Raw genomic sequence first — 72,089 nt, 5'->3', positions numbered from 1 at the left:
AATAAAAACTTGTTGCAATTAGTAAAGTAATAAGAACTTCAGATAGGGGCTCTATACCAAACCAATCTGACTATTTTTTATTTTAGTTTTAGAAATAAATCTGAAAGTCCTGAAATTTGAGAGTTAAAATCTCAGTCTTAAATCCTTTCTTGCTTTTGAATGAATTTATCAGTCTTTGCTAGGTCCCAGAAAACACTATATTACTGTTTTCAAAAAATATACAACTACCCTGGGAGAATGAAAACATGAACTCTAAATGTCCATCAGACTCATTAAAAATATTGAATTTCTGGTCCACTGCCAGCAAGAAACAGCAACATGAGCAAAACCTGTACAATATTTTCAGAATAGTATTTTTGCTCTCCCTATTTTAAACCCTTATTTCTAAACAGTAGAATATCTTCCCTGATGGGCACATGCAGAATACTAATTGAAAATCCACAAACTTGTCCTTATACAGCCCTCCTCTACATTATGGATTTTGAGATCAGTATAATTCTATTACTGTATAACATTTTTTACAACACCTCACAGTGTATCAGTTTACTAGATGACCACCAAAAGGATATGAACCCTTTAAACTTGTTAAATGGATTTTTTTTTTTTAAAAAGGCCAGGAATAAAACTATAGTCATAGAATAAGTTTGAGATAGAAGAAGTAGTTATTTCCTTCTTCTATGACATATTTGTGTGTATTTGTACATAACAACTTGCATGCAAATACTGAATCAGTATTATATTCTTTTTTGAGAGGAAAAAAAGTGTACATTTTCTCCCTAGTTGGATTAATAGGTTCATGTTACTAAATTTACTGTCAGCAATGCATTACTGTCATAGAACAGCAATTTCAGAGACCTGTAAAACCTACTGTAAATAACTATAATTTTTTTTTCATCTAGAAACACAAAGAAATCCATTTTGTCAGTTAGATGAAAGTAAAATTCTCGACTACAGTCTCCTTCAAAGTTTCTTTTGCAATGTTTTTGACAAGTAGAAATAACTGTTGAGAATAATTTATTTAGGCATTTACATCTTTGTTCTTTGTAAATTCCCTATCAATAAACTGCAATTACAGTTCACATTGGTACGTCTTCAATGGAGAGTTTTATGAAGATTTATGCAACCAATTAGGAGGATAGTTCATGTGACACAAAGTCCTGGGGCACATCATCTCAATCATACGCTGTTGTTCCTGACTTCTGACTAAATGGTTTCACTTCACAACACTGTTTTAATTCACTATAATTATTTCATTAAAAAATCAAATTTTATTTCTTGCTCCAGCAAATCTCATACAAGAAGCTGCAATAGACAGGCTCTGTGTATAATAGACAATTTTGCACTTGTCCAGGTACTCATGATCTGTGAATGCCAAAGATGCCTAAATAGACTGAGTCTTACTTTCAGTTTAATGAACAGTTCATGACATATCTTTATGCTGTTGATCAGCCATATTTCTACATTTATTGTCATGGTTTTTGCTCCTTAAGGAACTGAGTGTAGACACAACATTTCAAAACTGCATTCTGTTTCAAATTAGGAAGAAAAATCAAAAGAACAGAAGCATGAAGTTGCCAAGATTTCATTCTGCAACTAAATTTCTGTAACCTTCACAAAAGTAAGTCGATGGATTTTGGTTCAAAACCCCAGAGATGGGTGCAGATTGGTGGCAGTTCTTTTCAGTCTGTTCCTTGCAAAGCTGTATCCTTTCTTACCCCACTCCTCTGCCTGGGATAGAAAATCCTGTTCACTGTAACATTGGAGTAGTTGATTCCATCCACACTGTGTGCACAGGCGTGTGAAACCCACAGTTACCATGCCATAAGCATCATGACAGAAGGCACAGCCCATCAGGGAACCCAGTCACCAGATAAGATCAGGACGTCAAAGAAAAGTGCAACTCAAAGACAGCTTTGCTTTACTTTACTAATTAAAAACATCCAACTGAAGTACATGGTTGAATCTGGATCAAATACAGTGAAAACACACATTTCTAATTCTATTAGCTAAAACTGAAATTGAGGAACTGCATTTTTCATTTGAGAAATCATTACAGAAAATAAATTTCTAGCCTGCCCTATCTCCTTATTTCTCAATTATTCTACTTACTGCTCTCTGCTTACGTTCTACTGTGGGATTTCTTGTGATTGCCTTCATCTCCTCTGAATTTGTCTCTGTGCTCTTAGTCTCAGCAATATTAACATACTTCTAAGGATAAAGTTTTCAAAATTCATTGCTTAATGACCAAATTTCATTATCTGGAATTTGGGGGTGCACTTCTAAGAATACCTCTGTCATAAGAAATTCTGCATTTTCATATTGTACTTATTTGAGAATAATGGGTTTTTATTGACCAGTGCTGTCAATGCTTGAAGCCAAGCTTCCTTTTGTTGTTTCCACACACGCCCTTCACTTTTCCTCATTTTCAATTTATCTAACATTGACGCAAATTTAATCCTGAGGTTGCTGGTATTAGCACCACAAAACACTGTATATTCCATAAACATTATCATCTAAATAGACAATGAAAAACACAGCAAAAGAAAACCTGAAGAAATTGAGTTGACTGGATTTCTGCATTATCTGCTTATTGCTTTTCTTCCTCATAGTCCTCTAGTTTGCAAAATATTTTTAGCATTTTTCACTGATATTTTTGAAATGCTGGATGGGGAATGGAAACACTGGAATTTATTGTTGCTCTTGAACCTAATAAAAACTCTAGAAAAAAATCCCAGTATGTTTAACTATATGTCTACAGCTCAATCTTCAAATCTGGTGAGCAACATTAAAACATTTTGTAGTATCTATGTCTTTGCAATGTCTTGGAGACATCGTAGAAGACCCTCATGAAACCACTCCCTTCTGCCGTTGTCTGTAGACAAAAGCAGAGTGACATCAACGTAGGACAAGAACAACAAACAGCAGTGAATAAGAAAAAGCAACGTGACAAGCGGCTACTTGTACTGTCCTAAACTGTACATCTTGCATTTCAAAAATACTTTAGCAAGACTTCACTGGACCCATGGCACAGGGCCAGTTTAGAGAACGCTTTCTGCCTACCCTACGCAAATCTCAATTTCTGGAAACAGAAAGAAAGGTAAAGATGAATTTCTCTAATACCTTTTCCAGTAGAAACAGGGATGATAGACAAAGTTGCTCAAAAGCAGTAGAAAAATTAATTGGAGGGCGGAATAAGCTGGTAATCCAATTTTGATGAGGGAAACATGATAATTCAATGGAAGCCTCAAACAGTACCTTAAACCCTAAAAAGACTAGTTTACAATAGCTAGAACTTTAGATACTGCTTGTCACTATAGTGCCAGTTTAACATCAGTCTTGTTCCTTCACAGATTTTTATTCTCAGCACCCATTTAAACAACTGGCCATACCATCCCATTACCTAAAATCTGTCCCTTTTGCCTGCTTTCTTGGTTCTTGTAATGAAAAAAAACAAGAGTATATCATCAAAAAGAAATGTTCACCATATTACCCACTTCCATTAAACAGCCTGGAGTCACTTATTTTACTGCTAATAAAATAATACCACATTGTGTGATTTTGAAGGGGACAAACACTATTTGAAGTGAATAAACACTAATTGCAAGCATGGGAAGGATTTGGTTCATTAAAAAAATCATAGCTTTTCAGCTTGAATGAGTCAGAGGAATGTATGTACTCACACCACCTTAACTAAGGTCACACTGTTTCCAGAAGTTTTAGCACCATGTCATACAGCACAATGTTCCATTCCCAGATATGTCTAATCTGCAGTCAGTCATTTTAACTTTTTCGCAATGTTACCTTTCTCTTTTTGAAACCCATTGAAAGGCTTCTTAAACAAATACCTGACTAATTCTAACAAACCATATGTTAGACCCTAAGGGCAGCCAAAGAGGACACAGCAGAGCTGTCTGAAAAGTTACTAGATACTATAGTCTGCACAGTTGGATGGCTGAAACCTGCAGATCATACTAATTAAAGGGGGAAAAGGAAGAGGTTGAGAAAAACAGTTAAATGATATTTCTTCTAACAATAAACAGATTCCAGCTATAACAACCTCTTTTAGGGAAATGCAACTTTCAGTAGGACACTACCTTGAGAGAAACTGTCATTATTTCCCTTTCTTGGTTACTAACCAGTAATTTGCCACTGGGAAGGCGCAACCCACTAACCCAAGCCAGTAATTTGTCACAAAGCATCACAGACTTTCTTACCAGCTATCAGCACGTAGCCCATTGATTTCATTACTTACAAGAGGGAGCCCCTACCCAGGATAAGGAAAATCCAGGAAAATTCTACATGTCAGACATTGTCTGGGACCGAGCAATTCCCAATAGTGCCATCTTGAAGTCAATCCACATTTTCTTGCTCTAAGAAATTAAAAAGTGGCATTTTCCTCCAAATTATTCATGACTGACTTGAGTCAATAGTGAATTCTAAGAACATGTCATTATGAGGTCATTCATCACTGGATGAAATCTGAAGAGAAACTCTCCTTGGAACCAATCTTTTCTCACCTCCAACCCCCAGAAAAATTCCTATTCATGGCAAAAATAGCATCATCAGAAATGGTCTCTGTGTAGGTAAAACAAATTACAAGAAATTACAGGGACTGAGATGTCCTGTTTCATTTTTCTGAAATACATATCATATTGCCCTTCTATGTGACAATCCTTTGCAAGAGGATCTAAACAAGACCAGGTCATCACAAATGATTCAATGCCTAAAGGTGAAGGGAAGAGCTTAGTGGGATTTTTTTTTAAAAGCAGCTATGTGCAATTCTCATCAACATCAGTGTTTCTTAAGGGTAAATGTTGGCTTAAACCTTTGCAGGAATGGAAATATTAAAAAATCCTCACCAAAACACGCACATACAAAAAGAAAACAAAAACCTCAAAATAAACAAATCCAAAAAACAAACAAAACCCCAACAAAAACAAAACAAACAAACAAAAAAACAAACAAACAAAAAACTTGGAGAATTGTCCTTATTAAAGTTTAGCCTAATCATTTATACAATTATGCATATAAGGCTAAGCACTCCTATATCTTTTCAGATTGGAGTAATAATGAGGAAGCTTACAATAAAATAGTATTCTACTGAATGTAATTAACTTATAAAATACAGCAAACCCAGGAATGAAACATAATTATGACCATGATCTTCCCCAATTACATCCAAACACCAAAGAAAAGATCCTTAAGAAGAAAATATAGTTATTGCAATTATCTGCTCGCTTTTAAATACTCCTTCCATCTGTATTGGCAAATTAAGCCTGAATAGAAATACAAATTCATGTGAAATTACTTAAAGAAACATCGCTGATGCTATTTTCCAAGTATTTTGCTTAGATTCATTATGATTCTGTTCACACATAAAATTTTGAAATAAAATCCCTAGTTCTCAGATTGCTTCTTTATAATTTTCATAGCTCGCATACTTAGATCTGTGTGGTAAACACGCTAATTAAAAGTTTACACCAGTATGTGTGCAACTAGAACCTAATGAGTGTTACCTCTATATAAGACATCAATACCCAAAAGAGAAACTTATCGTCATAGCACTCAGTGTTCCTCTTTTGACCATATGATTATTTTAAACTGAAGACCTTCTGTGGCTTAGTGTAAGACCACTCGATATATCTAAATATTCAGCCTGAGTATATGTAACACTATTGCTTCAATGCACTGTAGAATGAGATTGAACAGTCCACTCGCAATGCAGTGTGTTCAAGTTGTCATTAATCCAAAGTAAATTAGACAAGGTCATACATCAGTACTTAAGTGGAAGGTTTATCACTTTTGATTTTGTTCCCTGCAACTTCCTGCTCTCTTTTTGCTAAAATTTACATGTCCTGCATTTTACATGAATCCTGCATTGATCTCACATCTTAAAGGAAAAGGTCTTTCAGGATACTCAAGTCCTTCATACATCTCATTAGCTCCATTTAGATTCACTATGTACACTTTTCTACTTGCCACAGCTGTATATAGTACAAAGTAAATTTTGTCTGTGAAAAGCCTTTCTGTGAAAAGGTGGGGAGAGGGGCCATGAGCCTCAGATGTTGCCTGCACAAGCAAGCAGTCCCAACATTTTCTCAGACCAAGCATGAAAAAGCTGATAAAAGGAGCTCCCCCACATGAGGGGATGAAGAAGGGCCATCAGCACACAAACCCTCCCTAGCAATCAGGTCAGCAGCAGCCTGAGATCAAAAAGCACGGAGCATACATTCAATGGATGCTAAATCTGGACCAATTTTACTTTCTGAAACAAAGCATCTGGCTTCTTAAAGATGTATGTCTTTCGTTAAAGGGGATTTTTCAAAAATTAAAGTGCTGAGGTTCACAAAACTTTTTGGTTACATGTGGAAAATGAACTTGTCTTTTTCAGAAAGCTGAAGTTTTAAAATAGCATCTTTAAAACAACATCTGCAATAAGGGATATTTTTGGGATTTTCATTCTGAACTCCAGCCTTGGGACACAGAGGTGCTTATTTTTTTAATGTTTAATTAACTGGATTTGGGTGATTTTTAAACAGAACAAGTAAATTCATGTTAGGCGAAATCAATTGGTGATGTGTTGAATGAGTGGTTAGTTTGTAACATACAGCATTTTTATACCTAAATGAAGTTTCTTTTTAATAGAGTAAACGAAGAGAGAACCACTTAAATCCCAAACATATTTAATTAAAATAGGGTAATTATTGTACAGTTATATTTGAACAGACAATATACTTGCAGCAATTATCTGTAATTATGCAACTCCAATCAGAGAATAATGGAGGTTTCAATGTCACTAAGCACTATAGGGATAATTACTCTTTCCATTATTCTGATGGGCACATAATTAGCAACTTTAGAAAAAAAATCTTCTTGGGGACATAACAGCCATACTTTAAATAGAGGCTGCTTGGGAATGATCAAGGTATTCTGTGCAAAAAGAAAAAGTAGCATCCTCAATTAGTTCCAGCTGAACAGTCATTACTTCCCAAAAAAAAGAGCATTTATTTCATGGCCACAATAAAGATACTCAATCATGTTTGAATACAATACTATGCTTACTGAATGAGACTTTAAAACAGTAGTATGTAATAATATAGTAGAAAAGCCTTAGATAAAAACCTCTCCTCTAACAGAGGATATCCAGGTCCAGAAAAGCCGTGCAACCATGGATTCATCTGGATCTCTAGCTGGTTCTTAAATATTATATTCTTGGTCTGAGGAGGAAAAGATTTGAGCCAAAGTACACAGTTGCTTCAAACATGTAACTGAAAATCAGATGGAAAAGAGCAGAAAGTCTGGTGACAGTACTAACAGACAGTACTCAAGAGATAAACATAATTTGTCTCACAAATTTCTGTATGCAGTGTCTCCAGATTGTCAGTTTTCTGTCATTCACCTTCACTATTACACAGAAACTGTGGCGTTACAAGAATGGCTGTATCTAAAAGCTAGACATCACCTCACATTTCAGTCTGTTGCTCAATCTGCAGCACTGGACATGACTTATTTTGTAACAGACTGTTACTTCTGTTGGTAAGGAGGCATGGTATGTCATAGCCACACTAAAAACAACAGACACTTTCAACCAGCTAGACATGACCATGATATCACCTGAGAGCTGCCAGCAAGCCTGACAGTTCAGCACCCATCACCTCTGTTGACATTACCAAACACTGCTGAGTTCACCTGCTGCCTGCTTGTTGGGAATGCCTATGAGATCACCTCTCCACATACTCTTCCCAGTCACCTGTGACCACTGTGGTGTCCCAGCTAACTCCCAGATTGGTTGCATCCTACTTTAGGCATATTGCTGACTCACCTAAGTCAGGGAGCAAAGTTAGCCTCGGTTTTCTGCTCAGTCAAACAGGGTAAGGAAGGTGTCTCTAGGTGAGGTCTGGTGGGTTGAGTTATCCCTTGGGTTTGTCCCACTCCTACAGCTAAACTACCAGAAGTTAACTCAGCTGCATGCCTGAAGCTGGATGGGATGACTCCAGACATAAGAGGAGATCAATCTTCTCTGCTGTCCATCCTTAGCAAGGGTGGCACAGCAAAAAAAAGGGCTGCCCAGTCAGGGTTGCCATGACATCACACTATTTCTCACCTAGCACACAGTTCAAAGCTTCAGGAAGACTAAGAGCTGCTGTTCCCAAACACTAGCTAGAAAATTTTTCCTTCTTTTCTGATGCCCTATGTGTGGGACACAAAAGACACCCCACAGACACCCACTCATTCCTTGGCCAAGCCCTAAGGATTCTCACTGACAGCACTGACAGCATTCTCACTGACAAGGAGTATCTCCTTTCTATACAAAACTTGGCAGCTACAATACTTGAAGTTCTGTTCAGGAAAAGTAATGTGGTTTTAGAGGGATTTAATGAGATTTTTAAATGGTAGTCAATTCTAGGCAAGGCCCTGACAAGCTCCCAGTTTTTATCTTTTATGAGTGGTATAATCTTTTCTGCTCATTTTCAGAACCAGAAACCCACCTAAGATTCCAAACAGAGGCTTTCCTGCACAAATATTTTGGAGTGTGAACTGGAATAAAAATACTAAAATTCTCTATGGCCTAGACAGAAATCATATGGTAACACAGAAAATATATTTATGGGGCAAAAAAGATACCATTCTTATATAGCTGCAGTTATAAGACCTGAAAAAGATTAATGCTCCATTTTGTAGGGTTGAAAGTAAAGGTGTTAGAAGCCTCTTTTCATGTTTTCCTTCAGTGTTTAGATTTAAAAGAAAATTGAGGAAACATGGTGCTTTTAAGAGAGACTACTGAGATTTTCTCCTAGACTAACAGCTTTGCTGACACAATATATATTTGGATTCCAGACTTGACAAAGATCACATTCTGATTGCAAGGCTCAAAAGACAGTCTTGGCCCAATCCTGGTCCTCTGCACACAGGCTGTTCATCACATACCTGCAGCCCAGTGTCATGGCCTCTATCTTCGAGTCTGGGAGGCTGGTAGCCAACTACAGCAGGTCAGCCTGAGTTGCCACCTGATGGTCAGAAAGGTAGCCAGGAGCTCCAGGGACATGAGGAATATGTTCCAGCTGCCACTTGGTAAAACCCTGCAGAAATGCATAATCCCTACTGGCAGCTTGTGCTCTCTTAAGGTATTTCAGCCATTTTGAACTAAAATGTAGAAGCAAACAAATTCTATCACAAACTTGACCCTTACAACTCAATCCATCACCTCTTTGCTAACAGTGAAAAGTGTCCTGCAGTTTTCTCATTAGGCCAATACTTTACTGGCTATGCAAGATGCAGTGAAGAATACTTTCTACATTTGAGCAAGGCTTTCCCAGCAAAAGTTTGATCACTGTGCCATATGAAAGGTGCTGTAGCTTAATCAAGACTTTTGACTCCCATGGTGATTAGACAGCATGAGGAAGGACGAAGTTTCCCAAAGAGACAGTCTGCATCCATGCAAGGAAAAAATGTTCTCAATGTGTTCAGAACGAAAATTGCAATGACATCTGCACGCTACTGGGTCAGACTTTGCTTATTATATGGTATAAAAATGTCTTCTTGTATTAGGTTTTATGACAACTAGCCATTGCTTGAATGGATTACAAACATCTCTCCTGGAACTGGATACCAATTGTTGCCTCTTTGCATCATTTCAATAACTGTGTATTATTCAGAATAATAAACAATTAGGATAGGAACTTCAGATTTTTTCTGTAGCAAATATAATATACTTTTCTTCTATTTTCATTCTACAAAGTTTCCAATTTCTTGTTTTAATATGTTTAAACTTTTGTCTAAGGTGGCTGAATTATTTCTCTTCCTAGTAGTGCTTCCTTTCTATAATTTCTGGGGGAGAAGGGGAGTGATGTCACAACAACTCTATTGATTCACATTCTTTACTGATATATTAGCACTTATCTTTCACTTTTTTCCCCCAAAAGACTGTGCTATTGCATTGCCCCTATTTCCTTCTTTTTACTTTCTATGATTTTCTTACTTAATTTAGTTCTGAACTTTGAATAGTTTCCCTTTTGAAGTAGACTCTAGTTAGTCCTTTTATTATTTGTAGGATTTGTCATAATGTTAACTAACAAATGTTCAAATTTATTCTGCGGCATTACAGAGGTAGTTTTCAATGTCAACATTACCTTCACCTCTCCCTGTGCCTCTGGGCATATAGTATACAAACCATTTGGGGTTAAAAAAAGAAAAAAAACACCACCAAAGAAACCCCACAACCACCACCACCACAAAACAAACAAAAAACCCCACACATTTCTGTTGTCCTACTCTGTAAACAGTTCAAAACCCTGACAGAGAAAAATGCAGCAAGAGAGAGCTCTAGAGGCCCTCTCCCGCATTGCACCAACTCCCACGTATATACACACTTACACATGCACTAAATGCATGCCCTATCTCTTTTGTACATCTGACATACAGGAAGCTTACAAAACACTCCAGCCATAAGCTGCAATTATATGACATCCCACACTTTGTTCGGCTACCAGAGCTTAGTTCTTTGAAATGAAGGAGGCAGAGGAGTGTTTTGCTTGGATCTTTCTTTGGAAGACAGTGATTTTTGATTACAAACAATAGACCTGAGTCAATCCCTATAAAATAAGAAAAGCGTCATTACAGTAAATTCTGGACAAGCTCTGTAGTCTTCTAATGTTCCTAAAATTTAAAGAAATCACAAAACCCACAATACTTTTTCAGTTCAGGTGAGAAGCACATGGTTGCAGCAACTACACTTACCAAAATCCCTTTGAGGTAAGCTTTAAGTAGTCAGCAGAAAGAAAAACCCTTTATAAGAGATCCCAAACTCATTATTATACATAATACAGGCATTATCAGGTACCACTGGAGTTTATCTTCCCAAGGAACTGTTGAGCCATCTGGCAGAAGGTAGCTAAGGAGCTTCTGGGAAAGGAGCCTCCTGTACCACACCCATGCTCTGAGGATGAAAACTATGCTACTGTGTACCTGACCATCAACCTGATCATCACTATATGCAAAACAAGGGCTAAAATACTACTAATACCCAAGATCAGAGACTGTGCTGTACCACAAACACAGGTCTGTTTTACAGGGACTGTTTTATCTCAGGTCCTGGAGTTTTCGTTACTTATGAACCAAAATTTGCCTTTCTAATTGGAAGAAGTCCCCAGGCAGATGTATCCCAGCTCAGTGACTGCCTCAGGGCATCTCTCTGGTATCACCCCAGTAACTCTTGGAGTCTCTTTCCCTGTTGCTCCTGAAGGAAGAGGGCTACGGGCATGCCTGCCAGTTCCCAAAGCAACACTTCCTCTTAGAGAGGGTCAAGATGTCTCAGACACTCGCATGACGATGAGCTAAGCCAAAGGACAAGAGCTTAATTACAGAAAGAACACAGATTTGTTCAAAACCCATAGTGTTTAAACCCATCCCTGCCTACAGCCTGTCCTCCAGGCTGTTCAAATCATGTTCTTCCACAAAAACTTAGATACAAGTCGTATAGAAATCTTTTCTGTGGCATACAAACTTTTTGTTCTGCATTTCTACCTTACATAATAGAAGAGCATATTCCCTAACATCTGTCAGTTTTAACACTTTAAATTCCATGGTAAAATGAAAACGCATTCATTCAGAAATTTATTTCATTCATTTATTTCATTCAGAAATAAAACCATAAGGATCTCACAAGCAGACCTCAACATAAGCAGGAATGTTTGTCATTTTCTGACACACCTATAAACACAGATGATGTGTGTGGGCAAAAAAAGCAAAGGACCAAATTCTGGCCACACCCAAATCTATACTGAATGTGAGACTGCAACAATAAAAATGGCCACATTTTCTCTCTGTTTAACTTATATATGCGCATATTGTATTATCTTATAACTTTAATAACCTTCTTAGCTACATTCTATTTTAAATACCAGACTAGTATAGGTATGGAACACCATATAAATCAGCAGAACAACTTTTCTATGAGAATTATTTAACTGCTATTGATTACATGAAGCCACACACAGATGTAGGGGAAAAAAATTGTGTTCATATATACGGCCATCTCAGCTAGATGCACCATACAAATCATCGTGTCTCTGCAACATCCCTCTTGCTTACGGCAACTGAAAAATCAATACTTGTCTTTAAGTAGGCTCTCCTCACCACTCGGCTGCCATGGTCAAGGTGGTTTTGCTGGGATTCTCCTTTGCCAGCCTCCTTATACTCTGAGGTCAGCTCCTAAGAGGTAGGTGGATTTTTTCCTCCCCAACTTTAACCATCCCTTTTCTGAAAATCCTCTCTCTTTCACTTCTTCCCCTCCAGAACAGCTATTTGCAGTGTCCTTCAGAGACCACATTAAAGCTCTTAAATCTTTCCTGCATTTCTTTCTATTGACCACTCTCAGATGGTTAGCCCCAAAATTCACAAAGGATGAATCAGACTCTAAAATACCATGAAACAACAACTACACAAAGCTTAAAAATAACTGGTGTAGTTTGGGGATGTTTTCTGCTTGCTCTGAATACGTGTGCAAGGTCCTTATGGCACTGAAACTCTCTAACCTTTTAGTGAGTACAGAAATCTTGGCTACTGATGCAGTTCCCTCAGCAGAATCCCCCAAGGGGGAAATCAAACCCCTTTGGGTTTGACCATAGAATAATAGAATGGCCTGGGTTAAAAGAGACCCTTTCACTGGACCAGGTGGCTCAGAGCTCCATTCAACCTGGCCTTGAACATATGAGACATCCACACCTTCTCAAGGCAACCTCTTCCAGTGCCTTACCACTCTGACAGTAAAGAATTTCTTCCTAATATATAATCTAAACTTACTCTGTTTTAGTTTGAAGCCTTTCCCCCTTGTCCTGTCACCACATGCCTTTGTAAATAATCTCTCTCAACCTTTCTTGTAGGCTCCCTTTAGGTACTGGAAGGCCACAATTAGGTGACCCCTAAGCCTTCTCTTTTCTCAGCTCTTTTCCTTTCCTCATGGGAGAGGTGCTCCATTCCTCTAATAATTTTGGTGGACCTCCCCTAGGCTTGCTCCAACAGGCTGATATCCTTCCTGCGCTGGGGACCCCAGAGCTGGATGCAGCACTCCACATGAGGTCTCACAAGAGCAGAGTAGAAGGGCAAAATCCCCTCCCTCGACCCACTGGCCACACTGGTTTTGATGCAGCCCAGGACACAATTGGCTTTCTGGGCTGCCAGTGCACATTTCTGGCTCATGTCCATCCTCTCATCCACCAGCGCTCTCAAGTCCTTCTCAGCAGGGCTGCTCTCAATCTCTTCAACCCCCAACCTGTGTTGATACCAGACATTGCCCCAACCCAGGTGCAGCACCTTGCACTTGCTCTTGTTAAACCGCACAAAATAACCATGGCCTCAGTTGTTGAGCTTGTCCAACTCCCTCTGGATGGCATTCCATCCTTCAAGTGTGTCAACCACAGCACTCAGGTTTGTGTCATCTGTAAATTTGCTGAGAGTGCACTTGATCCCTTCATCTATGTCAATAATGAAGACAGCACCTATGCACAGCAAGAGTCCCACAGGCACCTTCAGGGCTGGCCAATCATTAGATTAAAACAGCTTTGAACTGGACAAAACTCAAACTGGTCATCTGCCTGTGAAAGACTCCATGGCTTGCTTAGCTGGGAGCTAAGATGGAGCACTGCAGCTGAAATTCCAATGACCTGCTGTCCTCTGCCTCATAGGGACAGAGGGAGAACAGCTCTTCTGGCAGCGCATGTAAATCTTCACAGCTTTTCGAGGCTTCCTGCAATTGTCAACACTGAACCTCTCAAGCTTTCCCAGTCAATTCTATGGAGAAAGAGAGGACTGTTCTGATCAAAAGAACAATGCTGGTGGCCAATTGTCAATTACATTTTTGGATGAAGGAGCCTCCTAACTGATCTATTATCCATTTTGCCGTGTTAAAAAGGTTGGACAATGCCATGTCCATATGTGCAAACAAGGTGTGCATTGTGTGGGTTGGTTAAATAGTCCCAAATATGCGATGCCAAAAAAGCTAAGAGGAAAAAAAAACCAAACCACACTCCAGCAAATGAGCTTAAAAAAAGGTTAATAATGGTCAGCTTGAAAGCCATAAGGAATGCCCTAAAAATATAACCAAGAACTGTGGATGCTGTCTCAACATATAAGCACCAAAAAATTACTCACATGAGTCTAATTACATGTGAAACAGCTTGTATATCTAGTTAAAAATAAAAAAAGCCCAAAGGAAGCTCAAAAAAGATTAAGCCTTAATTCAGTCATACGTATTCATGTATTTGGGAAAATATCCCTTACAAAAATTAGACTCCATAGTCATAACAAAAATTAATGCAGAGAAATGTTTGTGCATTATATACATATATATGATTCTCTTAAGTAAAAGTAACTTATTTGAAGTAACTAAAGTCTCACTTTTCATTCTAAAATTAATTAAAGGAAAATCCAAGTACTCAAGTTGTTTAATAAACACAGTAAGCAATGTCATGGTCAAAGAGAAAAACGAACAGGGTTTTTGCTGAAAATGCACCAAGAGGAAATAAATAGCTTTCTGGATAAGTAATAATCAACAGCAAACTGCAATGCCATTATGCTTTACAAAGGATAGAGTGGAATGTGTGGAAAGATTAGAACAAAAAAATAAAGAAAGCTGTAAAAAACCCAGATACTTGACAGAAGAATGAGAAAAGGACATGGCTCGGTGTTCTGCAAAAATGATTCAAATAAATCTATACTTTGGCAAATAGGAAAAGGAAACAGAAAAGATGTAATAAAATCCAGTTATTTTTCTTGGCATTTCATTTGACAGCAATAATATCTAAGGTCATCTCTCATATAAACTTACCCTAAGTAGAAACATTTTGCTTCTGTTTACATTGAGATTGGACAGTAAAGTCATTATAGTTTGTTCATGTGGTGGTGTTCTTTATCTTCTATGGCTCCTCACAAAGTAATACATTTTATAATTGGAGAAAGAAAAACCAGATTTGTATAATACCAATGAGTGTTATAGGTAGCAAAGACAATTTTACTGGCTTATAAAAATTGAAACAGGGAGATGGCCACAAAAAAATATAAAACTTTGCCAATGAGTTCATATTATACACAAGAATACAAAACTCTCAGGATACTAACTTCAAATCATCATCTCTGTCTCCTACTATACCATATCTTTGGCAAGGTTTATGAACAATGTTTCCATCTCTCAAAACTCTTAGGTTCCCCACGTGAACTTTGACTATATTTCAAAAGTTTCCATTAGCCTTCAAATAAAAATCAGATAGTAGGATTCTTTTACAGAGTGAGTAAAGGGTGTTCTCATAGGAATCTTTATACCTATATATGTGTATGTGTGTGTGTGTGCGTATACATACACGTACACACACAGAGAATTAGTTTGAAAGCATTTTTGTCCAGGAAAAATGGAAAAACAGCCTAAAATTTTTTGAGGGATAGGTGCTATGTGGTTTGAGCTTTACAGTACCATTACCTGAGTTCCAAAAAATGGTAATGTTAGAAAGATGTTCAAGTAATCACTCTAAAAGCTTGACTGCAATTATAAAATACAATATCCCTGCACCTTTTGATGTTGTCCTTTCTCTTTTTTTCAATACATTGAGGATGACACTAATAATGTCAATAATATTAATTCATCAGTCTCCCGCAATGTATGTTTGCCATGTTCTGTATCATGTTAAGAGCAGGAATGAAGGCACTGATCTCTATCAAAAAAAGTTCTTTCAGACAAAATTCAGATCAAAATGTTGCCGCTTATAATGCAGTACCACCATTAGAATAAAAAAACAAGCCTAGGTAACTGCTGTGACAATAAGCAGAGTAAGACTGTATTTTATGTCCCCCTTCATTACAAATCCATTTGGCATCCATTCTAATTGCTAGCCTATTCTCAGAAAAAAAAAGTTATTTGATGGGTTGGTGGATGTCGTGTGCATTGTACATTTATAGCACTTCCATTGTAATTCAACATTAATTATATTTCACATTATGTACTGCATGATGCTGCCATATGAAATGGTCCAATTCTGTAAATGAGAAAATTAAGCTCACTTTTGTCTGTTCTAATCCCATTTTACCCTTATTACACTTCAGTATCAGAACTCTCCTCTTTTGTTGTATTACCAAATCCACAAACACACGAAACACAGTTCTTTCACACAGAAGAGCAAAAGCTTTAACAACCTTTAAAAAAGAAAAAAAAAATCCCAAACAAAAAAAACTAATTTTCAGCAATTCCGTATCACTTTAATATATTTTCCTACTTTTGAATTCTTACTAGGTTCATAAAACACTAATTGAGAGAAAAAATGGAGCACTAGTTTCCTGTCATCATAGATATAGAAATAATAAACATGCATGACAGCATGATTTTAAAAAATGTGTCACTTCATGTATACCCTGACCTCTTCTCAGTCAGTTTGACATTTGCTCAGATATGACTAGTGTTTATTTTCCCATAGCTGTGTTTATCACATAGCATAAAAGAAAAAGACAAAAAAAAAAGGGCAGTTAGAGGGTTTTCATCTTTTGTTGAGTCATAGAGAGTTATCCCTACTGAAATGAACCTGATCGTTAGTACAAAATAAAGAAATTAAAAAGGGAATAGTACAGTGGAAGATACACATATATTTGTGGAAAAAATATTTTAAAACATCAGAATGCTTTTTACACTTTCTCTCATGCCTCACAATTGACAGAATTTATAGAGGTTGGGTCCTTTTGTAGGAACTTCTGTTGCTTGACTTCATTTCAACAGTACACCAGGTGATCTTTCCAGAGATCCTCTGGAAAGGCATTTTTGAAGCCTTAGGTGCTTAGTGTGGACAGACAGGTTGAAAGCCCAATTATGTTCTTCAAGCAATTTACTAGGCAGTCCTTCTATCAAATATTTATGTCAAATGTGACACTTCTCAAACAGAGGCTAAAGAGCCCATGAAGATGGGGGGGGGGGGGAGGAAAGGAAAAATAAGAAAATATGAACAAGACAGGAGCTTTAAGACCACCCAGATTCTCTTAATCCATGAAGCCTTTCTTGTCCGCCTTTGCTGACCCTTAGAGCTAGACTTTCCAGAAACTTTCTAGGAAATAAGGCAGAGAGGTTAATGCCACTTGTTTGCTCATAAACATTCTTCCAGAATAGACACATGGTTGAATAGGATGCACAAGTCTTTAGTTTAAGAAAAGTATTGGGAATATCAGACAAATTATTTCTGTACCTGTAAGCAGGTGTTACTGTATCCGATTTACTACAGTTTTAGAGTAGAACCTCATGAGATGTTACTTGACTCTGTGGGAAAGTTGCCCATACTAGACCAGAGGACCAGACCTTGTCTTCTTCAGTGAAAGTGGGAAAAGCTACATTCCCATATGTAATTGGTTATCTTCAGTAGCTAGTTGTCACGTCCACACCAAGAAATCAAAGGATATGATGACTCATGGGAGACCCCAGCTACAGACCCCTCAGGCCACTTAGGCAGAGAAGGCCTAGATGGGAACCCCGTAGTCTTTCCTCAAGAGCTCGGCTGATTTGCCTATTTCCCTTCAACAGGAACAGGGTCTTTCTCTATTGTTTCTCAATATTTAGATAAGCAATGAAAGCCTTCATCCAATTTCCATGGGCTTGGAACCTTACAAGTAAGTGCTAAAATCTTACAGACTGTAAACTGCTTGTGGTTAAGACCCTTTAAGGTACGCCCCGCTGACCAGCTAAAACAGAGAGACAAGAAGCCCATACAGCAAGCTCCTCCAAAGTAGTACCTTTATAAGCCATATTTTCATTGAGTAGTAGTTTAGCCATGCTATTTTCTAGCTAGAAGAAAGTGGTAGCAAGGAATCTATTCCTGCTTTTTATACAAACACATACTCCACAACAGTCTAACACATGCTGAAACTGTCAACCTGTGCCACAAAAATTGGGGACAAATCTGGGATATCTTTGGGTAAAATACCCAGAAAATATATGGGTGCATAACAGCTGTTTAACAGAAGTTTTCTGAAGGTACTCCAACTGTAGTAGGTAGAACATTCCTTCTAAATCTTAGTACTAAAACGTTAAACCTTCAGGTTCCCATACAAAAAAATCCTATAGGTAGATGCTTGTAGTTTCCAGGTCATTTTCTCAAAGGAATAACCTACAGTGCCTCAGTAAAGCGAGCATTTACTGCATCCAGGAAACATTATAAATAAGGTGAATAATTTTTTAATATTATAGATAACTTTCAATAAAATCTCCTAACAATACTGTTCCAGTTAATTACACCATTCCTGGACATGTTGATGTCACCATATACTTAAATATAGGGTTTCAGTAGAAGAGTCATGTTTCTGAAACTTTATTGTGCATCTATAAAAGTTTCATGTTGAATTACTGGATTTTTAGTGTAATTATAGTATGTCAATTACATATTTATAACAGCATTACAGGGCTTGAGAACAGGGACTGCTGGCATTCTCTGTCTAACACTTCAGAATTAGTCAGATAACCTTCAGCCGGGTATCTCTGCACGCAGGAGCACTGCAGTCCTGGAGCTGAGACTCAGACAAAAAAGAATAAAATCTGCAGCCTTTATTCAAAGGACTACAAGAATCAGCATGCCACACACACAGCAAAAACTTGTTATGCATGGATCAGTCACTAAATCCATAAAGATTTATTCAATATTCTTCCTTTACAGTCAGAATTTCTTATGCCATTTCAGAAACCAAGACTGTGTCCCGGACCTGTACCAAGCTTCCTGAACACAGTAGCCTACCCTATGCTTTGTATGTGCAGTCTCAAGAGTATCCTGTGAAGGTCTAATGAATCTCCTCATCACTGCTCTCTCTGAGCCAAAATCAGACATTGTAGTAGCATAGATTTTTACTGCAGTCAGAGGTTACAGATAAGTTAATAATACAAAAGACCAATACTCTATGGAGACAGTACAGGTTTGGGATACTGCAAAGGGATACCATTATCATCTCATCAAGCCTTTTAAAATTTACTTGACCATTCAGTTTGATTTAATATAGATACAATTGTTAAGTTAGCTAAAAATGAAAAAAATCAGCAAGAGAATATAAATTGCAGAAGTCTTCCTTTATGGCAGCTTACGCCTCTTAGTCCCTTTTCATATAATCAAACTAGTCTTGTCAGAATTCGTCACTTAGTATTTGCAATAAAATTTCTGGTTATGATAATGTTTGTCCTCTATTATCCTTAAGAACATTTTCAGAGGTGCTGCCCTAAGGATCGGCAGAAGACCTGACATTTAAAAATCAGTCATTTGATATTTGGAATTACTTAGAATTATTCTAACTCAAAATAAAGGTTGTGTATGCATGAAAGTGCACAGCCTTTCTTCGCGACACCTCTATCTTTCTTACCTTTTTTCTGAGCCACAATATTTTTGGTACTTGAAGTCCTGTAATAGCAAGTTCACATTCAAGATTTAACCAATGTCAGTGAAAGAAGTGTTAATTGCTTCCAAGTTACACTATCTGTTGGCTGTTCAACTACATTTGCTACACATGCTGATATGTGAAAGCCCAGACTGCAAGACAGTCCACTGCAACACCTCCAGAACCTTGCAAAGCATGTTTGGATATAACATTAATTCACCAGAAGCTGGTCAGTTCTGGACTTCCATTCGTTTTCGTATTTGTCAAAAGTAGTTTTTTAATAAAAGTTCAATCCTTCCAGTGGTTTAAAAAACAGAAAAGCACAGTTATGCCCATTGTACAGATCATATATTCAAGCCTCAGATAAACATGACCTGTACAATTGCACCAAGTAGATCAATACCAAAATGGGAAAAGAACTTTCTCCCCTTGTTTTGACCAGTGTGATATTCAGTGAACTATCTTGCCACTTTTGAGTTATTTCAAGATTTACCATTGTCATTTCTAGTATCCCAGTTTAAAACACCTACTTTAAATGCATTTTATGAAAGCATAAGTAACATTAACGTGAAATTGAAAGAGATTATTTTTTTTTGAGAGCAGAGAGAGCAAAACACTAATTATTACTTAAGACTGCTTCTCAGACAAAAGGCAGAGAGAACTGCGTAGCTTCATGTTTAGTCTTCTCATACTGGAAATTTGCCAATTAAGACTTTTCTTCCTTGCATTATTCTAAGATTCCTTTAAGAGACAACCTAATTAGCACAAGGTCTCCAAATAGGATGACAATTTATGCTGACAGTTAAATGCTGAGTTATTCTTGTTTCTCAGCTTTAAAAAAATGGGAAGAACCAGAATGGTAATGATAATTTCATATTATATAAGATAAAGTGAATTATTATGCTCATATTTGCTCTTCAGTGCATAGACCATAACACATCTTGTTTCAAAGTCAGACCCATTTTAAATTAATTGCAGGGCATTTAAATCAATTGCCCAATATTGCCACATTTGGCAACAAGCATTGCCAACACAAAGCAATCACAGAAAGGAAGTTCACAGGTAGCACCCAATTTCGGAAGAGGGCATAAGTCATCCCATGATGACCTATTAGATGTCACTGCTGGACTACTTTTGGTCAGTTAGGTCGAAGCTATCTGGTTTGGCCTGCAGTTATATTGCCATGCTGCAGACATACCCGAGTCATCTTTCCTTGTTTAGCCTCAGGCCCTCTTATGGTGGCCACAGCAGAATACACAAAAGTACAGTTGTTTTAAATGAAAATACAATAACAGACCCTTTATTAGGATACAGAAGAACCCAGAAAGGAAGCAGAGATGTAACTTCCCTGGTCTTTATAGAAATACAGGTCAAGATTCAATGGATGAATTTTTAACAAGAGAAAAATAATCAACTTTTGTATTTTTTATTGGTTGTTTTAAACCATTGCCACTGATTATTCCAAGATTGGGCTTCTTTCTCATTATTCCTGTGAGCAGAGATAAAATAAAGCCTTCAGGAAAATACAGTGCAATGGAAGAACTGTCCATGGAATACAGACATTTTCAAAATAACAAAAAAATAAAACCCACAAAGAACCTGATCCCTATCCCTACTGTGAGTTGATTTATCAAGACCTATACCGTAAGAAACACTCAGAGAAAAATGGAAAACGCTTTTAAAGGACTATTGTTGCAATCCCAATTAAAGCAAAAACAATATCATTATATATTCCAAGTGGAAAAGTTTCCAGCTGCAATGATACACCTTTTCAGCAATCTGAAAGTGAAGCTATTTAGAACAATGAGAACAGCTGACACTTCCCCATTGCTGTCCCCTTGATTCATGTGTCTAGATGACTCATGATAAATAAATCCACGTATTTGAAATGGTCTTTTTTATAAGTCTATGAACAAACCACATTACCATACCATGGAGATTTCAGAATTCCAGATAGTCCAAAAATTTATTTCCAGTGTCCCATCTATTTTGCAAATCACTGCACCAAAACTCTGCATTATCCTGTCAGATTCCTGCAGTACTCATTTTTCTGCTGTGCTTCAGTGAACACTTCACCAGCTGCATCTTTCTGCATCAGAATAAAATGAACATGAAGAAAACTTTGAAATCATCAAAGTGGAAAAACAATTTTTCTTTTCTCCTCCACTTTTCTTTATATCCACTTTCTCAGGTGCTTGCAGAAATCAGTATATGATCATCTGATTGCAGGAGTTAAGAGACATGATGAAGCCACAGTCACTGCAGGAGGAAGAGCTTAAGCTGCCTCTCTCAGCTTCAGTTGTTTTCCTCACCACATCCTTGCTCCTTTCCCTCAGACTAGAATATAAGCACTACATTTTATAGATTGTTCTTTATTAAAAAAGATAAGAAAATTGTGCATATTGTGTATTAGAATGTCTTGAAATTTCAGTATTCCAAAAATTTATTTGGTGTTTCTTTCCAAGAATGACCAAGCAGGATCAGTGCATAGTAGAGATGCCTTGTGTTTTTACCTGGATTAGTGACTTGCAGCTCATCAAGAGTCTGGAGCTGGCTGTGTGGCTTTTATCAAAGCCAGGAATGGCACCAAATGTGTTCCTACAGGATTGGAAAAATTTAAATTTAGGAAGATATTAAACACCTAGTCACACTTCTCAGGTGCATTCTGATCAGAAGAAAGGCGCTGTGCAAAGTATTACAGAAGAGCCAAGCTGGACGTTCCTGGAGAAAATCTTGCCATGGTACCATAACAGAGGAAGCTTTACACACACCCTTCATCACTGTACAAAGTCTTGCATGAGAGCAGGCACTAAGGAATGGAGGCACAACTAACAGAGGTTTAAACAGATCACACTTTGCAAAGGGGAGCGAAGACCAAAGCTAACAGGTACTCTGAGCACAGCAGTCCTCCAGGACTCTCTTTTCAGTCAGAGGAAAAAAGAACACAACAATATTCAGAATATAATCTAGATGCTTTCTCTTAATCAGATTACTTGTTGGTAGCTTTGTTCAACCACTTAGTGAAAGTGAGCCAAGTAATTAAGACACCAATTTCTGTCTAGCCTCTTCTAAAGTATATTTATTATTTCTTCTTCTAATAATCTTTCCCTAGTGCACACCTTCCTTTTCCATATTTACTTAAACAGATTTTATCTTGTTAAGTGTTCAAGGCACTCTACACTTATGTTTGTATTTCAAAACTGCCCTGGAAATCAGTAGGATGTCAGTAGTCTCTATGTCCCAGTGAAAACAGGCAGAGTGGTGAAATAACACCATTAGCTGATGACACACACATTCAGGGCAAGCAGTGTTGCATGCAACCCTTACCACCTGGTTTGATCCATGAAGAATAGCAGTAACTGGCAAATCTTGTTGGTGTCATTAAGATGAGCCTTGAGAATTAGCCAAGCTATAGATACTACACAGAAGTATGTAATTGGTGCTTCCCTCAGGGAAATATCTTAATTTGATTAGTGTTGAACCCAAATTGTTTTCATTAGCTATTACTAGCCATGCGGGGGAAAGGGCCTGCTGTGCACAGGTGGCTTGGACATCTCTTCATGCTTTCAGGACCTCTGTTTATGCCAGTGGGACAGTGGCATAAACTATTAGAGGCAGGGAAGTGATTCAAATTAATGTTCTCTGGCCTAGCAAGGCCATTTAATTTAGTCCCAGGAGATAAAATAAGAACTTGGAGCAACAAAAACATCTGAGGTTGCTGAAGCTGGGCAAAGGAGTTCAGGGCTCTTTAACAGGAGTCTGCTTGGAAGAGTTCTGCTGGCTTGGATTTTGCCATCCCAATGTGAAAGAAAAAGAAGCTTTAATTTATTTACATGTGAGTTCATTTCCTCTGTCCTACTTCATCACCACCATCCCACTTGCAACCTCTGGGTTGGAAGCCAACTTTTTCCAGAATCCCTTTTTTCCAACCATATCCATAAAGTCAAATCAGTCCATACCTCTGCTACAAACACAATAGAAAATACCATAAAGATTAAGAAATGTATGCCTACAGTTACAGTTTCTACTAAAACTCACTGTTCTCTGAATTTCAAAATAAAGTAAAATATAAAAAAGTTTCCAAGGCAGAAATCATGACAGCTAGACTGGTTGTCTGCCATCACAATCCCAGTGAAAAGTAGCTAAAATCTGACCTCAGGCTGTGGTTCACACATATTTTCAATGCAAATATGCAACTACTTTCAAATCTGCAAAATCACAATGTACCGCAGGTTTATGCAGGCCTATGTTTAGGCTTCCAAACATGTTCACCATCTCCCACAAGTCTCATACTTTTAGTAATAACTCTGAAAAATTACTCTGATTCAAGACCTAGTATCTTCCCCTACTCATAGTTTTCATAGTCCCTCAAGCTCAAATTCTCCTTTACCTCTGGATAGATTACATCATTTCAACTGATAGCAAGAGGATTAATGTTATAGGATAGAACTGGAGTTGAAACTATTTACAAAATCAAGTTCAGCTGGGGAGTTCAGTCCTTAAAAACAAAGCCAGACATCAGACAAGCAAACTTCAGAAGAAAGAAGCCAGAAGACATTGCAACAGAACAGCCATGCCAACATTCTTTAGTGTTGCAATATTTTAGCTTTTTGTTACTTTAAAAAATATATATATTTATAAAAAAGTTATCTCCACACACAGCAATTATTTTTCATGAAAATTATATAATAAAAAATTATTTAACTGGAAAAACACTTGCTCATTGACAGAAACCGGATAAAAATACCAATCAGCTTGCCTCACCTACTGCTGCAGGAGAACCTAAGGGGCCAAGAAAGTGGCCATCTCTTAACGCTCAAAGGCCGTTTGCTCTCTTATGTATCTGACTTTGACTTTCCATACACTCCCTGGTCATTCCTCTTTCCTGCACTCACTCCTGCCTCCAGGAAGGAAACACTGCTGGGAGAAAAAGCCTCTGACTCCCTGCTAGAGTTCCCCAGAAGAGGGCTTATAACCGAGAAGAACAAACCACAGTGACTTGCAGGATGGAGCCAGCTGGGCACCACACACAAGGGAAAATAGCACGGGAGATATTTTGGCTTCCCTGAGCACAATATCTCATTTCTTTTGCACCAGGCAAAGCAGCCTGTAGTTGCTGCTTATACCACAAGTTGTGGCACAGAGCCCAGATAGTCATTTCTACTGCTGTTGCTGCTTAAGAAGTTTCCTGGCTTCAAAAATAGGTTTATACAATTCTTTTAATGATTGCTATTAGCAAATATTCATTTATTATGAAGTCCTAAGCTAAATAAACAAGGAAGTAATCTAGTGTGCTGAAAAATAATTCTTTCACAGAATTGAAGCCTCTTGATACTACTCCTCACCATCAACCTTTCCCCTATCCCATTTTTTTGAGTTAGGGTTTCACAGTCCATTCTTATATGCCACTGAAGCTTCATCTACCTCACTGCGGGTAAATAGGGGCCATGACAGCTTATTTGTGAAATGTAGCATTGAACTTTATTGCTATAATGCTGGGAAAGAGCACTGGAATATATTCTAGTGTCTTCTGTGTTCTAATCCCTCTGTGACAGGACTGGAAACCAAGCAGAGACACTCTCCATGGAACATTACAGCACTTAAGGTAAATACACTGAGGTAGATAGCTGAATCCTAACCTCTTTTTGTACCAAGTCCTCCACTCCCCTTTTTCCTCATTATGATATTTTTACAATGACGTGTTTTGATAAAGAGGAAACTTTTCATACAATGTTATTCTGAAACCTCATTTTTTTCCTATTACTATATAGTTGCCATAACAACTTGATGCACTATCTTATTTAATAATAATTTTCTGCATCCTTTTTAGCATTTTAGTTGTCATGACAACAACATGGATTTTATTTCAGACCTACCTCCCCACATTCTTTCATGTGTTTTGGTTGCTTTGAATGAAATCAGACTCAGTCTGCACTAAAAAGACCAAAAAGAAATTTGATGAAGTGCCTAGAAAAGAATCATCCTTTTGGAAAAATGTTCTCACACTGCTGTATAACACATAACTATGTCTTTTCCTGATGTAGTCGTGTTTACTTTAACAAAAAGCTCAATGCAAATCTGTGTTTGAGAGCTGAATGCATAGAATGGAGCTATATAAACGTCCAATATTCTGTCTAAAAATAAGCAATAGTTATCGATTAAACAAAAAGAAGATAATGGAATTGTTGAAACTAAGCTAGGCATCCTTTCAATTTGTAGCTTATAGTGAAATATTGTCTTCGACCTCTCCTGCCCTACAGCTAGGTCAGATATTTATGTTACATCAGAGTGTTGGCAAAACTATCTAAAAATATTGTTATTTTTCACTCAAATATAACATCAATTGAGAATCATTTTAAGCTTCAATGGGAAAAAAAATAGAAATATTGTGGCAATCTTATACCACTCTAAACTATATGCAGTAGTGGAGATTTACTTTTTTTTTTTGTGAGATGATTGTCATGAAATAGTGAGCTAATGTAAAAAAGCTTCCAAGTCAGTGCCCCTTTTTCTGTTGAATATCAGAATTTTCAAATTATAAACTGAGATTTGAAACTTACAGTGTCATGAATAGTAAATTCACATCGCTTGTATAGAATAGACAGATCATGAAGTTCACCCTGGAAATAACTGTTCATAGAGATATCAGGCCAAAGACTGAACCAGTTCTTGTCTCTTCCATTGACAGCAATACAAACTCTGTTACCTAGAACCTGCTTGTCTCCTTCTGAAAAGAGTGTTACTACCTTATCACTTGAAGTGCTCTACTTTTTTCAGCTGTCTGAATTGTGAAATTCAGAGTAATATTTACATAATATTTACGAGCTGTGAAAACTTAAGATCAGCCCCAAAAGATTTCCAGCCACTTCCTACTACACATCAGAATACGCTTTATGTATCTGCAGTTCTTACAAATGTTTTCTCAACTGCAGGAAACGTTTTAGCTTTCCCTGAATATTTCAAGCTTCTTTTCCCAAAATGTGAAATTCAGAGTCATCCAAAGTGCAACATGTGGTTTCTAGGCTGCAGTAGCTATAATGATAGGAATGGTGAAGCACATGTGTAGTGAGGGAGAGAGAGGTTATGACTTTTAGAGACACGAATCTTAATTTCCATTTTATTGTTTCTGTGGATTGGTATCATATGTGCTGCATGCACATGCACCCTAAATCCCTCTTTAACATTTTCTTCAGATCTACTAAATCGTATTATCTGGGCATCCTACTCTGGATCCGATGTTTCTCTCTAAACATTCTGCTTCAAAAGTACAAAGTAGAAGCAAAAATATAGAAAAGAAAGGGATTGTCTGATTTGCAGAAATATGGAGAAATAATTTATTTACAAGAAAAATGCAGACAAGACTAGAACACATAGTAAAAGGATAAGGAATGGGAAGTATTGAAAAGATCAAGTATCTTAATTGTTTTCTTAGCACAAGAGCTAAGCAAAAATGACCAAAGTTAAAACACAGAATTTTTTGTCACAGAATTTTTTGTCACAGAATTTTTTGTCACTTATTATCAGTGAACTTAGTAGACTAAAAATTATGAATTTGGCTAAAGAAATATCTGCAATTACCGAAACAAGATGCAATAAAAGAATTATAAGTCCTTATGCTCATTTGTTAACTGCAAACCATGTGAGATTGGAAATTTCCTACTGGTAGAAATTCCCATGGATATTTACCAGCTTATACACAGAGATACATAAAAAGCATGGCAATAGTGATAGAAAGCAGTGTGCTTTGTACAAGTGCAAAACATGCATTTTAGAGACAATTTAAAGAGAAACTAAATTAACATCTAACTGTTTGGAAGGGAAAGAGTGAGATAAAGGGAAGGTGAAAGTGAGTTAATATAAAAGTCTTGATAGAGAAGAGAAATCTGGTTATTTGAATCTTGCTGCTTACAATTATAAAGCTACTACATGCAGCATCTTGTCTGATTTATTAATCTTCACCTTACTCTTATCTTTCAAAATGCTCTTATCTGTTACCATTTGTGTTAAAACACTACAAAACAGCTTGCTTTGTATTTCTTTTGTGTGAATTGAGAATTTATTTAGGAAAGAGATAACATGAATGCTTCTCATTAAGAAATGCTGTTGCTCTAATTTTCTCTTAAAGGAAACATAAATGTTCATATTATTCTGAACTTTATATTGGGATAAAAGGTAATTGACAAGAACAAGTACCAGTACAAATGCACTCCCCTTCTCCTAAAACACATTTGTATTACCTTATTTTTCAAGTATCAGCACTCTTACCAATGAAAATCCAGTTTCTGTGTTACTGCTTTACTCTAGGTGATAACAATATTTCCCAAAGTCAGTTTCCCTTCAAATTATCACTATCTGCTCAGGCTTCCATTTAGTGTTTCAAATACGAATTACTACCTTTTTAGTTTATAAGGGTACAAACCTAGTTTAGTTATCACTTCTGTAAATAAATTCATGGCATAAGATGACAGAAAATATTATATGTCTTATTTTTATATATTTACATTTCAAATATGAGATTTTTGTGTGACCATTTTTATCTCTTGCCATAGTAAATCAGCTTACCAGTTTCAATGAGTCCAAAAAAAAAAATCATAAAAAAAGGAAAAATAAGAAAGAAAAGTCTTTCCTATTTTCTTCACAAAATATTCTTATGAAATAAAGCTGAAATTCAAGTTGCAGCTACAATGTTTATATACTTTGATTGTATTTAGTAACTAGAAGAAAATCTGGAATATCTACTAGTATTTTGCACCCAGAGGTATTAGAGTCCTGTTTCAAGTAGGTTTGCAGAGCCTGGCATCTTAGAGTAGCCAGCTCTGAAACTGCCTTTTATAAATACCCCACAATATCAGCCTGTTGACTGCAACATACTAGATGTTAGAGAAGGCAGTTTATAGATCTCATTTTATTTCATCACATAAAAAACAGAACTGGAAAAAAAAACCCTAGATTTTTTTAAAATAGCCAAATTTAGAAAATCTTAATTATCCATAAGCACTTACATTTGTTTGTGCATGTGGGTACTTTCTGTATGTGGAGAGAACAGATAGGACATCATGCCTAAGAATAAGAGGCTAAGTAGTCCTGCCTCCTGCAGCACCCTAGTTCACTTTAAAGTGTTTATTATCAGAAACAATGCAAAGCAATTGGGGAGGGGAGCACGCAATTAGTAGGTGAGTTTGCTATAACAGTTGTAATCACTCAACAGCATAGCTTGTCTCTATAGTCAAGACAATATGGTCTTCCATACCACACTATGATCTTCCTCTAAAATTTCCTTCTTTGGACATGAAGCGTATCACAAGTAAGAAGGGGGGCAAAGAGGCTCTAAAAAGTAACTTCTGCAGGTGACTTAGGTACTTAACAAGTCCTAAGGAGCTGCCTACATATTTTCTGGGCTATTCTAAATTGTGTCAACCGCAATAAGGTCCAGCACAACAATTTGGCAAGTGGAGATTGCCAGAATGCAATAACCCTTTGCTTTCCAACTCTTCTTGACACCTACAACTCACTGGAGTATACCTCAAATACAGAAAAAAATTATAAGTTACCTGCTTAGACAATCTTTATTGCAGAATTTTGCTGCTGTAGAGGCATACAATGAACCCAGGAGTGCCAGAGACTCACTTAAGGTAGTTTCTTCATAACGCTGCTTGACAACTGCTAAACCAAACTGCTGGAGATAAAAAGGCACACAGTCCTATTCCCACTCAACCAGAACAAAACCAAAACAGCGACTTCAAAGGCCCTGGGTTCCAGTGATGGCAAGACATACTTTTGAAAAATGGAGGCAAGCATTAGCATGTGCTGGCCGTAAGAGGAAAGAAGAGGGCCACTTTCTGCCTGAGGAACACATCTGAAGAAAAGAAGGTGCATGTGGGACAGAGTCCATGTCATTAGCCCCTGTGAATGACTCCCAAAAGTGAGAACAGAAAATATAAACATGGGAAAGGGTTGATAATGGGATTTTCTGAGTCCTGTCTCAGCAACCCTGAGTAATGTGCTCTAGGGAACACAGCTTAAGCAGAAAGGTTGGACTAGGTGATTCTGAGAGGTCCCTTCCAACCTTAGCCATTCTGTGATTCTGTGATCTGCTTCTGTGTGTGTTATGCAGCAAAACCCAGTCATTTCCAGGCAATGTCCACGGCAGTATCTCTGGTCACATCTTTTCCCAGACAGCTAGGAAAATAACTTATTTTCTTAGAGTGACAAAAGTCTTTCTGGGGCAATTTGCTGGCAATATTTGTAATAATGCACAACACCATTGCATCCATTTCCACTGAAAACAATGGCTTTAGCTCACAGTGAACAGAGCCAACATTATTATTATTATGCAGAATCACATTGTGTGTCATGGCACCTGGGAATTTAATATCGTAGTGTTGCCTTCTTTTTCCAATGAACTGATTGACTGCTTTGATAGCAGCGTTAATTATAGCATTGGCAGAGCTGCAATTAAATTAACATGATCACAATTTACCATTGACCAATATCAAGCAATTTACTTCAGACAACTACCAATTAGTTAGCTATCAAAAAACACCCTCCAGAGACATGATTTGCAAGTTCAGCTGTTAATCTAATTGAAGTGCAAACAGTACTGTGATTACTTATCAAAACATTATGTAGTCTAACAGGTCACATGCCCTTTGGACATCTTGAAGCCTTCACTTTTTACCTCTGAGCAGGTATGAGGGGAGAAGCTAGAATGAGTACTATCAGTATCATCTCTGTTAGAAAATGAAAAACCTATCCTCACTTATACATCCAGCCCCTGGCACGTTTTACTGTAAAACACTGCAAGAGTAATGGGGAAATGAATATAATCTTGCTGATCAAAGACCACACAGCAATTAACAGGGAGTATTCTGTTCAGAATTTATTTTGACATTAAGTTGAATTGAAAGGATGCTGAAATTTTAATAAAACTTACATAGTTATAGACATGCAGAATTTTTTCAAAAGCTAAAAAAATTTTGATCACAGATAATGAGTTTTACTGATTTCTGCTGTTGGTTTAGTTGTTTCAGTCTTTGTTTTGGTTTGATTTGGGGTTTTTTTGGTCTTGATTTGGATTTTTTGTGGTTGGGTTTTTTTTGGTTGATTGATTTGGGGGTTTTTTTGTAACTTCATTCATGTATAAGATCTTTGGGGAAATTCCAGACCCATCCTTTCTGCAACATATCTAAAAACAACCAATATGTGAATTTATACTTTCTATTTAGAAAGGGTTTTTTCCACACTTACCTGAACCCTATATATTTTAAACAGTTTAAACATTCATTACTATTTCTATTTTCTTTTTTCTAAATTCAGAGGAAGTAAATTTGAAGTATAAAAATATCTGTTCCCTCCAGTGAACCAGCAGGATCGTAGCACTGGCAAAGTGTTGTGCCAAGTGAGAGAGGACCTCAGTGTCCTGGGCCAGGCAGACAACAGACACCTCTGTAAAAGCACATCCATACCCTAGACACAAGCACTGTATTGCATTTACTTGAACTTGCTAGGTAACACTGCAAGCAGAATAAAAAATTACACCTAAACCATGAGGATTGGAAGAATTACAATTTGATTTGTAATCTCCGTGAAAAGGAGAAAATTAAGAAATGGAACAGTTTTTGTTCCTCCAAAAATATTTGCAGGTACGTAAGCTCGTTCAGAGTTAATGAACTCAAAGACCTATTCCACAGTCTGACCCTTTAATATTTTTTTCTGTAAAATTTTCAATTAGTTAAAAAACTCCTCCAGTTTCTGACTCCTATTGAATCATATCACAACACAGTAAGTCAAATTACAGATATCAATATAGAATCATATCTGCTGTTGAGAGTCACCTTATAGAAATATTAGTCTAACATTTAACACACACAGGTTAGGACTGATTCTAATACAGAACAAGAAGCTTTTAGAGAAGCTAGTCAAGGCCCTGTTTTTACGCTTCTTTAAAATTTTCTGGAAAACAAAACAACAAAATCCACCCACAATAACAACAACAAAACCCCACAAACAAACAAACAAAAAAAAACCAGGCAAAAGACAGAGTGGCAAGATGTCTTGCAAATTTACTAAACGCATTGCTCCTCTTTAATAAAAACTCTCTTTTGAATGAAAAAAAGCAAATAATATGACTCTGTTAGGTTGACACAGGCAACAAAAGAAAGCATAAACTCCTGAGGTCTGATTATTCATTCTGAGGGATTTCCGTTTACAAGACCAGCTGAGCTTTTGCATTTCACTCACCCTAGAAGAAGTACAAGGAAAATGTGTGCAATACTGCTCTTCCTCTATATTTGCTATGGTCACTCTGAAAGCACATAAACTCTTCTGCCCCAGGTGAAAAATTTCAAATCTCCAATACAAACTCTAGAGAGATAGTGGACAGTCCATAAACTGTTCATTTCTCACTTATACTATTATATACTTAAGACAGAATAAAAATATTATTACATCAGTTCACAGGAATTGTCAAGCTTCACTGAGGAGAGGAGGACAAAATATATCACCATTTCAATCTGATTGATACTATTCAATCATGGCTAATTAGTGATGCTGTAACTTCACTTTAGTACTGTCAGCACTTAAGTGGTAAAAACTCACTTCAAATAAAGTTGGCTATTTTGGTATCCCGGACAATTTCATTTAGAACATTGCACAAAAATTATATCTATGGTGAAAACACTGGGATTGTGGGCAGACTAACCATAAAGAGAGGTACAACAAAACCCCTCACCCATGATCCACGGGAATATATTTAGTATCTCCAGCATTCATAATGCTCTGAAAATTCTAACTACACTTTGAGTAACTTTACAGCTGACTTCAGGATCAAAAGGAATTACTCACTTGAAAAAGGAATGCTCAGATGGCTGATGCTTCAGAGTATAACTTGATGGGAAGTCCCATTCAAGCTTTGTGTCTACTGAAACAAGTGAAGAGAACAGACAGCTTTAGTTTTGTGTGCTTGCAGACATGAATTGAGAGCTTGTTCTGCTAAGTGGTGCCACTGAAATAAACTGTCTTAAAGAAGGCTGATCTAAAACCTACTGGCTCTTTCTCAGAATTCTTTCCACTGACAATAAGAGACTTCAGTTCTGGCCACAGGTTCATATGGTTAAGTACAACTCATCAGAATCAAAATTAGGTCCAAAATATGTCAGTACAACTGTCAGAAACAACTGTCACCTCAACAATATTCAACTCTGTAGCTGAATGAGGTGTATTACTGCTGTGAGTTTTGCAAATGTTTATTTAGTTGGCATTTTTATTTTCTTTTAGCATTAACCAGTGCCACTTATCTTTCATCTAGCACACTGGCATGAAAAACAAATAAATACATCTCCAAGCCTCCAAAAAATTCTGCATTTTCCTTTAAAACAGAATCCTGCTTACAAATTAAGTGTTTATTCCAGTGATTGCCACCTAAGCTAGAACTGGAAAAATTATTGCCCCAAATAAATCAACAGCCTGAGACAGGTAACTTTTTTTTTCCATTTGCCTTCTTTAGCTCTTTTAACATATTTGTTTGTTGCACCTGTGCTTTGGCTATGTGAGACTATAAAGCTACTTGTTGGCAAAATATTTTCATGTTGATCATACATTCTCCCTTGGCTTTGGCTGACCACATTGGGGTAACGTAGTATCCCTTTGCTCTCTCATACAGATACTTCCATAACAGAAAACAAAGAAAACCTACAAAAAAACAGTGGTTAACAAGTGATATATTGTAATTCCCCAAATACCACTGTAAAGACAAAGCAGTTTCCAAAAACATTCAGTAACAACCTGGCCACTTGATCAGCTCTTTAGAAAATATGTTCAAAAACACTTCTTCCAGCTACCTATGATCTTACACTTCAAAAAACACAGCAAAATTCTAACACAGAATAATTGTGTTAGAAAAGAAAGAATCAGGAGGAAGAGGGAAAGCTGTGCTTTTCTGTTCATATCCCTCTTCTGCTCCAGCTCTTTAGCACATCCATCACAGATTTGCATGTTCCTCAAGGAGCTTGTCATAATAAAAGGTGAGATTCTTGCAATGTCAATGGAGCTGACTGGGGCAGTGCCCCCTAAGAAGGCTCACTGAAGTGAGCATGACTATTTGTACACCAAGACAGTGACCCATCAAGTGTTGAGGCAGACAATATCCAGCATTAAAGCATGACCTTTGGTCAAGAACTTCCCCAGACAATTCAGCTTACTGGGATGTGAGTGTATTCTTGGACTGAAAGTTTTCTTTGAAAGCACTGGGTTTTGTGGGTTGGTTCTTTTCATTGTTTTTAAGTCTCTTGAAATGGGTAAGTTCTCTAAGATTTAGTGGATTTAGATGAAGTCCATACAATCATTCAAGGATGCATTCTGTTAAAAGGTGAAAGAGATTGAAGTCACTGCAAAAGGTACAGGATGCTTGGGAAACTCATTTGACAACAATAGTAATGCATGACACTGGTCAGTAAAATACATCTTTTTCAATTAACATTTTATCTACTGGAGGCTTATTTGAGTTACACCAAGCAATTTAAAAGTCTACAGCTCAGTGATGTGTCAGAGAATACATGCTCTCTTATTTGCAAGTCATTAAAAGTCACTGGTCCAGATGTTTCCTTCCATTTTCTGCCATAAATATGAAGCCAAGTCACAGCAGCTGGGGGAATTAGCCTACTTCTGTGCTGCTGAAATTGAGAAAAGAATTCAACTCATTTGTCATTAGCAAACAGATAGAGGGGGACCTGTGCCTTTTCAAAATAATAAACAGTGATGAGCACCCTTCTCCCTAACACATCTATTTTTATTTTAAATGGTTTAGCCACGGCTGAAGAGCTTGAAGGAAATTAAGCTTCATCAAAAATCCTATTCATGCTTTCCAAACTGGAATGGATAGTCTATCATTTTACTTATGCATCTCTTTCAATTCTATGCTTATGGAACAGCAGTTTTCTGATTTGTTTCTTTCAGTGTGGGCTACTGATTGTGTGTTGCAGTAAAAGCCTCTTCGTCTTGAAGAAAACTTATTACTAGTGCATTGTGGGATGCCGGAGCTACTGTTGAGTGTCCAGTAGCTTTAGCAGTTCATCAGACTGAAACTAGGAACACACAGCGGGTGGGACATCTGCCTGGAAATCTACAATAACATCAAAGGCACACACACAAATTATAATAATGACTCATTATAAACTCTTTGTGCCTCTAGAAGAACACATATATCACAGCTTGCCATCTTGTTATCATCAAGAATGCGAAAATGCCACCTGAAAATGAGTGAAGCATATTTTCATATAAACATCCATATTTATAGGAAAGGAAGAAAGTGACAGTATATCAAAGTAGAGGTAAAACACACAACACTGATGACAGTGGAAAGACTCTTGGAACTATGCACACACATCTTTCTAAAAAGAAAAAAGAAACAAAGCAGCTCTATTTTTAGAGAAAACGCGAATGTGGAAAACCAGCTGTGTTTAGGGGATGGGCGGTTATGCAATATTTGGTAGCCATAGGAAAACTATGTAGTTTTTCAAATTATGCACTTTTTATGTTGTTATGACTGTGGATGTCCCATCCCTGGAAGCATTCAATGCCAGGTTGGACCTTTAAGGTCCCTTCCAACACAAGCCATTCTCTGACTGTGACTTTTGCATACTCTAGATCATATCTGTTGTCCAGAGTCCTCCTAATTTTATATTAAGGTCTAAATTTAAGCCCATATAACTTGTTTCAATTCATAGAGTCTTTTGTCTCTGGCACGTTTGGAAGTACATTCCAGCATGCTGTAAGAGCTTGTGAAAATGAGGTGAGCCACAGTTCACAACTGTCAGCATGGTATTTGGAACAACTTTGTATTACAGAATGCCTTAACAGTGAAATAGCAATTTTGAGAAAGACTTAAATGATAGAAGGCTGAATACTTAACAAAAAGTGACAAGAAATCTTTATTGACTGGAGGTCAGGCAGACAGAGAGAGAATTCTGCTTCCCTAGAACTCTTTACTCCCAGACTGAACTAAATTCATGACAGACAACAATGAAGCCAAGATCACTTTAAAGAGGACTGGGCAAGCATATACCCCATCCTTAGCCAGGTCCTTCCACTCTCAAGATGGAGAGAGTTAAACTTTGAGAGAAAAATTTCTGGAGGTTTATCCAAACTGTGTACTTTACTGAGGACTACAGCTTTGCAAGGCAGTGATTTCTCAGACATACCAAATAAAACAAAATGCTGAAAACAAAAAATTATTAATCTAAAATTATTTTCTTTGAGGCATCTTACACAAAACAGCTTTCAAAGCTAAGTGCTAGTCTTAGAGACACCATTTACAAAACAAAGTTTATCAACAGTCTCTATCATCTCTGACTGTTCATCACCAAGAAGGTAAAGTCAAAGGGTCTCCATCTCTGATGAGGATATCCTATTAGAAGAGAAAAATTTACAGGAGCAGAGCAGCATCACTAACAGGTAGTGCAGAGAACCCACTTTTCAAAATAATCCTTACAAATAATGTTGCAATACTTCCTTGAAAAAGAACAACTTTTGGTTGCAAAGTGTCACACATCTCCCAACACTTTTAGCAACTTCCCCAAACAGCCAAGTTCACTCCAGAGTAAACCTGAAGATGTTAAAATTGCTGCCTACTGCACCAGTGTGTAAGAATAAACATGTACCCTAGGACAGAGGTAGTTACAGGTTATTAAAGGAGTGAAATAGCATAACCACTTTATTTTTTATAAATACTGGCTAGTGTAACAAACAAGTAAAAACAGCACCACAGCAATAGGCTTGCCTATGGCCAGCGTCATGAGAACGCCTTGCAACCTCCTAGTCAAGGCCATTTATCAGCATGCAGTATAAACCACCGCTTATCACTTTCACAGCCACTTCATGCTGGATGAGAAGTGCCTCTCCCCAGCTGTCTGTATGCTATCATGAACACAGTCAGCACAGCAAAATCACAGAAATCACAATGGTAAACCCACTGTCACCTCAAGGGCAACTTTTGGCAAACACTCCCTTTTATATTAATCCAACTTCTCCTTCAAACACAGTTGTGATCTATTTGTTCACTGGCTTTTCCCATCTAAATTCCTCTGAACAAACTGTGCACCAAATAAGAACTGACAGTGAGCAGACATCAAAAGTGACTTAGTTCTTTGGATCACTTAACTCCTGAGAGGCAGGCACAGCAAAGGAGACAAGTGCATTCCCTATGCAGCAAGGTTTGTGTTTTTAAGAAAATGTCCCATGCAAGCTAACTTCTCAAAATAAAAAAAAAAAAAAAGGTTTAACAAGAGAGAGGAAGGGAGGACAAAAAGGGGAGCTCTGGTGATTTCTTAGGAGATGACAAGATAAGTTAGAGAAACAGAGAACAGGAATAAATGCTTCAATACCAGGCAACAAAGAGATAACAAAAAAGGAAACCATTCAGAAAGAAAAAAGGCATAAATCTGGAGATGCCCAGACAATAAAAAAGGAAGCATGCAAAAAAGGAAAAGAAATAGTAAATCGTTTACCAGTTATATTTCTTCACCAAATTGGTGAAGTAGGCTAACAGTACCAAGGACCACCTACCAAGCACCAGTCTCCAGTCACCACTGAGACCTGCTCTTCTCACTCTGAACAGCTGCCATGACACCATGGCACCATGGAGCCTGCTGGCTCCCCAGGGCCACAGTGCTGAAGCCAGGACCTGTCTTCATTGCCCGAGCCAAGGGCAGTGCAGCCTCAGCCCCAGGCATCAGGCAGGTCATCTCCCACAGCCACACGGCTTCACCTGGGGTCACCCTGCATACCTGGGCCCCGCAGTGCCCAGAGGCCACAGCCACCTTCGGGAGCGACTCCTTTCAAGCACTGTCCCATCACACTGACACCTCCCCCCATCCCCATAACTTGGAAGTAGTTTAAACCACTGCCTTCTTTTTCCATTCTTCATTTCTTTCTCTGGAGGTCAGAAAAAAACTCAGGCACCTGCATCTCCCTAGAAAAAAGTTATATTTTTATTTATGAAAACTTATTTTCTGATTTACTCCACAAAGTCCAATCTTTTCTCCCTTCCAAAAACCACATGGCATTTCAACCCAGCAGCCCATGATATCCACACATATAGAGGATCTAATTCAGACAGCAGAAATTGATTTTCACCTTAATCTCACTGCATTTAAGAGAAGGAGATAGTGGTGTTCTTTTACTGGCAGCTTGACTGACCACTGCTGCCAGCAAGACTGACCAAAAGTGGGATCCTGAGGTTACAAAACTAGCAGTAAGTCACCACAGGTACCTTATCACCTGAGTTACAGTATTTTTCTTACCCTTGCTACTGTCAGGTGGTCTCATGCTCCACTAAAGGGAACAATTACTGATACTCAAAGTAATGCTGTTTCTTGTGGGAAATATAAACTTAAATGAAACCTAAACAATATGCTTTGCTCTTATGCAATTATGTGTGACAATAAAAGGCAAAAAGACAACAAAAATAATGGCAAGAAATAGGCAAAATCACAACAGTTTGAGAAGTTCTCCATGACACATCTGCTGTTCTTTAAATGAGACAATCTGTTCATTGCAGGACTTGCTTACTGAAATCCAAGTTTTCTCTTCTAATACCAACCATGTCCAGTTTTACTAAAGCCTCATTCATTTCCTTTCTTCTGGCCTTTCTTGTTCTGTTTTTATGAGAGGCATTTTGATAGCCTAGAACAAAAAACACTTAAAACTTTGGAAAGTTCAGTGCCAGTTTCCATAAAGCATTAAAATAAACTTTCATGGTAACAGCAATAGTTAGTGCAGTCACAATCAAAATGATATTCAGTAAGAAGTATAATTTCACAGCCCCGTAAAACCAGATACAAATGTGAACTCCCTCAAGTGAGACTTATTCTTTTCTTAGCGTTCTTTTATTTCTACCTTTTATTGTTTCCAGATACCATCCTCCCTGTTAGCTTCCAGCAGCACTAGACAATAACGCAAAATTACTGTGATGTTGCCATGCATTAACAAAGCCAGTCCAAATCACCTTATCCTGGGAAGCTGACCACAGAACTATTCCCTCCTGTGATAGCAAAGCATTAACTGTTACTCTCCCAAAGGGTCAGCTTACCTTATTGTTAGAAAAGAACCCCTAGAGAGAAGACAAGCAACTTTATGAGGACACCATCACATACACTTTCATATAACCTACACAGACTATTCTTGGTTTATCTTGTAATTTTATTTCCTCTGTGAGAGCATTTTATTTTTTCCAACAGAAAATTGCACATTTTAATACCTTTATTTTTTCCCATTATTGGGAGAACAGTTATACTTTGGGGTTATTTTCAAAGATGCAATCTTTAAATAATACTGAGAGCAAAAAAATTTAAACGGATCAAGGTACTGGAAATGCATGACTTGGACTAGGTAGTCCTTTTTTCCCTTACTAATCCGATCTCCTCAGCCAAATTTACCTCAAGTAACAAAGTAACAGTGCCATTACAGGGATTCCTCTTACCTATCAGGTCAATATGAGAAATTTAGGAGACTAGTAAGACATTTCATTAACTTGACAGTTTTTTACACTTAAGTAAATATATATCTTTGCTTACTTAATTCTCAAACAAAATTTCCATGTATTCATTTCATTCACTACCTTCCACAGCAAGAGTCTCTTCTAAGAACAAAAAGATCACCCTTCCAGAAGAGCAGAGGTATCTCAGATGGATGCACAATGCCTCTTCCTCTTAGAGGAGGAACCTGAATCCACAGCATACCTCACAGGTAGGAATGCTACCTAGAGTAAAGAGTTGCTCTTTATTTTTCTCTAAGTATGTCACACAATGCTGAGCTGCCCCCAACAGCAAACCCTCAAGAAAACTCTACATTCTGTTCATGTCAGACAAAGACATGAGACAATAAAATTCACATACAGGACTATCTAGCTGCTATTGCTTCATTTTACCTCTAATACTTATTATGGGAGAGTCACTGAGAGAGTCAGCAGCAAGAATGGCTGGTCCTTGGTGGCTGGGACATTTGCACAATACAAAAGCGCATCCCCACGCCATTCCTCACCAAATAATTGCCCAAACAAAGCAGAGGAATAGGAATAGGAGAAACCAGAAAAAAACCACCCCCAAACACTCTGGTACTCTTAATATAGTCTTCTTGAAGACAAGGTTTAGGTGGAATTCAGAAGAGAAAATGTTTGGTCTTGGCACCAACATCTTGAATGCCTCCCTTTACAATTACTAGATCTTCTTCCAACAGCCTTCCAGGTCATAGGATACACCTAATTTGATTCAAATGTGGTTTTGAAGTAGATCTTCCAAGTATCCCTGTTTATTGTGCTGTGCTTCACATTAGGCAGAGGTTTCAGAGCACATAAGCAGGAAACCTTTTGGGGGAAAAAAAAAATTAAAAAAAATCTAAAAGACATTGTCCAGGACCTCACTTGATGCCTTCCAGTGACTAAGGGACATTCAGTCCATGTATCATATTAGGACTAGACCAAAGAAAAACCTGCTGAAACTTATAGTGCAGATGCTAAGTCCTCATCATCGGTTTACTTTTCAGTTCTGCTTCTACTGTGCCACATTATTTTCTAATATAGATGTACAATAATTTTCTTTCCTGGGCAAATTTAAACCAGCATTGTGAACAGTTTGAAACAATAAAGCCTGCTCATCTTTGTCTTAATATTTGTCTTTGCCTGAAAAGGTGAACCTTTTCTAGACTGACTCAGTGGGAGTACCAGAGCTAACTGCATAAGCAAATCCCAACACAAAACCAGTACCCAACAAACCTGGGGTCATGTAAGATTTACAGTGATCCAAAATGGTCTGATCAGTTTGAAGTGGGTAGCAGCTTTGCTGGTACTCTGGAAAGAGCCCAGTAGCTTAATGGGCTTGGTAGCTTAGCTAGACTAAAGAGGGGTGGAAAAAGGCAAGTGAGCCTAAAACAAATATTGGTTGATCATGGTTCATGCCCATTAGCAAACACATCACTAAACACAACTGTAGGAAACAAGACTTACTGTTCCATATCAAGCAAAACAGAGCAAAGACTGTATCTGTTGACTTTTACTCCTACCCACATTTTTCCTGTTCAGTGAGGAAAAAGGAGATACCAGCTAAAAACATACTGTCTCACCAGAGCTGTTTATGTTTCAAGCAGTAATTGTCATAAGCACCTGAAAGTGCAGTAGAGAGAACATTGTTGTTGCCCCAGGTGGTAACCACGGAATCAAAAGATAAGTTTTTCTCAGTGGATTTTCAGACAACACAGAGAAAGATTGCAAGGTTTTTCTTTGTGTTTGCTTAACCCATGCTGGAAAGTGGAGTCTTTAAGTTGTCATTAGAATATCAGAGATAACCTAAAACCATAATTGAGGTTGAATTCTCCATTAAAATGATTGAGAATTAAAAAGAGCTGATCTTTGCTCATGTAACAAGACAAAACCAAGCTAGACACAATGAAAAAAAATATGAAGAATCAATTTTAAAAGCTCTGCAAATGCCTGACTAAAGAACCTATTCTTTTCAGCATTTCTAGCATTAATGCCACAGCATAAAAAATAAAAAGATTTATTGAAAATGGTAAAAGTATGCATTATCAGATGTTATTTGCAAGCTAACCAAAAAAAAGATAAAATTTAATATCAGAATATGTGACCCAAACAGAGTCCATTAAAAGTCCTACTTACCAAAAACATTCAAAACAGATTAAACTAAATGCATTTTTAGAACATTTCTGGAAATAAGTTAAATTGATCACTGAATCAAAATATCTGCTAAAAAACCAGCAATTAAGAATCTCTGAGATGTACCTTGTGAAATTATTCCCTCTCTCTTTTACTGTGAGACAAAACACAGGCACCTATGGTGCAAGTACACAATACCATACTCAATCAGATGTGTTGGCCAACTGACAATGAAAGGTTTAAGTCAAGTGGCATATCCATTTTCTAGTGAAGAGTTTCACTATCTCATGTATGGCTTCCAAACAAACAATATCTAACTACCATTTTTCCCCCTCTCACAGAACATGCAAATTGTCTAGGATTTGAAGCAAAACCCTCCCATAATCATAACTTCCTGATGAGCCGCTGAATGATGTACCACTTATGCAAAAAATTTGTTCCTTTTTTTATCATTATTTCCACAGCCAAATATATAGTGTCTTCTTTTAACATCTCAGTTTAATACCACCCCATAAAAATATTTTTTAGTTAATATTATAGCACATTCTTCTAAAATAATTGTTATGAGAATAAGAGCTTCTTAGTCATCTTCTCATGGTTGGTTTTGCTCTATTCTCTTGTAATTTTGAGTCTCTCACAGAATATATTCTTCCCCACTTTGCACATTATTCTTTTCATTTAACTCTAGTAATTAGATGCAAGATGCCTAAAAGTTAGCCTTCCTTTACAGGCTATGGGAAAAAAAATAGAAGACCGCTAATGTTGGTTCAGCTTATCTCAAGAACCCCCTTAAAGAAGATGGTGATTCATGTCTTCTTATGTCTCTGCTCCTGACTAGCAGAGCTACTTTTAAGAAGCTGGCCAGACAAGATGAAACCCTTGGCTGACGCTTTACAGCTATATCTGCATCATTAGGTAGCATGGTGCAAACTGGAGTGCAACTGTGGAGCAGAACACTTGGTGCTGAGCAGCACACTTCCACACTAGGTATACCTCAGGGAGAGAGGGGAGGCAGCACTTCAGACTTGCTGTAGTCTGTCCCCACAGGCTGGAAGTCCATTAGCAGCTGGAGCATATTCAGGTGTGCTCTTGCACACAGGAGTTTAGGCCTGACTGTTTAGTTTTACCACCAGTTTCCACAGCCCAAGACTGTTCCTCAGTGAGAACCCAAAGCAGTAAGTGCGAAAACCCAAGAGGCTCAGTTTAAAAGCATGTCCTCTGTCCAAACTAAACTGCTAATATAGATGTACCATGAGTCAGTATTTATGTACTTTGAAATGTAACTTTGGGCTCTCTGGCACTGCCATCCAGGCAATTGCAATCCCTTTGGTAAAATGCCCACCCTCCGCATCAATGCTGCATTTCTGACGCTCGTTGCTTACGTTGGAGTGCCTTTCATTAACAGAAATGGGGTGTAGGTAGCCTTTTGAATGAATGCCCAGTACCAGCTACAACACCAACTCTGCTACCCCTATTGAAAATATCTTACCCAGCACTTCTGTGGCTGCATCTGTCACCTTCATGATTTTATATATATATACAGTCATCTCGTTCTCTTGCTCCACAGATGACTGATTTGAGAGACAAACAGCAAAGGACAACAATATTGTTGAGAATGAAGTGAAAAGCTGTTGGCATGAGTCAAAGACTGAAAAATTCCAATGCTCCCATTTTCTCAAACGCATTATTCTTGCCTTTAACCTCAATGATTTTTTTTCTCACTATTCAGTTTTAAAAGCCTCTGAAGAATCTAAGGGCAAAACATTTTCGTTTTCAATAAGAAATCAAGCCAAACACAGTATGAGGCAAACTGAATTGAAAAGTACTCCCTGGGAGCAAAGTAAAGACTAATAATGGACAGACTGAATCACCTGATGGTGAGTCTCTCTAGCAAATATCGCTGTTAAATCAGGCATCTTTTGTTACTACCAGGAAGCGATTGCATGGAAAATTTAAATCTGACAGAGGGAACCATTAATTTTAGAAGATAAAGATCTACTAATAATGAACCCAGCAACAATATAACTTCACAGATACTTAGCGGTATAGGTATAAACTGCATGTCTTATATCCTTTGGGTATGCACAGACAGCAAAAGGTCACTCTGCTTTGTTATTCATATCAGAACATTTAACCTAAGAGGCTCTTCTACAAGGCACAAGAAATAAATATATTTGTAGAAATCAGGGTTTCGCACATGAAGCACATACTAACATGCTCCTTCACTTCAGGAATGCTATACATCTAAAATTTCCAACCCAATTTCAGTTGGAAGCAGTAGACTGATTCAGGAGAGATAAAGCAGTAATTCACAATATCTTCTAGCAGAAGCAAAGACAGAATTGGTATTTCTCTCTCCTCCTGCCCCCATATTACTATTAGGAAAAGTTACCAAATGGCTACTCTTCTCATCACCAGAAATAAAGGTCTCTGTTCCCATACTCCAACCCTGCACTCTCACTTCCCCAATGGGTATTTCAGAACCTCCCTCTGACCACCTCCACAGATAAGGCTAGACATCACTCCTGGCCCCTGAACTACCTTAAGTGAATTTGCCATGCCCAGAGAGCACATGGAGAAGGCCAGCCATTACATGTCCTGACCTTCACATTTCAGCAGCTCCCTCCTCCTCTTTCTACATCGCCCCTTGCACCTGCAAGTCAGATGGGGTAAAAATGTCTAAGATAGAACTACCCGTACCTTTCCATATAAATATTTATTTTCCCCTGACAGCTCTAGGCTTCAACATGCCCCTCAGTAGGGTTTACATCAGCCCTCAGAAGCAGCAGATCAGACACAGAGATAACAAAATACCATGTAAGTTATACGCTTGCATCCACGTGATGCGAAAACCACCTCTGCAGCACAGTCAATGTCTCAAATTCAGGTCAGGCTAGACTGAGCTAACTACAGCAACAAGCTCAACACAAGGCTGAAATGCCTTTCCTGGAAGCTTGGGAAACTCTTGGTAGGTACCTCACACTACTGCACTCTTGGCCAAGTCAGATAATTTAAAGTTAACTCAGGCATGCCCTGGTGCATAGTCACAGTAGCAACTATGCAAGAGTAGAAAAACCCTAGATTTAAATCTTTGGTGGTCCAATTCCCTACTGTTTTGTGTTTTCTTACTACATCACCAACGAAGAATTATTACAAAACATTTCACTACTAGCTAAAAGCATTTAATATATAATATACATGTACACACAATTCATGTGCAACAAAGCTTTATGTATCTACTATAAAGATTCAAGGGAAGCTGAAATTAAATGCAAAAGCTCTAATACAGATCTCTGATAGGCTTTACATCAGTTTTCCATTGATATTAGTGTATTACTCCCAATTTACATCAGTGTAAGGATGGACAAATATAGGCCCAAGGATTATGAAGAGACCAAGTCCACAAGAGGAAAAGAGCAAATTTTATAAACATAGGACTCCATTAAGCTGCCTATATAATACCTGAATTTGCAGCACTACACCTCATATATTGCTGCATTTATTTCTATTATGAAAGTTTTTAACCAAAAAAAATTTGTCTGATTAAATTAAACTAGAAGTTTGAAGACTAAAATCTGTCAGAACACTCCTGAGAAAAAGTTATTCAGAGTTTGTGTTTCACAAGCAATTTGAAATTTGCCCTTGATCATCTTTAGTATTAGTTTTTTGCTGAACTCTACCCTAAATTCTAAACTCAGAGCTTTATAAATTTTACAGAAAGTTTTAGTCTATGTAGTGTCATTGTCAGCTCTGTCAGACTACAACATTTCTGTCTTCACATACAAAACAGAAAAGCTGGCAGCTGCCTCTCATACAGTAAAATCCAGGAAATTACTACTGTAAGAAAGAATATTGAAATAGAAAGTGAATGATTCAATGTCAATTTAATCCAAAATTGCATAGAAGGACATTTTTCATCATCACTAGAATATCATACTAGAGCTTTTGGAATCTTACTTAGTGCTCTTTCTACTGACTGCCATAATGTGTCCCACAACCCTTTTCTTGTCTCATGCCAAGGCAAAAATGGAACAGAAAAAGTGACATATTCAGTGCTGTCATTTTTGTGCTTTCCACAAATATACAAAATTTTTGTGAGTGGCAGAAGTTTCAGGCAGTAACTCAACTGAGCATTGTAGTTTATTTCCACTAAAAGTACAAAGATATTATACTTTTATACTGAGTGAATTTTCAATCAATTCCCTGCAGCTGTTATTTCCAGCATCTTTGGTTATGCTTACTAAGAACATTAATTGAGATTCTATACAGCAAATGTTTCCATTTAGTAAACATTTGGCTCAACATTTTACGTATGGTGAACTAGTTTCGAATAACAAATATTTATATAACAAGAACAAAAAACTGTTCACAAGCATTCTTCTAATCGTAAGCAAGAGCATTTGTCTCATACTAGACATTATGAATTATTCTCATGTAATATACATACAGGTATTAAAGTTTGTCCTCAACTAGTAGCCCAGGTCTGAATTTGCAGTGCAAGTTTCTCCTCTTAACAGACTGAAGCTGAACAGTAAATATAGACCCTAAACATCAGAAAAAAAAATATCTCCAGCCTTAAGTCTGGAAGCTACATCTTATTACAGCATCACAAAAGATAAACTAAGACCAGATTTTAATCTGAAATTCAATATGGCCTGAGAACATTTACTTCACATTTGGAGACTCCAATTAAGTATTAGATAGGACAAAACCATTAACAGACACCCTTCTATGATCAGTTTAAGGGATGAAACATCTACCTGTAAACCATGTCAAGTGGTATTAGCAGCACGATATATTCTGGGTCTTTCTTTCTGGTTGCTATACATTCATATTTTGCATCCAAAACAGATATTGTGTGAAGAAGAATTTTGTTATTGAAATTTGACCACCCCACACACTAGTCAGTAATGTTTCACCTTTTCTAAAAAGTTTTTTGACCTTATGTCAAAAACTGATATATGTCATGAAAAATTAGACTTATGAGACCTCAACATTTCACTGAGTATTGGCATATGATGTGTGTCATCCTAATTATATCCTATTCTATGGCTCCATTCTGCAAGTATTCCATGTAGTGCCAGATACTTCTCAAAGCGATGATGCTGCCAAAACACATGGGATTACTTACCTAAGAAATATAGTGCTTGAAAGAAAAGTACTGAGATACATTATGCCCAGAGAGATGAGAAAGGCATACATGATACATGCTACAATACGATGAAAAAGCTTTGCAGAGGTGAAGTAAAGAACAGATGCTGCTCACTGTCCCAGAAGACACAGCTCCCATGCCCATGGGAGGGAGCACCTTGGCCTCTGCATCACCCTCCATTCTCTAACGCTCTCCCAGGCCTCCTGGGCTGATGCGTTTCTTTGCACATCCACAAAGGGATTAATGATATCACCCCTAGACTATGAACTCTTCAGCTAAATGCCCAGCACACAAGGTAAATGAAATATTTGTTTTTACATTTGCTTCCATGTAACAGCTTTCACTTCTCTTTTCCAGCAGTTAAATATCTCCCAGGCAACATTTCTGTCGCAAAACCCTGGGAGAAAAACAGAAGGTATGCTTAGTTCTAAAGCTAGGTCTATCTGTGCAGCAGATCATCACGACCCCATGAAGTTTCTCTTAGAGAATTTGCTCTAACAAAAAGAAAGAAAAAAAAAATCCCTGTTCTCACCTTGCAATAACCTTGTAACACAGTCTGACGCTCCACACTTCCCGATCACAGCCTGCCATCTGGACTTTTGTCTTCCTCTGAGCTCAGTCCCAGTCCTGGGCCACCTCACAGTTGTTAATTAGTGGCACTGTCTACATGCAAAATACCCTGCCCATCATCATTTATATTATAAATGCCTTTTCCCCCCTGACTCTCTGCTATGTTCCTGCTGTTAAATGTCCTTAATTCAAATTCTTTATGCTAGGTTTTGCCTTTAATAATACTCCAATGAAAAAGAATTTTAAAGCAATCCATACTGTCAGTGGTCCCCTCAAGCAAATGTGTTTCCTCTTTCATGTGTAGGTTAAGAAGTTTAAATTGAGTAATAAAAAAATATATTAAATTAAAAAAAAAATAAAAAAAATAAATGCTTAAGGTGAACCATTGAACAAGACACACTTTTACACATTTTCCCAACAGCTGCCCATATGCCTTGTAAGTTTTTGCAGACCATCAGCTCCCACTCCAGCCTACCTTCATCATTACAAGCTTTAGCTTATAAGAAAAATTAATGCTACGCATTACAAAAGGAAAGTTTTAGAAATGGACAACCAGCTAAAGCAAGTTAGTAATGAATACAACAGCTGACTGTCAACACATTCTGTTCTGCTAATATATCAGCATGGAGGCATCAAGGAAAATGAGGCTTTTTGAACTGAAGAATTAGCAACCTTGAGAAATCAGCCAAATAAGTCAAAAGGTATTGCAGACACAATCAAGAAAAATATTGAGAAAGCGTATTCTTACAGAGAAGATACTAGACTGGGATCCTGAAAAGTAAGTTTTACACTTTCTGAGGTTCTTAAGTATCCATGGTATGAACCTCAAATCAGTTGCTTTGGTAATGACAGAACACAAGAACCTACTGATGCACATTAAGTGTTCTTTGAAAATTCTACACCATGGTTAAGCACTCAGAAGCACATAAATGTGCAAGTGCCATCTACTTCAAATTTCCAGAGGTAACTAGCTGCCAACGTATTTTTGAAAGTATCCTTTGACTCTTCAACAACAAAACCTATTTTCCTGCTCTCAGCTTTTGATCTCGAGGTCTCCAGTAGCTTGTAAAGTACAAAGAATAGACTAGTCAGTAACTAGTCAGCACAGGAATTCCCTGGGACTCCTTCTGCCCCAAGAGGCAATGGAGCTAACAATTTGTAAATGCATTCAAGTTTAGATTTGCATATCCATACTATCATCACCTCTCTTTCCTGTTTAATGGTGGACCAATTTTAAAGGGCATTCTGGTTTCCAGTGCTTCTGTAATACCTGCTTGGTGGACTGACATTACACCATGCAGTGCATAGTATGGCTCCCTGTGTCTCCAGAGGGATACTGACTTCTCCACCAAGAACTTTTGGAAGTCATACTAGCTGCCACTGGGTGGCAGATGGGACAGTAGTGGCTCTTGTGCAGAGGATCAGGGAATGGCCTTTCCCACAGCAAAGTTCACTTATTTCCTCATTTCCCTGACATAGAGAAGTGGGTCCAACAAGCTTCATTCTACCTACAGGCCTCTTATTTTTAGTGTCCACTCGAACAACTGCCCTTTCCCCCTCTCTCTTCTATGGCATGTGCAGCCTGGGTACCTCCCACTCGGGACAAACAAATTCAGCTCCAGCCAGAACACTGAGAAACTTGGAAAGTATTAGAGGACCCATTCTAGTCCTACCTCCATATCTAGGAATTTGCTCCACAGACAGTGCTCCTTAGCCACAAGCAGGATGTCCACATGTGTGCTTAAGCTCAGTGCTGTGTGTGTCAAGAGTCCTGCAGCAGCATCTGTACTACCATGGCTGGCATCTGACCTCACCTTCCTGCCAGACATGAGACTGCTCTCCTGAAGAAGGTTTACAATCTCATTTTGTTTTGAAAGAAACTTATATTTTAGGAGCAGAACTTGGTATCCCTCTGGAGACACAGGGAACCTTGCTGTTCACTGCATGGTGTGATGTCAGCCCGGTCAGCAAACGTTAGAGAAGCACTGGAAATCAAAACACCCTTTAAAATTGGTCCGACATTAAGTAGAAAATATATGACAATAATAATATGGATATGAAATTCTAACTTTTTTATTCTTTCAGAAGAAATTTATAATACTATTTCTCATGGGCCCACAGGGTAAAAAAATCAAAGCATCACCAAGACACTAGCCCCCAAAAAATCCACCGCATATCCTGAGTCAGTGGATAACAGTATGGTCACATTGACTCTTACAATAAAATAATTCATGAAGACATGCAAGAAAAGAGTTCTGCTGAAGTTTTAATTCTCTTCTCTTGGGCACAGACAAGTGTAATGACACAGCACTGCAAATTAAATATTCTAATGCAAATCAGGCCCATTTCTGAATGTCGCAGTGACCTGAACAGCCACCCAGAAAAAAATTGTGCCAAAGTTCCCTCAACCAAAGGACAAGTCTAATGGTGCTCATAGCACACAGAACTGTAGAAATAGATTTCCTCTATCTCATATACAAATGCACAAGTCTTGAAATGAATTCCTCTGAAGAAACTGAGATGGCTAGCAGTTGTATGAGAAACTAATGGGAATTTTAATAAGGTACAAAAAAATTTGTGATAGACACAGCTATTTGATATCTCTTATGCTTCATTCTGTATTTTAAATAATTAATTTTAAAAACCAAACAAACAGTAATTGGGTTTTAATAATTGAGAGAATACCAGATAAGGAAACAATATCCAACAAAGAGCAAAGGAAATTAAGAAGTAATAGAAATAGTCTTAGAAGACCCAGATAACTTGAAATCATATTTCAGTGTATTTCATTTTTTCCTCCTGGGACTTCATACACCCTCAAATCTCAGTCATGTTCTTGCTTAGTTTCTACTCACACAAGACTTCAGCATTTTTATGTACTGCAGTAATACTATGGTAAGTTCTATGACTTGCATTAGTTAATGCTGGAATAGGATGTGTTTGTATTTATTAAGAAATTTATTTATTATCATCTGCCAGTGATGTTCATGATCACCTCTGTAAGATGTACAAGTGAATTCAAAGATGTCCTCCTGCAGATTATACCTGTGACAGCTCTTTGAACAGCATACCATTTACCAGTGCCAACTCAGTTTTTGATGGGTGGTTGCACAGAAGAGAGAACCTGTATACAAGCAACATGCAGGTATGGGTCAGTTGTTTGTCGACATTGGTTCTCTGTTTGCAAGAGTGTTTGACATGGGTGGGCACTGATAGCAGCAATGATCACTGATGTACAAGAACAATTAATTTTCCTTGTCTTGCAAACTATTTAAGAATATAGGGTTGCATTATATATAAAGACCATGAGATAAAGATCAGTCTACTGTCAGCTTTTTTTCATCACATGGAGGTCTGAAAGGGTGCCATGGATTTACAGAATTTGAAAGCCTGAATGTTTCTAAATGCATAACAGAATTTCACAAGAGCCTTGCACAGAGAACTCATGAGAGACCTAAAGCAACAAGTCTGAATTCTCTTAGAAAGAATAAAGAAGCACTTCAACTCATGCCAAAAGCCTTTGAAAAAATTGCAGTGCTCTCCCTATCCCTCGCTGCCCTATACATTAGTTTATTTAAATGAGTCTAATGTGAGATTCTCAGATATGTGGTATGCCTCTGATATGACTAAGCCAGGGGCAACTGGCTTAGCACAGAAATTGTTAGGAATGTATCTGAAGCCCCCAGCTGAGCAATAAGCCCATTGATGAAGTCTCCAAGATGCTTGCTGGGAAGGCTTCTGCCCCATAATACTACCAGTGGTGACCAAAAGGGCTATGTGTTTGCAAGTTTCCAAGGTCTGCAGCACAGTTGAACCCTAACAAGTCACTCAGGCTTCGCAAAGTTTTAAAAAAAGTGCAGCAGTATGTTGTTGCTGCTTTATTATAAAGCATAAAAATAACCAAGAGCATTCCTCTCAGTTGTGGGCTAACGCGTGGTCTGCTGTGCTGAAAGTCGGCAGGATTATTGTTGGACTGAGTCAACAAGCATGTACAGGCATACAGGTCCCATACAGGTAACAGGGGCCAGATATTGTTACACCTTATCTCCTACAAACCACTGCACAATTTTTATCCTTGGAGTAGTTGTACCTCACAAAGCGGAGTATATCTTGTCCCAAAATATATTACTACAGCTTTGAGCATCAGCAGTTAGAGGCCTGTCAGCAAGCAAATCAAAGTCAACTCAGCAGTTAAACTACCTAATCAGCCTCACTGGTTGGTCCTTGTTCTTTTCTCATACCAATGCAAGTCAACTGACTGAGATTATTCCTAATTTTTGCCACTGTTTCTGAGAGAATAATCTATCTTGTTCTTCTCAGGGGATGCCCTGAGTTAGATTCTAGACTGCACAGCACATCCTTGCAACCCAAGCAAAGTCCTCCACTGTGTACAGGGACTTTCTTTCCTCTTCCCCTACCAAAAGAGGAGGCAGGAAATCTATTTCCTAGTAGAACACATTGCAGTGAATAATCTAAATTTGTGTAGGGCTAAATTGCAGTTCTTGAGAAAGCTAAAAAAACCGAATTCCCTTATGGCTTTGATAGCACATATTACAAAACATTTACAAGGGTCTTTTCCCTGTGATTTATCTCCTTGTTTTGCCAATTGATGGGCAATAGAGAGGACCCAGACACCAACAGAGGGAATGGTCTTACTTTACTAGCAGTATTAAGACAACACAAAAACAAAATAATGCATTTAATATGGCAATAAGCTTAGCATGCACACCGTTTAGGCAACAAACAAACTGAGCAAGGTAATGCATCTAATCATTACTATACAAGCAAAGAATAGTGATTAAAAAAGATACATCACCAGTTACCCCATTAATACATTACTATTATCCAGCCCACTTCATTCGGTGGGGAGCCCTGAGTCACAGCAATGGGGCGGGGAAATCCTACACAGTGCACCTACTTGTAGGTGAGGTACCCATCTTTGCTGTGAGGGGGTCCATCCACCTTTTATAGGGCCAAATTGGCAAGTCAGAGCAAGTTGCATATTTTGTAATGCGGAAACATCTGGTGATAGTTTTCCTGACCACCCAGGGCCAGGGTATGGCCAGAGTCCAGGCCTCGCTCGGGCAAGGTCCTCTAAAGGTCCCCAAAATATCTTGCAGACAATAACAATAGTATAGCACAACTTCTCAAGCATCTGGTTTAACAGACAAAATTTAGCAAAAGATTTCTTAAGTATATGGTTTGACATAATAATACTTAGCATAAGCAGTCTAGCTAATCTATGTATAAAGTTCGCCTATTTTTCTATATCAAATAGGGACCAGCACAGGATTCATCTGTAAGTCAGTTCTGGCCTATCTCAGGCCCTAGCACTTCACTCCTGAAATAAAATTTTCAGGTTGTTTGTTAGTATAATTTACAATTGGTCACCTTAACACCTGGTTATCCCAGTTAATCCTATCTAGGAAGCTAAGCCATGCCACATTTAAAAATGTCCTTTGACCTTTGCTGGACAAATAGTTAGGAACTGAGAATAACTCTTCCCCTTTAGGAGTGCTGTTTTTCAAAGACTGATCAAGAGAGAAATGTAAACATTAGCCTGCTCCTCTCCCTCCTATGAATTTGGAAATGCTGATCCTCGCTGCACTACAAGAGTAGCACAATAATTCAGCTGTCACAGAGAGAAGCCAGTCAGCTTCTGCAGGATGCAGAAGGGCTGTTCTGCTCTCCTACTTCATGCTCTGAGAGGAAGCAACAGTCAGCAAGTGGTGCCTTTGATGGAAGGTCAGCATTAGCAGATCTTCTTTTCCTATGTTTACTTGAGCGTGTTTTCAGGCAGCCAGGGAGATCACCAACAGCAGAACTCATGAGACCTAAAGACTTGAAGACCTTCTTTTCCCTAGGAGGTGTCCCTCCCTCCTTTGCCACTGCTGCCATGTTCACTACTGGCTGTCAGACATGCACCCTATTGAAACAAGATTACAGGAGTAAAAGCATACCCACAACCACCTTGCAAGCTGTTTAGAGTTCTGCAGTGGTGCTGGATCATCACCCTCAGGCATCTCACTTAGGTCCTTTACTGTTTTTCACTCTATACTGATGTTGCTTCAAAAACCTCTCTAAAATGACCCTTTCAGATTTTCATCCTGCCAACATAGCCATCAGAAGCCCTCAGAGCCATACTCACAAGCCCGAGCAAAGTCCAGGATTTATTCTCATTCCTGAGTGATTTTAATCATCCCAGGTGATTTTAAGTCCCTCTTTTCTTGCCTCATTAGTATTTTCTACCTAGCACACACATTATAAAGCACACAGATACAAATAAGACAAGCTATAATTCTGTTTTCTTGACAAGATGTGCCTTTTAAAGTCTCTCCTGGTAAAAAGCAGAAACAACTACTGCTGGAAAGCAGTTGGAGAGAAATATCAGCAGCAGTACAATGTAAATAATTAACCAAATCATTTTATTAGATTGCATTATGCAGAGAAGAATAAATCATCAGACGAGCATTAAATATTTCATGGAAGTTATTGTAAAGTTGAAGAATCAAGTGTCCTTCTCTATCATCTCAGAGCATGGAAAAGTCATCAATACATTTTAGAACTGCCTCTTATCCCCTTTGCAGCACTGAAGGAGATGGATTCTCTTGAATTCTACATGCACTAAGTATTCAACATCCAGATTTCTAGAAGGGGAAGAAAAAAAGGGAAAAAAAAACTACCAAAAAAAGCCAAACAAACGAGGAGGGGAAAAAAACAAATCACTAAACCACAAACCACCCCCCACAGAGGCCTTTTTATGGCCTCTCAAATTGGGTAGACAGAAATGGAGGCATATAAAATTGTTAGTAATTTCTGAAAACACTGACTCACTGAGCTAGTAATAAGCAGTTGTGTTGCTGAATGACTATTGAAACAAAAGACATTATTCACCTCCCTCGGTGATACTTATTAGCAATAAATCTATCTTCTAGAGAAAGAAACAAGGCAAAACTCAACCCAACTCCCTACTTACAGTGCTGCCAAATGAACTTTTAATGTGGGATCATCAGAATTAATAAATAGAAAACCATGGAGCTCATCCAGCCATATAACTTGCTCTACAAATCATTAATTTTTCAGGAACAATGGACATAGTAAGTGTCTTGTGATTTTTGCTAATGATACATTTTCTCTTAACAGGCTGATAAATTCTCAGTACTACCATTGACTTTACAAATCAGAAGATAATTCTTACAACAGAGAGTTCACCCAGAACTGAAAAAGTATAAATATTTCACTATTTATTCAGTTTACATTTAGATATATCTATTTCAAAATACATCTTTTTCAGGTTTCTTTTTTTTTCATTTGTGCTCATTACCAATAGTAAATCTGCAAAGTTTCAGCATTTTCAGCATTTTCCTTGTCTACCTTTAGCCACTGCTTTTCATCCTACACTGACATTCCAGGTTCTCCTCAGGCCTGATGAAACTAAGGCAGTGCAGTATCTGGAGAAAGAACCACAGTGGATTAGAGCACCACAATTCATAGAATCATAGAATCAGCTGGGTTGGAAGGGACCTCTGAGGTCATCAAGTCCAACCCTTGATCCACTACTGCCATGGTTACTAGACCATGGCACTAAGTACCAATCTCATCTTAAAAATCTCTAGGGATGGAGAATCCACCACTTCCCTGGGCAGCCCATTCCAAATTGTCTGCTTTGAAGGAGTAGGTATATGAAGCTCAAAATAACTACTAATCTGAATTGAGATCCTTATGTGCACAGGGCCTGGACAACTTTGACTTCTAATATCCAGTCTACATTGAAGAAAGTCAGTGGAAAAAAGGATTAGAGCTCTGAAAACACAAGAACTTTTTTTGCTAGCAGAGCCTCCACAAAAAAAGCGAGATAAGACCAGAACATTGTATTTCTCAGCTTCTGGCATTGTTTTAGCTTATGTAACACACTAAAGACACTAATATGTCATTTTACTTCAATACTAGGTCAAAATAAAGCAAGTTGTGAAAGTTCTCATGGGAATAAAAATTATTTTTAAAGTAAGAAAAAAATTAGGTTTGACCCGAGAGTAAGAGCTTTATATTTTACCTGTTTCAAGAAAACTTTTGATAGTGGGAGAACTTGTGAAATCACTCAATATGCAAAATAATAAACTCTACAAAGGTAAGATGCATGAAGAAGTGATTATTGAGGAAAATTAGTTTAAAACGCATTAGCAGTACACACACTTGCATGTAATAAACTTACAGATTCATAGTGTAGATCCTAGCACACGGATAAAACTGTATTGATACAACTCTGTCTTGAAAGCACGAAAAGGACACATTTCATAGTTTCTCAAAAACTTCAGCAGTTGTGTGGAACCAGAGCCCTTCAGAGGTGGCATCAAAATTCAGGCTTCAAGTTCAGAACCAAGGGGATATAAATACAACAAAGGTTCCTGAAAGTCCAGGTGTCACAAAAACATGAAAAAACTGAAAGTCTCCTCTTCTTAATAATTAAAAGAGTGAACACTTGAGCATAAACTGTTAGTTCAGCAGTTACTGCTCCAGTACACAGCTTCATGGTTGGAACTGGGAGGTCCTGGATTGTGAGCCAGAAAGTGCTTCTGACTCACCCCCATTTTAGAAAGGTGTTTGACTGCACCTTGTTTCCAGTTTTTCCTCAGATTCATCAATTTCCAAAGCAAGATACTGATACCAAGAACAGGTTTTATGCACAGAATTCCTCTCAACAACGCCACGATAAAAGGGTAAAGCTTTACACCAAAGTGTTTGGTCTCTTCTTCCCTTTTTCCTAACTAGATCATCCCTATTGCTTTCTACCATCTGATCTTTCCCCCTACAGCCTTTGCAATGCTGAAAAGAAGAATATATTACATTTGCAGTTCATTATAAAGCCTAGTTGCCCCAGTTGTACTGGGAGGGAGTTGGTGTGGTTTTCTTCCCAATTTAAACACAAACAGGCAGCCAGGCACAGCCCAGGCCAGGCTATACAACATTATATTTTACCTGAGCTAATGGGCTGTAGCTAGTGCCACGTGTGTTTGTAATAGGTCCAGATGCATTCAAACAAAATGCATTTAGGTCTCTGATGCTGCTGGTTTAATGAGAGTTGTTAGTCTCACTTCTCCTAAAACAAATTAGTCAAAATGCCATTATTTTATCCAGTATCTAGTCAACCTCTGCTATGCTAAAATCAAAATATATCCAGTGAATACCTTTGAAATTTTCGTTTTATTTATTTAGTCTGTAAGAGTCTCATCAAGCTCCCCTATATCAAATCTAATAACCTGATTAACAAATTAATCATCTTCACACAACACCCAGTATAGCAAAACACTATTATACTGCTTTGTCTTAGTGTGCAAAACAGAAATCCACATGATCACGTAATGAAGTACAAGTGAGATACAAAGCACTGAGCATATTATTTGATATTATTCTGCAGAGAGCCTTTGTGCTCAGTTGTCTTCCAACCAATGAAGCAGGGTTTTTGCATCTGACTTAGGTTATCCTATAACACTGCATAATTCTAACAGCAAAGCTGAGATTCAAATAGGCAAGCAAGGAACTGGACCATTTCCCAGAAAGTTCTCTGAAAGCAATCTATCCTTCTTAGCAACCAGGAGATGAATATGGCGGATTAAAGAATTAGATAATAAAACAAAAGCCTAATCAGAAATACTATTGCCAGCATTTTACTGGCACGGGGTCCATGGGAATAAAATTTAAAATTAAAAAAATCCTCTAAAATTATTTTAATTTTTCACAAAGTTAACTCAAGGAATTGAAAAGCCGAGGTTGAGAGACTCAGAAAGTTAACAACTCTAAATTCTTTTAAGGCTTTTCCCTTCAGGCAGAATCAATATGTCAAACCTTCTTCAAGTCTATACAGATTTGTGGTCACTGTTAATGCTTTGGAACTAAGGCACCAAAAATGCTTATGGTTCTCAAGCACCAGGTAAGCAAAAATATTTCAGGAAGATACGAAAAAACCTATGAAATAATTAAATTTCCAATTATTTTTTGCATCAAATATGTTATCTATACAAATTTTTGAGTAAATCTGGAAAATTAGGGGGGATTCTTGTTTCTTACACATTTTCAAAGCTTTGTAGACACCTTAGAATTTTTCCCACACCAGCTCATACATTTGCAAAGGTTTCTGCATTTAGCATTGTCTTTATACTTAACTAATATGCTGTTTACTTGACTTTTCATATAATTAATAAAGATGTTAAGGAAAATGCACTTAATATTTGTCTCCATAGTACTACTGGACATCTCTTCACAATACATTGCTTTTCCATTTATGAATTTGTAAGGATGTCTTTTCTGTACAAACCAATTTGGAGTTGGGACCTTAGTGAAAACCCAGATTTTCATTCAGAATGAACCTGTCTGACTGCAACATGTTTCATGAGCTACCATAATCCACCTATAATAGGACTATATGGTAGATACAAGATTAAGTGTTTAATCAACTGCTCTTGAAGAAATTTACTCCTGATTACTTCAGGAACTTGCCAGGGCAATCTGAGAGATGCTGAAAATTATTTTCATCAATTCATAAAAGTTGAGTAAGATCTATGAAGTTTAAAGTTTTGAGAGCTGGAGGGAGAGAGGTGTGGAAACCTCAGTATCATTCCCTCATCTGTAAAATACATTGCAACAAATAATAAAGCAAGTTTCTTATTTATATCATACCTGCTTACACAGTTCAGAGTGGATTTGCCAAAAGCATTTACATTTCTTCTCAGGTATGAAAACAATGAGAACATAAGCATGAGTAAGCATATGAGAGGTATTGCAATGGCTTTTCCTGCACAGAAAACAACTAGAATGAAAACACAAGCAGACCAGGCTAAATACATGCAGGTAAAATCTAAGCTGAGGTACTACCAGGTTTGGGGCATCATATGTTGACAAACTTCTAGTCTGCTCATGGGCCAATACATAAGACAGCAAGCAGATGATTCCAAAATCTAAAAAATCTCCTGTTCGGTGGTTGTTTCCTATGATCCTGATGTATTACAGTACTTCATTTCCAATTAAAATAATGGAGACTAATGATTTACAGAGACACCTAATAGCTAGAAAAGAACAAATGATTTTAACACCTACACTATTACATTGAGTCCTATCTGTTGTGTGTCACATGCACACAATCAGCCTTACTGAAAACAATCTAACATAACACCAAGAAAGGAATTCTAGACATAGGTACCAGATAGTTTGCTATAAAATTCTGAAACTTTTAATTAATAGAAAACATTTGCCAAGATTCAGAAGGCTAAATAACCAGAGTCACACTTAAATCACAGCTCTTAAAAACTGATCCATCATGGACTGACCTGGCTTTGAATGTTCTTTTCCACATACTAATTAAACTAAGTTGAGAGCTTGTGGTGAGCAAGACACTGGAAAAGCACTAAAAACTGCTAATCTCTCAATCCCTACAAAAAGTTAGCAAATTATCTTAATTGTCTGCTGCCCCAAAACTATGCTGGCATTTAAAATTATAGCACAAATGTTATTCCAATAACTCTGTTGTCAAAAGCAGAAACACATGCCACTGGCATCATCCCAAATAGTTTGAAGTAATCACACTCTGGGCCCATGGAGAGAAGTAGTAGAAGATCTGGCACCTCAGCTCAAGTCTCATTCACACCTAAACCCCATCCCAAGGTAAATAAAGGCAACAAATTGGCCCTTATGCACCTCTTTTTCTCCCCAGCACAACACACAAACTGCACACAGAAAAAGAGATCCACAGAAATAGCTGAAGGATAATCCTGACAAGTTTCTAAAAAAAAAAAAATAGTTCACAGTGCAAGGAACTAATCTTCTTCAGCCAGCAGTCTTTCCATGGGGAGAAGCACTCAGCCATACAGGTTCCACAAAGCCAGTATGCCTCTAGCAGTAAAAGCATCCCAAAGTACCTATAGAAGGCTTACACCAGAGAGATTACAGTACATGCAATTGCACTCACACCCAACTCAGTCTACTGGCTGATGGGGAAGAATAAGCAACCTGTCAACTTGTCTTCCAAACAGTTTGTAATTAGCCATTACCCAGACTCTAGAGGGACTCTATGCTTTTCAATGCCTCCTCTCCATTGTGCAGAGAGAGAAGGATGAAGGTTCCTATCTCCCTTACTGAGACAAGCCTAGCAAATATCCCAGGTCTCTCTTCTCAGCAACTCAGTACAAGATTGAACATGACCAAAGGCTTTGTTCAGATATCTCTGTCACAGAACTGTGCTGTTGATTCATTTTGTATCAAAAGTAGTAAATTTCCGCACAACACTCAGACAGGACACTTGCCAGAAAATTATTAGATTCAACAACATACAAGGTAGTGCATTAGAGCTTTCAGCTATTACCCAGGGGTTTGAAGTGGCATATTTTTCTATTTTATGATGAAAGAAAGGAATTAGGGACCCTTTTCTCCTGCTCCCTCTACCCACTTTTTAATTCTCTATACTGATTTAAAATGATAGAGACCAGCAAGGTTCTTCATCAGCAGAAAGAGCTCTCTACAAGACTCAAAGAGTATGGTGCAGTCTGGATGACCACAAAGGAGAGTCTTTGCACTGAGGACTCCATTTTTCATGGTCATAGAAGCTCAACCAGAAGTTCTATCTTGTACAAGCAGCAGGAGATAAAACAGTATGACTTTGAGACTGTAGGTGGATGTATTTAGAATCAACATCCTCCTGAACTGCAGAAACAGAACTAAGAAGAACAGGGATAGTTCCCTTGGGACAGCCTCTTACCCATCAGATGAGGTCAAATTGGGTTTTGCAACAACAGGATCAGCTCTGTCATAACATACTGGTACAGGACAAGTTCAAGGGCTTTTGTCACTACATAAGATAGCCTTAAGCAGACTAGAGACTCTCAGCAATAGAAAAATATGGTAAAAATATCCTTCCCTTGCTTAGAGGAGTTCTACCATTGGAAATCAGCTCAAGCCGAGTTCCTGCACAGTTGTCCTTATCTGACAGAACATCAGAATAAAATGTCCAGGAGGCAAGCAAGGAAGAGGTGTCAGGATTTGGTATAACATACCTTTGGCTGGCACAAATTTTTTGGAGAAGGGAAAATTGTGCATTCAACCTATCTGTACATTAGAAAAGCATTTGATTTAGTGCCACACAGGATCAGCTAAAATATAGAAGAGAGGAATTAGTGCGGTGTAGGAGGGACTGACTTTGAAGAGTTGTTCTGAAAAGCAGAAGGAAAGGGTTGGAAGTGGACTAGCAATGGACTTGCCTCAGACCCAGTCTTGGAACTGATATTGCTCACTATATTCACTAGTAACCTTACATAATCAATGTTGCAATGACCCACACACTTTTCTTTCTCCAGCAAATGCTTAAATAAACAATCTTTCTTGTGTGCCCCAAAACGCATCAAAATTTCCCTGCAGAATACCTAAAGAACAATACTAAAAATTGTGTTCCTGTCACTATCAAAAAAATCTATCATTTATTTTGCTTATTTTTGAAAGCAAACTCTTCAGAGAGAAGTCAGAAATAACATAGCTAAAATGTTTATATAGTAAAGAAGAACTACTCAAGGTCTTCAAGACTAAGCCTAGCTGAATATTAGCAAATAAATTAAAACTATAAGTATTTAGAATTTAAACTGAAAAGTTTTGAAATATTTAAAAGTTCAACGTATTTCCACAAGGTCGAAAATTGTTTTTGATAACTCCTAAATGAAGTACAAGTCCCAGTATTACTGAAAAATTTTCCTTCCTAAAAACTATGGTTTATGATAAAAATGTCGCCAGAGTTTTAAGGTAATCGAACAATCCTAGTCACTACAATGATAAAAAGGTTCATCAGCCGTCATATGCCATTTCACAGGAAACAGTTTCCAAATATTTAAATCTTCACTCTTAGAGACAAACAGGAAAACAGCCAAAAATGCCGATACAATGGTATCTGATATCAAGGATGCCAAAACAAGCTATTAAAAGACATGAAAAGAGTAAAGCTGGAGAAGCTTGAATTGTTCTGCAGCACATAAGCCCTACAAAGAAAAAATTGCAGGCTAAATTCAGTGATTTAATTCTCTTCTTATATATGAAGTGAACAAAGCTAAGTGAACTATTAATTCTCCAGTATATTCTTATTTTTTCTTGTTGTTACAAACTGTACATGTCAACCTCAAAGGTAAGCCTGAATCTAATATTAATTTATGACCAGAAAAAAAATGATTGCAACGCTCCACTTATACAAACAAAATCAATTTATTATGAAAGACACAGAGAGTAGGAATAATAAGGAAGAAGTTGTCAAAGTCAAAGCTTTGCCTGTTTTCCAGACACTACTTTAAAGTACAAGTTTTAACTCAGATTTACTGACAAATCAGGTGTTAAAGAAAATTATCTCTTTTTCATCCTCCGTATTTACTTAAAACTTTTAAGCTGACTTGACCTTTTACTTTTCCCACAGAATAAATGAAACACATTTTTCCTATTACCTAGCAAAATAGTTAAATAATCAGAAACTCAGCAGTATGTTTTTTCTGGCAAATGTGTCTGTTGACACAAGAAGCTAAATTATCCTAAGTGCAGGGACATTATGGGACATGTTCTCACACCTCTTCGCAGACCCAGGACTCTGCAAGAAGGGTTCAGAGATATATCTCCTAATTAACGTACCCTGTTTGAGACCGCAAGTCGTAGAAGAATTAATCCATGTACTGGTATGATGGCATTACAGATTGGATGCAGATCCTGATTCAGCAAAGACATACAGCTGCACTTTTTGGTGAACTAATTAGAGTATGGGCTTCCAAGAGCTGAAAATACAGACTCAGTAAAGTTGAAGTGATGCACACAGACAATATCTAACCCAGAAGTCCTGGTACATATTGCAGACTTACCCCATTTTTGAATAGCCGAATTGGCAGAGCAAGTTAATAACATAAGTGCTTTTCATAATGTGGTTCTGCAGTTTTGATGCTTAGTAGATACCCTTAATGCATCTGGGAAAGACAATCTTAGGGCCATAGCCCATAGAATTTACAATCATCTTGGGCAAGTTGAATTTTAGCCAAAAACCCTGCAACAGCACTTTTCTCCATCAAACATGTGCTTTCTTGTCTATCACAGATAGACCCTGAGGAATCCAGAATGGAATTTTCCATCAGTGCAAGAAACCTCACAACTCTTCCCCAAAACCTAGATCTCCTACCTACTCTACCAATAGCTCAGTGGTCCAGTTGTATAGATTCTTTACTCAAAGATTATCTACAAAAGGCTTAATTTCACATATTTCACAAGAGCAGAAAACCAGATCTTAAACCTTTCTGACTTTTCTCCAAAACTGCTGTTTCAGAGCACACTCAGTTTTGTGTCCTGCCATGCTGCACATATGATAACCAGTTAATACCATGTGCAGCACTTCTGGGATAAGATCAGAACTGAACTACTAAGAGAACAAAAGAGAAACTGTTCAAAGCTGATCAGTGAAGAATTCCCAACGTCATGGGAAGTCTTCTGTGCCAGACTGGGAGAGTAATTTTTGCCATTCTGCCCTGCAGTCAGTCTGCAAAAAAAAAAGTCCAGAGCAGAACAAGAGTGAGAACCCTCGTGTATCTGCGTGCCAGCGATGTACCCTCATGAGGTGTCCTGGCAATGAAGATTCAGTGGGCTACGACCAGTTCCTCTGACTTCCTCCAACCTCCTCCACTTCAGACTGCTGTGCAGACCAACAGGATAGCCCAGGGTTGTTTGTCAGACTTCAGCTGTACCAGAAGGTTTTTCATTGAAAAATTAACAATTTATCTTTCATTTTCAAATTCAGAAATTTCCCGTGCAAAGGAGTTCTTAAGGCTTAGTGATATTCCAGATTACACATCTCAAGTATCCTTATACAGAATGAACTACTCACTATCTGTTAGTTAAAAATAAATTAGACATATATTCCACTTAGAATAGTTTTGTAGCTGTAAACTTTACATAATTTAAAATTATACAACCAAGTACTAATTATTGTACTTTTCTGTTATATTTGAATTCACAATAAAAAGGTCTAAGGCTTTAATTAGTATAAAATCAAGTCATTCAATTGCTGATTTTGAACATGGTATAATTACAGTAACAAAATCAAACTACATAGCATTTTCAATAGGTCGTTAGGGTACATTAAAGTAGATCTTTAAAAGCTATGCTGATTTAATTGCAAGTGAACAGAAGTTTTTATTAGTATGGACATATTAAGGATCCATGTACTGCCTGGAGAGACAGATATATTATATAGTGAAACTTTTGACTATAAGCAGTATGTTTTTAAAATAAATTGATTTCACTCAGGTCCAGGAATATATTTGCTGTTTGAAAGACTGATTTTGCTTTTCTCAACTCCTGGATGTGTAGATCCAGAACAGAATCCAGGACAGGTACAAGCAGCTGGTCTTTTTGCACGATACGTATCCTTGGCATCTCTTCTTAAAATTCTCCCTTCCAGGTTAGGCACAGCTTATCATATGATTTTCATGACAATTCTGGTGTCAGTACTCCCTCTCACTGTACAAAGATCAGCGTTTACAGAGCCACAGTGCTGACTACTCTCTTATTTGGATCTGAATCATGGGTCATCTACCGCCACCACCTGTGACTCCTAGAACGCTTCCATCAAGGCTGCCTCCGTACAGTCCTAAACATCCACTGGTCAGATTATGTGACCAATATATCTGTTCTAGAACAAGCAGCAGTCACAAGTATTGAGGCCATGTTGCTGAGAACACAGCTGCGTTGGGCAGGGCACGTCTCAAGGATGGAGGACCACTGCCTTGCTAAGATCTTACTTTATGGTGAACTTGCCACTGGCTGCCGCAAGAGAGGAGCCCCAAAGAGGAGATACAAGGTCTCCCTGAAACAACATCTCAGCCTTGGCCATATTGATCAACATAATGGTCTACTGTGGCCTCCAACCGGGAGGTCTGGAGACACACCATCTATAACACTGCTGATGCCTTTGAGAAAGTACACAGGATCACCCTTGAGGAGAAAAGACAATGCAGAAAGAACCGTGTCTTGCAGAATTTACCACCTAAGGAGTCTTTCTGCTGTGCCTTTTGCAATCGGACATGCCTGCCTTGTATTGGCCTTTTTAGCCACCAGGGCGCTTGGGACAAACGTGGGTAGAGCCCTTCCCAAATCTTCGTTCGTGAAGCCTGGTTATGATGACTCCCTCTCTCACTCCTAATTTCCATCTATGCTTATGTAATTTAAAAAAAAAAAAAAGAAAAAAAAAGAGTATATCAGCAAGTGCTCCGCACTAGTTGATGTCTCAATAGACCAGTGAGAGAAGAGTATCCAAAAGCTTAGTCTCCAAGTCAGTTGTGTCTCTCAGTTCACCTTACACAAGCAGAGAACACCAATGAATGACACAGGGTGGGACCCCCAGAGAGAAGGGCTCCCATGGTTTGGGCAAACACAGTTCTGTAATGTGGGTGAATGGCAGGATTACAAAACCTGGAAGGAACAGCTTTAGAAATGGGTCCATTACAGTGGCAGCTTCCCAGGATCGAACGAAGCAGAAAAACAATTACTTGTGTTTTTATCTGTACAGGTCCTCCCTGAGTTGTGTAATTACCTCAACCCACATGGTCCCATCCACAACCATGTTGTCTCCCTCCCTGATCACAGACTCCACTCCTGCACAAGCAGGATAGGTTACCTCACCCACCTCTCCCCAATCCTTGGTTCTGTTACTGGAATGTGGTCCTCCTGTATCCCCCATGGGTCAGTAGAGCCCTCAAGCCGCTCCCTTTCTCCCAGACCTTGGCCCAATCACGTTACTCTTTCTATCCCTCCCCCTGTGCCCATATAAACCGCGAGAGCTTCGAAATAAAGGTCTTTTTGCCTTGGATCCCAGAGAGGAAACTTGGTTGCTCTCTCCTCCTGGCTAAAGAGGTCTGCGCAGCCGAGTTGTTCTCTGGGAATCTCTAGCAGGGAGTCCACAATCAAGTTCCGTTACTGTACATTGAATAGAGAGTTTTCCTTACACTATTATTTCTGAATTTCTGTAAGTTTAACACCATACCGTTTACACTCTGAATTCTGGCATTACCCAGATTTCCAGCTAGCTGATTACTTCTAATTTCTGCATATTCCCCACTTCTTTGAAATTCTACTACTTTGAAATTCTACATGCAGAATAGTAATGCCTCTCTCTCTGTAGATAAACACTGGTACATTTGACTGGTAAGTCTTGCAAAGATGTCAGCCTCTGCAGGAACAACCATAGTTGTTTCTCCTGAAAGTATTGTAACCAGCCACTCCCCAGTATGTTTAAAAGCTCAGAGGCAAGGCAGGAAGGTTATTTACATAGCAACAGTCTATTTACAGAGCAAGAATCTAACAGTTCCTTCCATTTTAATTATTTAATTTTAAGTAAGAAGGGTTTATTAGTGCTCCACTGAAACAGGTATTTTTATTCAATTGTAAGCCACTTCTCAGCAGTAGCAATTTATGCTACTGCATATGCAGTCTGCTGTGAAGTACATTCTGAAATGGTTTCTAAAAACATTTTAGCTGATTTTCCTAGCAAAATCTTGGAACAGCCCATCAAAGCAAGGAGACACAAAGCAATCTTTTTCAGGCAGGTCTTAAATATTTGTCCCCTCACTCTGAAGTATTCCTTTAAGCCACTTCACGATATTTAGACTCTCCAGATAAACACAGATTGCAGTGCCATTTACAGCTCTATAACCATAATGATGTAATTCTAATTTGGAAAAAGATATTAATCGGCTTTTCTTCTTAGCAAGCCTTATGTTAGTCCAATAGCTGATATTAAGCTCCATTGTCAACTGCAGACTCATTTACCTAGGTAAAATGTACAGTCAGGAATGGTGAGTTTATTTTCCAAATTTCCTTCTGCAGCACTGAAGGGAACACAGTGTTCATTCCCTATGTGTATGAGCATACCAATGACCATGAATACATAACTTCCTAAGAAGAACTTCACTTTTAGTAAAAAACCAAAACTGCAAAACATGGCAAGAGATTAAAAAAACACACCATTAGCATCCCTAGTCCAGTCCCATGCAATAGCAGAGAATTTATTAGGTGAATATCCCAGCTATCTCAGGTGTCATCAATATGGCTACTTGCAGCAGTTTTAATGATCTTAAGAGTACAAGAGCTTGAGGTACAAAATCGGGTCATATTGAAACTGTTCCAAAGAGCAGTAGTCTAATTCATGACTTCACAAACTTTTTGATGCTTTATATAAAGAATACTCACACCTAGCAGAGGAGAAAAAGCATGCAGGTGACAGGAGACCACCACATAGCCTGATAACTGTTAAGGTGATGTTCTCTGTTGCAATGTAGAAAATTAAGAACTCTGCCTCATCTCTCGAGACTATGCCTAACAAGAGATTTCATATGTCACTTTTCTGAGAAATTCTGCTGTGCCCCTGAGGCTTAAGGGGATAAATTACAAATTAGGAGGGATAAATATTATCTTCATGGGCACCAAACACATACAGACTGAATGATACTTTGTCAGGCTGATATCCACAGAATTAGCCTCCTAAAAATAAAAGCTCTTTTTTGCTCTGTACTGCACTTCATATTTTCCTCTTCAAGAGGTACAAAGAAAGTTTAATCATCCTAAAAGCTGAAAAGGCTGAGAGTAAAGATTCTCAAGCACTGAAGAGCTCTCTGTGGAGAAACACCACAGAGCTGACTAATCTCTTCAGAGTGAAGAAGCATCTCTTCAATAATACAGCATAATTAATACTCGCCATTCTTAATCTCAGTAATCTGACAAGGGAAACTAACACCTTTTACCTTCATGGTTTCTTTTTTTTCCATCTCTCCTAAAGCATTTGAGTTCCTTATTGCAAAATAATGCCAGTATCTCACCCAAGCTGCATAGAAACAGTTTCTAAGAGAGAGAGAGAAAAGAAATTCTCTTTGAATAGCCAAGACCAAAAAACTCCACAAAGGAGGAAAGAGAGGGGAGAAAAAGAAAGAAAGAAATCCCCAAGGCAGATATGCATTGATCATCAGGCATACCATCTTCATTAAAAAAAAAAAAATCTGGTAATTACTGACATTCTTGTTTCTCTACAAGTTGGGACATACCACCCTAAGTACCAAAGTAAACATTTTCACTGGACATGTCTGAGAACTCCAAAGAGAATTTGTCACATAATACACAGAACATATTTGCTTCAGAAAGAGGGAAGTGGCAGCAGTCAAGGCCACATATGAACTTTTTTCCAAAGCTGCCTAGTCTTAGGGATTGGTAGTACCACTGAGAACATCTTCAGTCTCCAAGCTATTCGAGCAGAGAAGCTCAGAAGCATGAATCACAACCTCCATAAACTTTGAATGGTTCTTATGAGATGAACACAGAAAATGTCATCTTCATGACATTTCACAACTGCACTTCTAGCTAAGCCAATCCTTTGCAAGGAGGTCTCTTCTCTGACCTTCACTGATGCATTCAAGGGCATTCTGAGAACTTAACATCAGCCTTTGGTCAGTAGGCACAGAAGATGTCTACCCACAAAACCACAGTGAGAAAGCAAGTTTTGTGACAGAGAGCAGCAACTTGGGGGTCATTAAAACAAATCAGAATATTTGTTTAATTAGTTTGAGATACTGACTATTCAGGTGGTGTGTGAGACTATGAAGATATGGAGCAAGCACTTTTTCTCTCTCTCCCCCTCAACTGTCCCTCTTGCTTAATACTTCAGCAAAATCAACACAATGCTCTCCTAAGAGTTTCTAAACTAACAAAGTCTACTGTGTTTCACATAGCACTTCTTACACTGACTTGTAACTTGCATGCCTGGACATTCCTGATTAAACTCTCACATGCCCTTCTCAAATCCAGTTTTAGTCTGTATCATGGCTATCCATCTGCAACAGACATAAGAGGTTCAGCTCAGTGCTACAGAATTATCAATATGTAAGAAAGAATTTAAAGGAGAAAAGCAAAATTAAGAACACAAGAGAATTTGATGAAGAAAAATCATTGAGAGGTCAGGACCCCAGAAACCACACCATGTGTTCTCTGGAAACCCAGGAGTGTTCACACTGTCCAGAACAAGCATATCCTTCTGCCACCTATTCATTTGTGCCTGAGCACACATTTGTAGTCTCAGGCAAAACTCCAATACACAGCAAAAATTATTTCCTTTCTGTTAAGACCAGAAATACTTTCAGTGTCTCACACTTTACCTCCCTTATGGTTATCTGAGCTTTGGATTATATTTCCTCAAACATATTTTTTTTTACCAAGTGGAATATCATATTGCTAATTTATGTCTTTATTAACTCAATTTGTCCTTCTCCTCCTATTTTCAGTGATGCATGCAATTCACTTCAATTTGATATTACCTCTTAATGTCATTAGTGTGTGCTTACACCCACTCTGAGGTAATTATCAAAGATAAATTACTGAAAACATTAAGACGCCAGGAACACACACAAAATAGACATATCAGTGATTGAGGGGGAAAGAGTCCAAGTCCACTCCAAGACCAAGTTTCATCACAATGATAATAATTGTGACCATTACATCATCTCTTTTTATCCTTAAAGGGAAGTTATATAAAACCAGAAGGAACTTTATGCATATTACAAAGGCCTAGCTGAGGAGAAATCAATCCTTACCTTTATTTCCAGTCTCTGAAGAAGACTTTGGTCTGCATATTCAGATCTTCATCAGATATCCACCCAAATTTAACTTAATCAAGCAAATATCACTTTATGAGACACTGTATCAAGTGATACACTAAAATCCAAATATTGTAATAGCTACAATATACCAATCTTCATTTCCCTTCAGTTTCTGTTTCATTGTTTTATCTATGAGTATAACCTAGCTTGCCTGCCAATATTAGTTTTTTTTGTGAAGAGACACTGATGGTCAGTAATAGCTCCATTAGCCTCTAGAACAGACTTGTTTATGAAATTGCCCTAAGTTAGAGAAAGACAGTGAATCTCACTGTCAGTGTATGCAGTGGTAGGATAGGATTTGCACCTCTGCATGTTATCACAGAATATGACCTCTAGAGGTCCAGCACCTCATTCTAATGGCCAGTGAGATCAAGTCACTTAGTCTTGACAGGGCAAGTTTTAAAGTTTCCAGGAACGGAGACTTCACGACTTCTTTAGGTCCTTGTTCCACTGTTTTGAACACTCTCCCGGTAATACAAAAAATCCCAAGCCAACAAACACCTCTTCGTATCCAAGTGAGTTTTCCTGAAATGCAACTAAAGTCTGTTGCTTCTTGTCCTCTTAGTGCATATCCGCAAGAAGTTTCCAGTTCTCTCTTCTCACTCTTGTGATTTTTTTTTTTTTTAAAGCAGCAATTTCTGCCTGGTGAACACAGACAAGGAAGGCAATTAAGCCATTTTTAACCCTTTCCATATTTTGCAGTTGTGGGAGATTAATCAAATTAAATTATTAGTAGGTCAGTCAGGATAGCTACCAACATGATTCATGAATTTATTTGGTATTTCAGAAGAATTATAAATAACACAGCTAGACTGAAAACAGTTTCTCTTCCTCTCTGCCTGGAAAGTCTTCCTTTAAAGAAATATTAAAAAATATTTAGTATTAATAACAACTTTTGCCAATATTTTTCATAATCATAGCTCCTCAATGTATAGGCTTCTATTCCACTCAATTATCTCTAGAACTCAAAGAAGACTATCCAAAATTCTCATTTTTTTTCTGACAACTCCTAGTTTTCTAAAGTCCTTCAAATCACCAGTGAGTCAGTCTACCATGTAACCTACCCACTATTGGATCCTCCATGCTTCTTCTCACTATGTTAACATTTCCCAGATTTCCATTGTCACATAAACTCTTCACCATTCTTTCCCTCTCTACTACACCGACACCGTGGGAAAACTCTGCTAAAAATCCACAGTAGACTGAAAATAACACAGCTTTTCACATAATAGCGTATGTAGAATATATGATGTGTGATGTGGCAGAAAGCTTTTATGGTTCCTTGTCCAGCTCTACTTGCCTAAATCCCTCAGGCCTTCAGCCATCTTCAGATATGTAATAAAACTAATCCCAAAGTTATGCTGAACAAACCCTTATCAAGCAACTTTTGACATCAATGGGACTACGACTGAGGCCAGCCACAAATTTCCCATTGTACAATTGTACTGTATTAAACATTTTGCTAATATTTTTACATTCAGTCACAATTTATGCCTACTTTTTTTTATCCCAGATGTTGAATTAGTTCTGATTTGTATATTTAGAGAGAAAGACAAATACAGTTGTCATTCTAAAAATAATAAATGTATTGATACCACATGCAAGCCAGTGGTACTAACTGCATTATTTCAGAAAAAAATAGATGGATCTGCCCTTTTAAGAGAATATCAGCATCAAAAATACTACTGTACAAAAAAAGCATCTTCCATTCCATATTCTCACTTCAAGAATTTCATTATTGAAGTATAAGCATTTCTTATTTGACACTGCTGTTACTAACTTGCCTTTTATCTGATGGAATACTCACATTTCAGGGAACTACATTTAGTGCAGCTAACTAGACTCCATTTATTTTCTCACATAACAGCAGGAAAAATTTCTATGATATTTCCCTTTATAAATCTTGCTGACCTCTTTGAGGATTAAAGACAAATATAAATATGTGCCTGAAAGTAGTATCAACTTATATCCAATTCAATGAATTTTTTAAATTTTTTTCTTAATTTTCCTATTTTTTTGTGTTAACTATGCAAGTTCTGTTCTTTAGATCAGGCAAATTATGTTTACTTGCTTCTGTTAGGCATTTACCGCAGATTTCTATCAGAATTATACTATTACATTAAGACAAATTTCCTAACACAAGTTCCATACATCTATTTATGTAGTTAAAATGTAATTTTCCAAATGGCTTGAGTCATAAGCACTTTTCAAAAATGTTATCCACTATAAGTATATTGAAATGCCATTTTGTGCAATATGACAAATGTGTGTAACAAATGGTGGGCAGTAAAAAGGAAGTAAAAATGTCTCACTTGGTCTTGAAATTACAATAGACTCTACTCAAACATTGTGCTTTTCTACTCATCAGTGCACTCAATTTGAGTAAATTCAGCTCAATATCCAAATTCTTTCTATAACCCCAGTTCTGGTGAGAAGCTCTTAATCACAATTAGCCTACATCCCAACTTCTATCCATTCCCTTCTTCAAAAGAAAAGCAGCCATTTATCTGCCCTTTTTTTAAATTAAAAATGCAATTGAAATTCATTGGGCAATCTTTCCAGATAGATGAGACATTGAATTGCTTCAAAAGCAGCCAGACCCTCCTGTCCTTCATGCTGTGCTGTGCCACTGAAGCTTTTAGAGCAGGAGCTCCCACCACGCTGAGAAGGCCAGCTACAGGAAAGATGCAGGTGATGCATCCTGCAAGCAATTTATGTGGTTCATGTAAATAGAGAAGCAAAAACTGAGCCATACACGAAAACAACTAATGATTTTCCGGGAGAAGTGGTAAGTTTCAGCAAAGGTCTCCACCTTTACTACGCAATAGATTTTTTTTTTCCTGACTTGGGCAGGCACCTTAAATAGGTGACTTCCATCAAACTTCTGTTTTCTATAGACTTTCTGCTTCTAACAGCTTTACCATTGTTGTATGTAGCTTTCAGATGGGTTGCTTTTTCACTCCTTTACAAAATGTTGATGCCCAACTGCAAGAATGCAAAAGGGCTAATTTTTGCTCTATTTTAGTCTGACTTTATTGAAAGATGATTCTTCAAATCAAGAAGTTCTGTTGAGCTGTTTTAATTGGCACAGACACTTCAAGAGCAAGTGTCAAGCTGACAGAATTGCCTGTAGCACTAGGTAAGTTAAGGGAGGAACACATCACTTCAGATTACAGTTCCACTATAAACTCCCAGCTGGGTTGGCATCCTTTCTAAAATACTATCAGAAGGCAGAGACAGCAAAGATTGTAACTTCATCTCCTTCCATCTTCATTATAAGGGCCTCTCATAATACATTTTTTTTGACATTGTGATAAGCTTCATTCTGCTCCCCTGGCTGTTTCACAGTCCATTATATTTTTGCTGGAACACCTTCCAGCAACGGCCTAGATATTTGAAGAATTCCGTTGCTCTTTTTAGTTCTGGAAGTCAAGCTTGACCTAATCATGCACCACCCATCCAATTAGCAAAAGCATCAGATGAAGACATTTCTCAGCATCTTATACCTTGTGTTACATAGTTGATAGAAAAGATCATTCAGCCTTTTCTTCACTTAAACCTAAAAAGTTCGTGTGTTGTTTTTTTTTTCTTCCTCTTCACGCCATTAGCTGGAAAATTCAAAAAGCAAACTTACAAT

General features: G+C 37.8%; 1 long non-coding RNA gene across 1 annotated transcript; it reads right to left on the bottom strand.

The window, feature by feature from the left end:
* Positions 1-21,326: 21,326 nt before the first annotated feature.
* On the bottom strand, positions 21,327-54,236 carry LOC127469256 (uncharacterized). Its single transcript, XR_007903906.1, has 3 exons — positions 54,135-54,236; positions 21,891-21,975; positions 21,327-21,466 (listed from the first exon to the last, which is right to left on the bottom strand). It is a non-coding gene; the product is annotated as an uncharacterized LOC127469256 (long non-coding RNA).
* Positions 54,237-72,089: the final 17,853 nt, after the last annotated feature.

This window comes from Manacus candei, unplaced genomic scaffold (assembly GCF_025592945.1).
Source record: "Manacus candei isolate 608988 ecotype Guabito, Panama unplaced genomic scaffold, ASM2559294v1 h1tg000017l, whole genome shotgun sequence".
NCBI lineage: Eukaryota > Metazoa > Chordata > Aves > Passeriformes > Pipridae > Manacus > Manacus candei.
Note: the sequence above shows the minus strand (reverse complement) of the source record. Positions and strands in the feature narration are given on the sequence as shown.